The 65,751-nt window shown below is 46.3% G+C and overlaps 3 protein-coding genes across 4 annotated transcripts; all 3 read right to left on the reverse strand.

Moving 5' to 3' along the window:
- Nucleotides 1–8,512: 8,512 nt before the first annotated feature.
- On the reverse strand, nt 8,513–31,582 carry tbl2 (transducin beta like 2). The gene is made up of 7 exons (XM_072446995.1): nt 31,381–31,582; nt 21,572–21,689; nt 20,136–20,320; nt 17,255–17,406; nt 15,222–15,348; nt 9,499–9,651; nt 8,513–9,004 (listed from the first exon to the last, which is right to left on the reverse strand). The coding sequence occupies exons 1-7, from the start codon at nt 31,509–31,511 to the stop codon at nt 8,539–8,541; spliced, it is 1,332 nt and encodes a 443-aa protein (XP_072303096.1). The 5' UTR covers nt 31,512–31,582; the 3' UTR covers nt 8,513–8,538.
- An 875-nt stretch (nt 31,583–32,457) lies between these two features.
- Nucleotides 32,458–53,931, reverse strand: pom121 (POM121 transmembrane nucleoporin). Of its 2 annotated transcripts, none has more exons than XM_072446984.1 (13): nt 53,347–53,931; nt 52,454–52,654; nt 51,005–51,154; nt 47,431–47,511; nt 46,048–46,216; nt 45,598–45,683; nt 45,418–45,494; nt 41,475–41,590; nt 41,234–41,333; nt 38,003–38,482; nt 35,668–37,143; nt 35,452–35,544; nt 32,458–33,023 (listed from the first exon to the last, which is right to left on the reverse strand). In XM_072446984.1, exons 1-13 carry the CDS (start codon nt 53,895–53,897, stop codon nt 32,926–32,928), a joined length of 3,678 nt encoding a protein of 1,225 aa, XP_072303085.1. In that variant the 5' UTR covers nt 53,898–53,931; the 3' UTR covers nt 32,458–32,925. The 2 variants fall into 2 exon arrangements, with proteins under 2 accessions (XP_072303085.1, XP_072303084.1); XM_072446983.1 differs by having other exon boundaries at nt 41,234–41,336.
- A 1,878-nt stretch (nt 53,932–55,809) lies between these two features.
- Nucleotides 55,810–59,406, reverse strand: kcnj6 (potassium inwardly rectifying channel subfamily J member 6). Its single transcript, XM_072445620.1, has 2 exons — nt 58,237–59,406; nt 55,810–56,009 (listed from the first exon to the last, which is right to left on the reverse strand). Exons 1-2 carry the CDS (start codon nt 59,396–59,398, stop codon nt 55,810–55,812), a joined length of 1,362 nt encoding a protein of 453 aa, XP_072301721.1. The 5' UTR covers nt 59,399–59,406.
- Nucleotides 59,407–65,751: the final 6,345 nt, after the last annotated feature.

Consider the following 65,751-nt stretch of genomic DNA (forward strand, 5'->3'; position numbering starts at 1 on the left):
CGCTAATGCGACTGTGTCCACGCTAATGCGACTGTGTCCACGCTAATGCGATTGTGTCCACACTAATGCGACTGTGTCCACACTAATGGGACTGTGTCCACACTAATGGGACTGTGTCCACACTAATGCGACTGTGTCCACACTAATGTGACTGTGTCCACGCTAATGCGACTGTGTCCACACTAATGGGACTGTGTCCACGCTAAAGCGACTGTGTCCACGCTAATGCGACTGTGTCCACACTAATGCGACTGTGTCCACGTTAATGGGACTGTGTCCACACTAATGTGACTGTGTCCACACTAATGGGACTGTGTCTACGCTAATGCGACTGTGTCCACGCTAATGCGACTGTGACACACTAATGCGACTGTGTCCACACTAATGCGACTGTGTCCACGCTAATGCGACTGTGTCCACACTAATGGGACTGTGTCCACACCAATGCGATTGTGTCCACACTAATGGGACTATGTCCACGCTAATGCGACTGTGTCCACGCCAATGCGACTGTGTCCACGCCAATGCGACTGTGTCCACACTAATGCGACTGTGTCCACACTAATGCGACTGTGTCCACACTAATGCGACTGTGTCCACGCTAAAGCGACTGTGTCCACGCTAATGCGACTGTGACACACTAATGCGACTGTGTCCACACTAATGCGACTGTGTCCACACTAATGCCGCTAATGCGAATGTGTCCACGATAATGCGACTGTGTCCACACTAATGGGACTGTGTCCACACTAATGGGACTGTGTCCACACTAATGGGACTGTGTCCACGCTAATGCGACTGTGTCCACGCTAATGCGACTGTGTCCACGCTAATGCGACTGTGTCCACGCTAATGCGACTGTGCCCACGCTAATGCGACTGTGTCCACGCTAATGCGACTGTGACCTACTAATGCGACTGTGTCCACGCTAATGCGGCTGTGTCCACGCTAATGCAACTGTGTCCACGCTAATGAGACTGTGTCCACGCTAATGCGACTGTGTCCACGCTAATGCGACTGTGACCTACTAATGCGACTGTGTCCACGCTAATGCGGCTGTGTCAACGCTAATGCGACTGTGTCCACGCATTATGCGACTGTGTCCACACTAATGCGACTGTGTCCACACTAATGCGACTGTGTCCACGCTAATGCGACTGTGTTCACACTAATGCGACTGTGTCCCTAATGCGACTGTGTCCACGCTAATGTGACTGTGTCCACGCTAATGCGACTGTGTCCACTCTAATGCGACTGTGTCCACACTAATGCGACTGTGTCCACGCTAATGCGACTGTGTCCACGCTAATGCGACTGTGTCCACAATAATGCGACTGTGTCCACACTAATGTGACTGTGTCCACCCTAATGCGACTATGTCCACGCCAATGGGACTGTGTCCACACTAATGCGACTGTGTCCACACTAATGCGACTGTATCCACACTAATGCGACTGTGTCCACACTAATGCGACAGTGTCCACACTAATGGGACTGTGTCCACGCTAATGCGACTGTGTCCACGCTAATGCGACTGTGTCCACGCTAATGCGACTGTGTCCACACTAATGCGACTGTGTCCACACTAATGCCGCTAATGCGACTGTGTCCACGCTAATGCGACTGTGTCCACACTAATGGGACTGTGTCCACACCAATGCGATTGTGTCCACACTAATGGGACTGTGTCCACACTAATGTGACTGTGTCCACGCCAATGCGACTGTGTCCACGCTAATGCGACTGTGTCCACACTAATGCGACTGTGTCCACACTAATGCGACTGTGTCCACACTAACGGGACTGTGTCCACGCTAAAGCGACTGTGTCCACGCTAATGCGACTGTGACACACTAATGCGACTGTGTCCACACTAATGCGACTGTGTCCACACTAATGCCGCTAATGCGACTGTGTCCACGATAATGCGACTGTGTCCACACCAATGCGACTGTGTCCACGCTAATGGGACTATCTCCACGCTAACGCGACTGTGTCCACGCTAATGCGACTGTGTCCACGCTAATGGGACTGTGTCCACGCTAATGCGATTGTGTCCACGCTAATGCGACTGTGTCCACGCTAATGCGACTGTGTCCACACTAATGCGACTGTGTCCACACTAATGGGACTGTGTCCACGCTAAAGCGACTGTGTCCACGCTAATGCGACTGTGTCCACGCTAATGCGACTGTGTTCACACTAATGCGACTGTGTCCACACTAATGGGACTGTGTCCACACTAATGCGACTGTGTCCACACTAATGCGACTGTGTCCACGCTAATGCGACTGTGTCCACACTAATGGGACTGTGTCCACGCTAAAGCGACTGTCCACGCTAATGCGACTGTGTCCACACTAATACGACTGTGTCCACGTTAATGGGACTGTGTCCACACTAATGTGACTGTGTCCACACTAATGGGACTGTGTCTACGCTAATGCGACTGTGTCCACGCTAATGCGACTGTGACACACTAATGCGACTGTGTCCACACTAATGGGACTATGTCCACGCTAATGCGACTGTGTCCACGCCAATGCGACTGTGTCCACGCCAATGCGACTGTGTCCACACTAATGCGACTGTGTCCACACTAATGCGACTGTGTCCACACTAATGGGACTGTGTCCACGCTAAAGCGACTGTGTCCACGCTAATGCGACTGTGACACACTAATGCGACTGTCCACACTAATGCCGATAATGCGAATGTGTCCACGATAATGCGACTGTGTCCACACTAATGGGACTGTGTCCACGCTAATGCGACTGTGTCCACGCTAATGCGACTGTGTCCACGCTAATGCGACTGCCCACACTAATGCGACTGTGTCCACGCTAATGCGACTGTGTCCACACTAATGCTACTGTGTCCACACTAATGCGACTGTGTCCACACTAATGCTACTGTGTCCACACTAATGCGACTGTGTCCACACTAATGGGACTGTGTCCACATCAATGCGATTGTGTCCACACTAATGGGACTGTGTCCACACTAATGTGACTGTGTCCACGCCAATGCGACTGTATCCACGCTAATGCGACTGTGTCCACACTAATGCGACTGTGTCCACACTAATGCGACTGTGTCCACACTAATGGGACTGTGTCCACGCTAAAGCGAATGTGTCCACGCTAATGCGACTGTGACACACTAATGCGACTGTGTCCACACTAATGCGACTGTGTCCACACTAATGCCGCTAATGCGACTGTGTCCACGATAATGCGACTGTGTCCACACTAATGGGACTGTGTCCACACCAATGCGACTGTGTCCACGCTAATGGGACTGTGTCCACGCTAATGTGACTGTGTCCACGTTAATGGGACTGTGTCCACACTAATGCGACGGTGTCCACACTATTGGGACTATCTCCACGCTAACGCGACTGTGTCCACGCTAATGCGACTGTGTCCACGCTAATGCGACTGTGTCCACGCTAATGCGATTGTGTCCACACTAATGCGACTGTGTCCACACTAATGGGACTGTGTCCACACTAATGGGACTGTGTCCACACTAATGCGACTGTGTCCACACTAATGTGACTGTGTCCACGCTAATGCGACTGTGTCCACACTAATGGGACTGTGTCCACGCTAAAGCGACTGTGTCCACGCTAATGCGACTGTGTCCACACTAATGCGACTGTGTCCACGTTAATGGGACTGTGTCCACACTAATGTGACTGTGTCCACACTAATGGGACTGTGTCTACGCTAATGCGACTGTGTCCACGCTAATGCGACTGTGACACACTAATGCGACTGTGTCCACACTAATGCGACTGTGTCCACGCTAATGCGACTGTGTCCACACTAATGGGACTGTGTCCACACCAATGCGATTGTGTCCACACTAATGGGACTATGTCCACGCTAATGCGACTGTGTCCACGCCAATGCGACTGTGTCCACGCCAATGCGACTGTGTCCACACTAATGCGACTGTGTCCACACTAATGCGACTGTGTCCACACTAATGCGACTGTGTCCACGCTAAAGCGACTGTGTCCACGCTAATGCGACTGTGACACACTAATGCGACTGTGTCCACACTAATGCGACTGTGTCCACACTAATGCCGCTAATGCGAATGTGTCCACGATAATGCGACTGTGTCCACACTAATGGGACTGTGTCCACACTAATGGGACTGTGTCCACACTAATGGGACTGTGTCCACGCTAATGCGACTGTGTCCACGCTAATGCGACTGTGTCCACGCTAATGCGACTGTGTCCACGCTAATGCGACTGTGCCCACGCTAATGCGACTGTGTCCACGCTAATGCGACTGTGACCTACTAATGCGACTGTGTCCACGCTAATGCGGCTGTGTCCACGCTAATGCAACTGTGTCCACGCTAATGAGACTGTGTCCACGCTAATGCGACTGTGTCCACGCTAATGCGACTGTGACCTACTAATGCGACTGTGTCCACACTAATGCGACTGTGTCCACACTAATGCGACTGTGTCCACGCTAATGCGACTGTGTTCACACTAATGCGACTGTGTCCCTAATGCGACTGTGTCCACGCTAATGTGACTGTGTCCACGCTAATGCGACTGTGTCCACTCTAATGCGACTGTGTCCACACTAATGCGACTGTGTCCACGCTAATGCGACTGTGTCCACGCTAATGCGACTGTGTCCACAATAATGCGACTGTGTCCACACTAATGTGACTGTGTCCACCCTAATGCGACTATGTCCACGCCAATGGGACTGTGTCCACACTAATGCGACTGTGTCCACACTAATGCGACTGTATCCACACTAATGCGACTGTGTCCACACTAATGCGACAGTGTCCACACTAATGGGACTGTGTCCACGCTAATGCGACTGTGTCCACGCTAATGCGACTGTGTCCACGCTAATGCGACTGTGTCCACACTAATGCGACTGTGTCCACACTAATGCCGCTAATGCGACTGTGTCCACGCTAATGCGACTGTGTCCACACTAATGGGACTGTGTCCACACCAATGCGATTGTGTCCACACTAATGGGACTGTGTCCACACTAATGTGACTGTGTCCACGCCAATGCGACTGTGTCCACGCTAATGCGACTGTGTCCACACTAATGCGACTGTGTCCACACTAATGCGACTGTGTCCACACTAACGGGACTGTGTCCACGCTAAAGCGACTGTGTCCACGCTAATGCGACTGTGACACACTAATGCGACTGTGTCCACACTAATGCGACTGTGTCCACACTAATGCCGCTAATGCGACTGTGTCCACGATAATGCGACTGTGTCCACACCAATGCGACTGTGTCCACGCTAATGGGACTATCTCCACGCTAACGCGACTGTGTCCACGCTAATGCGACTGTGTCCACGCTAATGGGACTGTGTCCACGCTAATGCGACTGTGTCCACGCTAATGCGACTGTGTCCACGCTAATGCGACTGTGTCCACACTAATGCGACTGTGTCCACACTAATGGGACTGTGTCCACGCTAAAGCGACTGTGTCCACGCTAATGCGACTGTGTCCACGCTAATGCGACTGTGTTCACACTAATGCGACTGTGTCCACACTAATGGGACTGTGTCCACACTAATGCGACTGTGTCCACACTAATGCGACTGTGTCCACGCTAATGCGACTGTGTCCACACTAATGGGACTGTGTCCACGCTAAAGCGACTGTCCACGCTAATGCGACTGTGTCCACACTAATACGACTGTGTCCACGTTAATGGGACTGTGTCCACACTAATGTGACTGTGTCCACACTAATGGGACTGTGTCTACGCTAATGCGACTGTGTCCACGCTAATGCGACTGTGACACACTAATGCGACTGTGTCCACACTAATGGGACTATGTCCACGCTAATGCGACTGTGTCCACGCCAATGCGACTGTGTCCACGCCAATGCGACTGTGTCCACACTAATGCGACTGTGTCCACACTAATGCGACTGTGTCCACACTAATGGGACTGTGTCCACGCTAAAGCGACTGTGTCCACGCTAATGCGACTGTGACACACTAATGCGACTGTCCACACTAATGCCGATAATGCGAATGTGTCCACGATAATGCGACTGTGTCCACACTAATGGGACTGTGTCCACGCTAATGCGACTGTGTCCACGCTAATGCGACTGTGTCCACGCTAATGCGACTGCCCACACTAATGCGACTGTGTCCACGCTAATGCGACTGTGTCCACACTAATGCTACTGTGTCCACACTAATGCGACTGTGTCCACACTAATGCTACTGTGTCCACACTAATGCGACTGTGTCCACACTAATGCGACTGTGACACAAACACAATGACCTCATTTCATTCACTACAGGAATAATCTGTCACTAAGATCATCTTAAACTTTGAGTTTGAGCAGAAACAGGTCTGTGATATCATCATTTCACATCAGAAATCATATCACAAGTCCATGTTCCTGCTCCTACTGCTGATGCAGGAATATAGACTCAGTGTTTCACCTGCTGCACATTTGTCCACAAAGAACTATTATAGGTTGTAAAACGCTATTTATTTCTTAGGTTATGTCCGGCCCGTGACGCAGCCTGAGCGTCAACATTTGTCCTGTGGCCCAGAATGAGTTTGACGCCCGTGGTTTACATATTGCTGGTTGAAAGAATGGGTCAAATGTTATGAGATATTCTGCTTTATTCAGGCTTTTGACACACTTCATTACACATTATCACTTCATGTATGAAAAACAGTTCAGTCACAGAGAAAACTTGATTTAGTGTCGTCTCGCTCTGCTAGAAACCACAGAGAGTGAAACGGTAAAAGAAAGTGTCTAACAAAGCTGGCAATGAACCCAGATGCTGAAGGCAGTTTGTGTCACACACGTCTCACTCACATGTCAATCACACATGTCAATCACACATGTCAATCACACATGTCAATCACACATGTCAATCACACATGTCAATCACACATGTCAATCACACATGTCAATCACACCAAACTCCAGAATCAAACTGGTTTAAAGCTTCAAAAGTACACTCAGTTTGACATTTCCTCTTGAAAACAGGACATCCCAACACTCTAAATGAACCGCCGTGGTCGTGGACCAAGGCGTGGCCCCGGAGCTGACCCCACCATCACGGGAAGATGGACATTTCAACTGGAAAAAAAATGGTCTTAAAGAAGAGAAGCTAAAATGTGATGGGAATAAGTCGTATTTATCTTGTTTTGAGAATATTTTAATTGCGAATGGAACAAACATAAAATATCTTGTTTCACAATCAAAATAATTACTTATAATTATAGATAACTTTTTACTTATCCTATTTAAGATTGCATTTTCTCCCCCAATTTGTCCAACAGAAAGTCATTTCTTCAACAAACTCAGAAATGTCTTGAAGAAAGACGCTTTTCTACTCTACTTTACATTAGGTATAAACATAATATTTAGCAGAGTTGTAGTTGTAGAGTTTTATATTTGAAATACGCCAGTGGTTCAAGATTTTAGTCGTTTTCTTAAAGAAGCAAATTCCATAACTCACCATCAGCTGCAAATGATGCGAGATCAACTGCTTAAGTAAAATTTAAGATTCTAGAACGTGAAGTCACAGGGGCCGGGACCAGGCCAGAGACACTTTCTCCCATTCATCCATTTACCAAAAGGAAATTCTCTAAAGTTTCATTTGATCATTTTAATATTTACTAGAACATAATGTGGATTCTAAGCTTTGATTGGGTAAATCAACATTTTTCTGTGACTCTTTTTCTATTGTGATTTCAAAATCTACAAAAAATAATTAGATTTGACTAAATAACAGAAATCTGCATTTAACATGATTCATTTTAGTTGCCACTGTCTATATTGAATGTTGTTCAGAGACCATCCCACTAAATGTCCTGAGGGCCAGAAGTTTACTGATGATGACACAACTGCTAAAAAGGACTTTTGTGAAAAAATACAAAAGGTTTTTAACATTGCAAAATGTTCTGTCCAAGATTAAACTAGGACTAAACTAGGACTAAACCTTGAATTAAACCAGGTCATAACCAGGACCAAACCAGGTCAAAACCAGTAAACAAGAGAAAATATATTTCATATATATTTGGAAGATGGGCCACGGGCCGGATCAGAGGGCCTGATCTGGGCCGCAGGCCGCCAGTTGAATAGTCCTGCTCTTTATGCTGACACTGTAGCTGTCGCCAGTTGAGAAGACGAATTTGTCGATCCATAACAAAAATAAAGTATACTTTATTTTTTTATGGACAGACGTGTTTTTATCAGACCTGGACATGTTTGGGCTGCACTTCCACAGACGTGTCTCGTGATGTGTCCAGCTCATTTAAACAGCCGTTTGAATAATTACACATCATAAGACCTGTTTAGTGGATTTTCTGTTTAGTTATTTCAAATACAGAGCTCCAGGCCCTCCCCTCGACCTGACTTCGCCCTCCCCTAGACCTGACTCCGCCCTCCCCTCGACCTGACTCCGCCCTCCCCTCGACCTGACTCCGCCCTCCCCTCGACCTGACTCTGCCCTCCTGACCCTCGCACAGGGCGGGTCACTGCTGCGTGTATGTGTGTGAGAGAAGTGTGTCCAGAATTCGCTTGGCCTCCTCCATCTGCAGCGTCAGTCTGTCCCTCATGGCCTCGCTCTGGGCCTTTTTCAACAGTCCTCCGAGGTGTGCGATGGCGGCGCGGTGTCCCGGGGCGTTGTGCAGCACCCTGACGGCCCTGTCGCCGCTGCAGGCCAGGAACAGGCCCGTGGTGTCGAAGCGCAGGTCGGTGAGGGGTGTCGAGTGCACGCTGCTCAGCCTCTCCTCCAGCTCGCCGCTCTCGCAGTTGTACATGTACACGTCACTAGCATCGCTCACGGCCAGCACCCGCCCGTCGGGGGACAGCGCCACCCGGCTGCCCTCAGAGGAAGGGCAGGGCACGGTCTTGAGGAGGTACGGGTCCTGCTGTTTGCGGTACTCCACGTCAGTGTTCCAAAGCTTCCACGTGCCGTCTTTGGACACGGTCGCCATCCTGTGCACATGAGAAACAGAGAAGGGCTCAGGGTCAGCGCGTTGGGGTCAGCGCGTCGGGGTCAGCGCGTCGGGGTCAGCGCGCCAGGGTCAGCGCGTCGGGGTCAGTGTGCCGGGGTCAGCGTGCCGGGGTCAGCATGCCGGGGTCAGCGCGCCGGGGTCAGCGCGCCGGGGTGATATTGATATATGCATCACTCTGTATCGAGTTCAACACATTTATCAATCTGGACAGACTCTCAGTCGGGAAAAGGCGGAACGTCACGACAAAGAGGTGAATCTGATTGGTCAAAGCGTCACAATAACCAGAACGTTCTGAAATCTGCTCAAAGAGGCCAAAGTCTGTCAGCGTCACATGTTTGTTTAGGTTTGTCCTTTTGACTTATGTCCAAACTACAAGGCTGCGCTGTGATTGGTTGGCCACACAGCTCAAACAGTATAGCACAAGTCTGGATTGGTGGACAGGTGAGGTGACAGGTGAGGTGACAGGTGAGGTACCTGTGCGAGTCGTTGGAGAAGGCCAAGGCGTGCACTCCTGCAGAGTGTCCCTTCAGATCGAACGCTCGGATCACCTCACGGAACTCTCCTCCTTTCCCGAAGCACACCTCCCACACCTTTACATCCGGAGTGAAGCCGCAGGACGCCACGAACCTGAACACACAGGTCATGTTAGTCATTCAAAGTCATGAAGTCCTGTTTTAGCATCAAAACCTCAAACCATTGTACGCTGTTGTAAAATGACTTTTGTACAGACATGTAACCTAATCTATTAGGTTTATTAGGTTAGTTTGAATTAGGTTTTTTTACATTGAAATTTTTTGAAATACAAAACAAAAGAGGCACGAGCTGAGAACGAGACCAAAATAAAAGAGAATATGGCACTGTATGACAAAACATAAATCAAATTATGGCTTGTCCTTCATAAAAGTCCCATTTAGTCCAAAGTCTCTCAAAGAGGACCATTTTGAAGTCCGAATGTCATGTTTTCCATTTGTCTGATGTCTGTCCCTGTGTCGGTGCCATTGCTTTTTTCCTGCCTTCAATAGTATATTCCAAATGTCGCTGTATGTGTCAGGCACAAGAGCTTTTTCAGCCATAGACTGTATGTCAAGTGTTTGACTGGACCCAATTGAAGCTAATTGTGGCTAATAATTATAATGGCTAATGTGAGAGCCAAGTTCCATATTTGGAAATGAAAATGCACAAGGCTCATGCCGTTGGTTTTCACAGGGCAGGTGCTTAGCAACAAGCCGTGTTAACTGTCAGTTAAACCTGCTACTAACGCGAGCTGGAACAGACCTCAGGGAAAGAAGGCACGCAACAAATAACTAAAAAAAAATGCCTGGATCATGTCGAGAAATGTAATATCAGATTATTTGAGGAGCAGAAGAGCGAGTCTGACAGCAGCAGTTACAGAGAAAGTGATGCTAAAGTGGCAGTGGAAAGTGACTGGGGCTTAAAGGCAAGGCAAGGCAAGTTTATTTGTAGAGCACATTTCATACACAAGGCAATTCAAAGTGCTTCACAGCAGGAAAAATGCATTCAAATCACAAAGAAATTACAGAAACAGAAATACAATAAAATTAACTAAATTAAAAATTATCAATCCAACTGATTTTCTAAACTAATAAAATCACAAACAAAAGAGAAGAGTGCAAAGAAAAAATCCTTTCAGTCATATGCGCAGCTAAACAAAACTGTTTTTAGCTTAGATTTGAACATTGTCAGAGTAGAAGCCTGTCTCACATCTTCAGGAAGACTGTTCCAGATTTTAGCTGCATAAAACTGAAACACAGATTCCCCATGTTTTGTCCTGACTCTGGCACCAGCAGGAGGCCGGTCCCTGAGGTCCTCAGAGTCCGAGATGGTTCATATGGCACTAACATATCCAAGATGTACTTTGGTGCTAGGCCATGGAGAGACTTGTACACAAGCAGAGCTGCTTTAAAGTCTATTCTCTGAGCCACAGGGAGCCAGTGGAGAGACCTGAGAACAGGACTAATGTGATCATACTTCCTGGTTCTAGTCAGGACCCGAGCAGCAGCGTTTTGGATGTACTGTAGCTGTTTTACAGCTCGTTTGGAGAGGCCAGTGAGCAGGCCGTTACAGTAGTCTAATCTACTGGAGACAAACGCGTGGATAAGTCTCTCTAAATCTGGTTTTGACACTATATTTTTGATTTTGGCAATGTTTTTTAGATGGTAAAAAGCTGCTGATGTTATTGATTTGACGTGGCTATTAAAGTTCAAGTCTGAGTCCATTATTACCCCCAGATTTCTAATTTGGTTTGTAGGTTTTAGAGCGAGACTCTGGAGGTGACCGCTAACACTTTCTCTTTGTTTCTGTGGGCCAAAAACGATTATTTCAGTCTTGTCTGAGTTCAGCTGGAGAAAGTTGTTTTGCATCCACAAACTGATCTGTTGGATGCAGTGACAGAGTGAATCCACTGGTCCATATTCACCTGCCGATAGTGAAACATAGATCTGAGTGTCGTCTGCATAATTGTGATAGGACACATTTTCACTGCGTATCAACTGACCTAACGGCAGCATGTAGAGGTTGAACAGAAGGGGACCCAGGACTGACCCTTGGGGCACTCCACAGGTCAGGGTCATGTGGTCTGAGACACAGCTACCAATTTCAACAAAGTACTTCCTGTCTTCCAGATAGGACCTTAACCAGTTTAGGGCAGTGCCAGTGATGCCCACCCAGTCCTCTAGTCTCTGTAAGAGGATCCCATGATCGACAGTGTCAAAAGCAGCACTCAGATCTAACAGAATTAAGACTGAGGCTTTGCCCGTGTCAGTGTTCAGGCAGATGTCATTTGTCACCTTGACAAGAGCAGTCTCAGTGCTGTGATGAGGTCTAAAACCTGACTGAAAAACATCAAATGAGTTGTTTATTAAGAGGAAATCTGTGAGCTGTTGTAAACAACCTTTTCAAGGACTTTGCCCAAAAATGGCAGATTAGAGATGGGCCGGTAATGACTCAGTACTGCGGCATCAAGACTGCTCTTCTTTAGGAGAGGCTTTATGACCGCAGTTTTCAAAGACATTGGGAATGTTCCAGATTGAAGCGACATGTTAACTATGTGAGTGAATGGTGCTAACAAACTGTTCAGCACAGACTTTAGAAATCTGGTGGGTAACACATCAAGGCATCATGTAGATGAACTCAGACTGGTGATGATCTCATGGACAGTTTTGTCAGTTACTGGTGCAAAGTGAGTTACCTCTAAGTGTCTTGGTGGTTTTAGGGTTATTTTTTGCATTGTGGGATTTATAGCATTTTTAATGCCCTGAACTTTGTCATTAAAGAATAATGCAAACTCATTACACTTGGATGTGGAAATGAGTTCTAACGGCAGCTGAGCTGGAGGGTTTGTTAATCTGTTTACTGTGGCAAACAGGACACGCGAGTTGTTACTGCAGCTTCCAATTATTTCAGAAAAATATCTTTCCCTAGTTCTACATAAGATTAGGTTGTACATGTTCAGCTTTTCTTTGTAAATCTCTTTTTGAACCTGGAGCTTTGACTTGCGCCATTTCCGTTTGGCCCTGCGGCACTCCCTTTTCTGTGCCCTGACCGAATCATCATTTCTCCACGGCGCCTTCTGCTTATTTTTAACCATTTTAGCCTTTATAGGGGCGATGGTGTCCAGAACATTCAAAACACTAGATGTAACAGAGTTCAACAAATCATTTACATTAGAACATGAGACATTTTCAAAGTTTATCATTTCCATAAACAGTGCACCCGTGCCATCACTTATGTGTCTCCTCTGAACAACTGCAGGACCAACCGGAGGTTGGGGAGAAACAGACAGGTCAAAGAAGACACAGAAATGATCAGACAGAGCAACATCGATCACATTAACATTTGAAATATTTACCCCCTTTGTAATTATGAGATCTAGAGTGTGTCCTTTGCTGTGGGTGGGGCCTCTCACATGCTGAGTAAGACTGAAGGTTTCAAGGACAGCATCAAGCTCTTTAGCGTTTCTGTCACAAATATTATCAACATGCACATTGAAATCACCTGTAATGACCAAACCATCAAAGTCTGTGCATATGACTGAAAGCATCTCAGTAAAATCATCAATAAAACTTTGGCAGTGCTGGGGAGGCTTGTATAAAACAATGAAGAGAATGGATGGAGACTGTTAGCTCCATTTTAAAGGATACATACTCAAATGATGAAAACACCCCAAAAGACAACCTGCGGGTAATTATTTCATCTCTAAAGACAGCACAGACTCCACCCCCTTTTTTGTTTTCTCGTGTTTCAGATTCAAAACTTAAAGTTGGGTGGAGCAGATTCTATCAGAACTACATTTCCTGTGTTTTTGTCAAGCCATGTTTCAGTTAAAAACATAAAATCAAGATTATAAGAAGAAATAAAATTATTAATTAAGAGAGATTTGTTACATAAGGATCTGACATTTAGCACAGCAAGTTTCAGACTAGTTTCAGTGGGACTGGGCTTTATCTTTTCACAGGGAATATGAATCACATTTCTCAGATTGGGCCTGACTCGCATTTTGTTTTTCCATCTGTGTGATGATGTGACTACAGAAATAGCACTAGGGGGGGCTCTTTTTACATAGGGCCCCGGGTTGGTTTGATTTTTAATGTGACAATAAGTCCCGGCAACGCTGAGACCCAGTGCTATGGGAGATACCAGGTAAAAGGCGAGGTTGGATGGGTGGTGGGGCTTTTGTAGCCAAGGAAAGTTTGGGACCAGGTGAGAGGCGAGGGGGGATGGGTCCCATAACATGCAAAATCGACTTTTCAGAGCTTCTTACATTGCTATTTGTGCTTCATATATGTCCACAGTGTTTTTTTGATTGATTCCCGCAGTGTTTAGCTATATTACAGACTATCTCCTTTCCTCCAATCTCCAAACTGACGGGCGATGGGGCAAGCACGCGTCATTATCCCCCCTCCCGCCCCCCCGGCTCCGCGCTGCTGTCTCCCTACAAGCCCATTCCGGAGTTTTTCTGCTTCGATTTACGAGGAAACGCGGCTCAAAGAGGCCCAAAACGTCATTAATGATATCGCACTCTTTACTATTATCACAATGGTGAAGGTTTATGTGGCAGTTGATGCAGCAACCGGGAAAATAAACGGAGAGAAGTTCTATCCGATACCGAAAAACCAGGAAATAAGAGCGCGAAGGACATAAGACTTTTATATAGAGAGATAGAGACATATATATATATAGATATATCTGTTCTGCGCACGCTGTAGAATAAACACCAGATTTATTTAGTCTCAAAGTAGTGTTGATCTGAAGTTCTATCGTTTCTCACTCACTCGCGCACCGCGGAGCTGACAGCAGTGGGGGACACACTACGTCACGGGTGGGCGGGGCACACACGCGCTCTGAGACTACGCCACGGGTGGGCGGGGCATACACGCGCTCTGAGACTACGTCACAGGTTGGGCGGGGGAGCCAGATCTCTCTTCGCAAGGGTGGGGGCGAATATCAAACCAAGCCGTTTGCATTTCCGGGTTGGTGAGGGGGTCCAAGGTCTGGGTGATATTTCTTAACTATTATGTTAAGGGTGTTGCACAACACTTATTATTATCAATTATACACTTAGGATAGACTACGAAACGTGAAAAAAAGCATGTTATGGCACCTTTATTTATAGGAGATCTTCTACTGAAAGTGTTTTTCAGACTTCCTATAAGTGATCTGTTCTTCTGTATCTACCTCTGTATCTACCTGCGTTGCACCAATGAAATTTCCCCATGTGGGACAATAAAGGAATATCTTATCTTATCTTATCTTTAAAGGAGAGCGTTTGTGCCCAGGCTCACCTCACTTCCTGTTTGGAACGAGGTGGCGAGCGGCCCATGGTTCCAGCTCTTCATAGGCCGGCTTTAGAGCGTGGACGTGCAACTCCACATATTTTGGTGTAAAACGTCTGATGTACCAATAATAATCGTGTCTTTGATATGACCCGGCTGTAGTAGGGCCCAGTGCGTCCAGCCGCCTCCTGCGCCCGGCTCCTCAGAATAAACGCTCAGCAAAAGAACTTCAAATATTTGGGGGCCTGTCTGCCACTTTTCTGATGCAAAATAATCAACTGTAATATAACGACAATAATCAAAAATCATTACAGGCTTTCCACCGTTCTAAAGATGTATATTAGAGCTGTGGTTTGACAGATCACTCTTCATGGATCACGACTATCGCCCTGTGCTCAGACCCACCTGCCGCAGGGCGACACGGTGGCGTAGGAGTTGGTGACCTGGTTGGTGTTGAGTGAGGCCAGGATGTCTCCTCTCAGGTCCCAGATGTGGATGGTGGTGTCAGTCGAGGCACTCATGATGAATTTACCTGAAACGGCAGCAGGAAAATCATTTATTTACACAGGATGTATTACCCAGGATGCAGTTCAGAGAGCACATTTGAAAACAGCACAGGGTTAGTAGTAGAATATTAGACTTATTTTCGCAATATTGATTTAAAACAACTTCATATTTAAATCAAATTCAATGTATTTTTGTAACGTTCAAACTCCCAACAGCAGTTTCCTCAAAGAGTGACTATGAAACATGGAAATATGGACTAGGAAATGATCAGTTGGAGAAATGTCCCAGAGTCTTTAGACCCTCCTTCTGCAGGGACACTACAAAACCCTGAATCACTTTAAATCAGGTCACGCTATGGCCCGGTGGCCGAATGGACATCTCAACTAAATGTGCTTGATGTGAACTCATGAAAATTGGGGCCAGACCAATATATCGGCTCGTGAGAAATATCAGCCAAAATACAAGCGATATTCCACATGGGCTTGTTTGACCCTTTTAGAGTTAAGAGTTTGTAGAATACAAACATTAAATCCAATTTACAGCCAGATTAATGCCCTGGCACGGAGCACAGCACTGACATTTATGTGAGGAGTAGTTTGTGTGTCTGAGATGCCGCAGTGCAGCTCCAGGGGGCGCTGTGACTGAGGCAGCGCTGTTTGACTCTGAACCAAGCCCCCAGCAGCCAAGATGGCCGCCCATTCAAGTCAATGGGAGCTGCTCAGTGGCGCATGTTGCCAGTTAGCCTTTAGCTCTTTGGACACTGCAGCCCAGAAGTGACGTAGGTCTGCGTACCATGTGATCGTACTGACCAATCAGAGAGAGTTACTAGAGCAGCGCAGAGAGCAGTGTGAGATAAAACCACTTGTTTAATATTTCGCTTTAAGAAACTTTTTCACTGACAATGGAAATAATTCTGGTCCATATTAAGTACATGGAATGTTTGATCTAACGTTGATTTCTTAAATTACGGATTTTTAAATGCATGACAACATGCCAAATGTGTTCAGATGACATGTTTATCTACAAAACATGCTAAAGTCATGATTAAGTCCGTATTTAGGTTTCTTGTCTGTGTCATACAGATAACAACACTGATGGACACGAAACGTAACATCGATTAGTTTATACTTGGCAAAACATTCCATTTCCATAGCATTTATTACGTGGCAGAAACATTTCAAGACATCGCTTCTGAGTCGTAGATCCGCGGCCCTCAGGTTCGTGGTGGTCATTAGTTCCATGATTTGTTCAGTTATTAAACTCATAGATTCATAGTTTTATGCCTGTAGCTCATTGGTGGCATTTGGGCTTGATCACTCCACCTACACACGCTCTGATTGGTCTAGACGGTCACGAGCTGGGCTAGAGCGGCGCTAGAGCGTAACCGAAGCTAAAACCTTAAAGTGCGTTTTAAAGACACCTGAAGAATCTTAAAATTAGAAAAAGTCTGAAAGCTCTAGGTGCTCTTTCAGCCGAACACGAGCAGTTTTTCGTTACATTGCGCTCTAGGGAAAAAAAGCTTTCTGGACGCACGGTTTCTTTGGCTGCAGTACCAATGGAGTGGCCACTGGGGGAGTCTGCGACATGCTGCGGCGAGCCACGCCCTATCCAGAAATTATGTTTGCGGCCCTCGGTGAAAAAAGTTGAATAGATCACAAGTCAGTGTATTGAAAAGTGTTATTCAAACATCTTTAGCAGTAGCGCTAAAGTAGCTTAAATAAAGATCATTTAAAACTAATAGAGCCCGACACTCTTTTCATAATCCGCTGTCCATTGACAATTTATTTTTACATCAGCACTCCACCCTCCTTTATATCCATATCTGCACCAGAAATCCATATTAGTCTAACCAAAAGTGCAACTTTTATTGAATTGACAATTCTTTTCAAACTAAAAGCATAAAAGCGTTAGTGTGTTTGTGGTGGTCGTACCAGTCTCTGCGATGCCGATGTTGATGATGCTGGCCTTGTGTTTCTGAGGGAAATCTTCCACCGCCGCCTTAAAGCTCAGCGTGCCGTCCTCCTTCTTCGCCATTTTGATGATTCGGATGGTGTCTCCATTAGCCAGCCACGTGATGAAGGCCCTGCAGGAGAGACAGAGGACATGAGGAGAACACGAGGAGAACACGTGGAGAACACCAGGAGAACACGAGGCGAAAACGAGGAGAACACGTGGGAAAGACGTGGGGAAGACGTGGGGAAGACGAGGGGAACACGAGGAGAACACGTGGAGAACACGTGGAGAACACGAGGAGGACACGTGGAGAACACGTGGAGAACACGAGGAGAACACGTGGAGAACACGAGGAGAACACGAGGAGAACACGTGGAGAACACGAGAACACGTGGAGAACACGTGGAGAACACGAGGAGAACACGAGGAGAACACGTGGAGAACACGAGGAGAACACGTGGAGAACACCAGGAGAAGACGTGGGGAACACGAGGCGAACACCGGGAGAACACGTGGGGAACACGGGGAGAACACGGGGAGAACACGTGGAGAACACGTGGAGAACACGTGGAGAACACGTGGAGAACACGAGGAGAACACGAGGGGAACACGAGGAGAACACGAGGAGAACACGAGGAGAACACGAGGAGAACACGTGGGGAAGACGTGGAGAACACGAGGAGAACACGTGGGGAAGACGTGGGGAACACGTGGGGAAGACGAGGCGAACACGAGGAGAACACGTGGAGAACACGTAGGGAACACGTGGGGAACACATGGCGAACACAGGGAGAACACGTGGAGAACACGAGGAGAACACGTGGAGAACACGGGGAGAACACGGGGAGAACACGGGGAGAACACGGGGAGAACACGGGGAGAACACGGGGAGAACACGAGGAGAACACATGGGGAAGACGTGGAGAACACGAGGCGAACACGAGGAGAATACGAGAACACGTGGAGAACACGTGGAGAACATGTGGGGAAGACGTGGGGAACACGAGGAGAACACGAGGGGAACACGTGGAGAACACGTGGAGAACACGAGGAGAACACGTGGAGAACACGTGGAGAACACGAGGCGAATACGAGGAGAACACGTGGAGAACACGAGGAGAACACGTGGGGAAGACGTGGGGAACACGTGGGGAACACGAGGGGAACACGAGGGGAACATGTGGATAACACGTGGATAACACGTGGAGAACACGTGGAGAACACGTGGAGAACACGGGGAGAACACGGGGAGAACACGGGGAGAACACGGGGAGAACACGGGGAGAACACGGGGAGAACACGGGGGACATGAAGGACATGAAGAGTACATGTGGAGAACATGAGAAAATCATGAAAATTAAAAAAAACATTTGGAGAACATGAGGAGGGCGACACGAGGAGGTGGAGGGCGAGAACACGTGGAGAACACCAGGAGAACACCAGGAGAACACCAGGAGAACACGTGGGAAAGACGTGGGGAAGACGTGGGGAAGACGAGGGGAAGACGAGGGGAAGACGAGGCGAACACGTGAAGAACACGTGGAGAACACGTGGAGAACACGTGGAGAACACGTGGAGAACACGTGGAGAACACGTGGAGAACACGAGGAGAACACGTGGAGAACACGAGGAGAACACGTGGAGAACACGTGGAGAACACGTGGGGAAGACGTGGGGAACACGAGGCGAACACCGGGAGAACACGTGGGGAAGACGTGGGGAACACGAGGAGAACACGTGGAGAACACGTGGAGAACACGTGGAGAACACGGGGAGAACACGAGGAGAACATGTGGAGAACACGAGGAGAACACGAGGAGAACACGAGGAGAACACGTGGGGAAGACGGGGAGAACACGGGGAGAACACGGGGAGAACACGAGAACACGTGGGGAAGACGTGGAGAACACGAGGAGAACACGTGGAGAACACCAGGAGAACACGTGGGGAAGACGTGGGGAACACGAGGCGAAGACGTGGGGAACACGAGGCGAAGACGTGGGGAACACGTGGGGAACACGTGGAGAACACGAGGAGAACACGAGGAGAACACGGGGAGAACACGTGGGGAAGACGTGGAGAACACGAGGAGAACACGTGGGGAAGACGTGGGGAACACGAGGCGAACACGAGGAGAATACGAGAACACGTGGAGAACACGTGGAGAACACGTGGAGAACACGAGGAGAACACGTGGAGAACACGAGGAGAACACGTGGAGAACACGTGGAGAACACGTGGGGAAGACGTGGGGAAGACGTGGGGAAGACGAGGCGAACACGTTGAGAACACGAGAACACGTGGAGAACACGTGGAGAACACGTGGAGAAGAACACATGGAGAACACGTGGAGAACACGTGGGGAACACGTGGCAAACACGTGGCGAACACGAGGAGAACACGTGGAGAACACGTGGAGAACACGTGGAGAACACGAGGGGAACACGGGGAGAACACGAAGGGAACACGGGGGGAACACGGGGGGAACACGAGGGGAACACGAGGGTCACACGAGGGGAACACGAGGGGAACACGAGGGGAACACGAGGGGAACACGGGGAGAAAACGGGGAGAACACGAGGGGAACACGGGGGAGAACACGGGGGAGAACACGGGGAGAACACGAGGGGAACACGGGGAGAACACGGGGAGAACACGGGGGACATGAAGGACATGAAGAGTACATGTGGAGAACATGAGAAAATCATGAAAATTAAAAAAAACATTTGGAGAACATGAGGAGGGCGACACGAGGAGGTGGAGGGCGACACGAGGAGGTGGAGGGCAGGAAAACACCAGGAGAACATGGAGGAGAGCAGAGGAGGAGTGCAGGGAGGTTCAGGAGGTTCAGGAGCAGACCTGGAGTCCGGGCTGAAGCGGACCAGCACAGCGTGGTCCAGCTCCACGTTGGCCCTCAGACACTTGTGTTCGCGCTCCATGAAGTCCTTGGTGGACCAGATGCGCACGGTCCGGTCGTCTGCGCAGGACGCTAGATACTTCCCGTTACTGCTGAAGTCCAGGCAGGTCACGTTCCCATTGTGGGCCTGGAAGCACAGTTTATCTGGTTTAGTCCAAAAAGAATCTGCCTTTTCAGAAGAGAAGTGTTTGGTTTTTGGTCAGTTTGACCCAATCTGCCCTTAAATGTATCACATTGAATATACTTCATCCATGGATTCATCTGCTCCTGCACCAAACTCAGCAGCAGGATTGTTCAGATTTAATTTAAGTTGGATTTATTCAAGTTTTAACTCCAGAAATTATACAAATGTAGACTTTGTATGTATATTTTCAGTCATATTCAGTGTTGAAGGTGGTGGGACAGCGCTCGCGAAAAGTACTTCAAACATTTTCGTGATCTTAAGAGCGCCGCGGCGCGAGCGAAAAGTACTAAGGCGCCAAGATCACCGTGCGAGTGAGCACTATGCGGTGAGCGTGCGAGCGCCTACGTGCCGTGATCTTAATAGCTGGCGGTATCTTTTGGGCGTGGCAGTGACCAGCCGAAGCACGGCAGCCCGCCATGCTAAACCCCTCACACTGACATCTAGTTTACAACTTTCAACTACTAAATAAGATAACTGAATATCCTCTGTAATATTCTTTTGTATTACATATTCCTTTTGCTGGTGCGGCTGGTGCGGCTGGTGTAACTGGTGCGGATGGTGTGGCTGGTGTAGCTGGTGTAGCTGGTGCGGCTGGTGCAGCTGGTGTAGCTGGTGTGGCTGGTGCGGCTGGTGCAGCTGGTGCAGCTGGTGCAGCTGGTGTGGCTGGTGCGGCTGGTGCGGCTGGTGTAACTGGTGTGGCTGGTGTAGCTGGTGTAGCTGGTGTGGCTGGTGCGACTGGTGTAACTGGTGCGGCTGGTGTAACTGGTGTGGCTGGTGTAGCTGGTGCGGCTGGTGTGGCTGGTGCGACTGGTGTAACTGGTGCGGCTGGTGTAACTGGTGTGGCTGGTGTGACTGGTGCGACTGGTGCGACTGGTGTAACTGGTGCGGCTGGTGTAACTGGTGTGGCTGGTGCGACTGGTGCGACTGGTGTGGCTGGTGCAGCTGGTGTAGCTGGTGCAGCTGGTGTGGCTGGTGTGGCTGGTGCAGCTGGTGTAGCTGGTGTAGCTGGTGCAGCTGGTGCAGCTGGTGCAGCTGGTGTAGCTGATGTAGCTAATGTAGCTGATGTAGCTGGTGTAACTGGTGTAGCTGGTGTAGCCGGTGTAGCTGGTGTAGCTGGTGTAGCTGGTGCAGCTGGTGCGGCTGGTGTAACTGGTGTGGCTGGTGTAGCTGATGTAGCTGATGTAGCTGGTGAACCTTGAGCGTGGCGGCCAGCAGAGGGTGGGAGAAGGTGTGCTGGGCGATCTTGTCTTTGCTGCGGCGCTGCTGTTTCTCTTGTTTCTGCTTCTTCACTGCAGACGACTTCACTGCACCACTGTCCTCTGGAACTACAGACAAGCAGGGGACATGTCAGATCTATGGAGAGGCGAGCCCACTTATAATGAGGACACATGTTTTTTTAATATCATTTTTGTAGATTTTCTTTCCCATAGGCTTTACAGGACAGGAGAGGACAGGAGAGGACAGCAGAGGACGGGAGAGGACAGTAGAGGACAGGGTGAAATGGGTAATGAGAGGTGGACATGCAGTAAATGGTAAATGGGGATTCTAACTCACGACCCTGCGGCCGGCTGCACCTGGAGCCTGGTGTAAGTGTGCTGTGACCCAACCACTCCACCACCAGGCAGCACTCATTTAATGCCACGTTGTGGAACATTCCAGGCAAAGCAATAACATTGGTATGAAAACAGGTAGTTACAGATCCTCTACTAGAAAAGTGACAGTGTCACATTCATTTATTGACCTTAGGACTGGGGAATATTGACAAAAGGAATATCTCGATAACGATAGTTCAGATATTATATCAATCCAACAGAAATGTCTTTAAATGTATCACGGTAGTTCTGGTTTAATTATCAGACAAATGTGAAAAGAATCAAAAATCTAAATTGATCAATACAAATTTGATAAATCTTTTGGCCAAAAACAGGATATGTAGAGGTGGACTTTTTAAAGCCAGTTCTAGTTGTGATCATGCACATGGAGCCTGGCATGTGTGCTGCCGCCTTAACCACTGGACCACCGGGCAGCACACGACGGGCCCTTTTCACAACGGGCCCTTTTCACGACGGCCCATTTCACCAAAGGACCGGCTTGTTCCGCTCACAGAATGAAGAAGCTCAAATAGAGTAGAATAAAAAGCGGTGACAACCGAGAGCGAGTTCCAGATGATGATCACTGGCAGTAGGTAGTGATGCAGACCTAAACCCACGTTCAGGTTCAAGTCCGGAATCGAATCCAGAGGTTTAGGTTCAGGTCCGGACCTAATGAGTCCGGACCTGAACCATGCCATATTTACATAATGTTACAACAGCATAACACAAGCTACTTGGCTAAATTAAGTTGAAGACACTTGAATTAAATGAAAAAAGGAAAGATGACGTGGCCAAAATACAGCGAGGAGGATCTGTGCCAGGAGCCAAGGTCAAGATTGTTTTAGTTGGGGACGGCGCGATAAATCACATGACGCATGAAAAGATAAACACACATTCTTTTCCAAGCGCCACTGTTTCTGAGATAACGTCACTCCTTCCAAATATTATGGCTAAGCATGGAGGAGCTAAACAGCTGATTGTGCACGTGGGTGCAGTGGACATGCGGCGGGAACAGACTGAAGTTTTGAAAAAAGACTTCTTGAAGTTATTCGACGTGCTTGATAAAATGGAAATCAAAACTTTCATAAGTGGACCTCTTCCAAACATCGACAGGAGGATAAACAAGTTTAGCCGGCTTCTTCAGCTGAACACATGGCTGTCCAAAGAGTGCTCCCCGAGAGGACTACACTACATTGCGAACTTCTATCTATTCTGGAAACGAGAGGACCTGTTTAAGAGAAATGGCCCCCACCTATGCAGAGGTGGAGTGAGGGTGCTGACAAAGAACCTGCTCCACGCTCTGAGGCATTGGACTGGGCCTGGACAGGGTCCTGAGCAGATAGTTAGAGAAGAGAGGAATGAGAGAAGAATTCCTGCTCCCTCAGCCAGAGACCGAGCCAATGTTTCAACATCAAAAGCACCACAACCTCAGCCTCCACCAAAGGATTCATCAGCAGCTGCTCCACCACCACCAGCAAAGGATTCAGCTCCAGCTGCTCCACATTCACCTCCACCGCCTCCAGCAAAAGGAACAATCTTCAAAGGCCTTGGACCCATCTGTGACAAGCCCAACAACATCCCTGTCATCGCCCCTGCCTTCACACCAGCCCTGGGTTCCCCCTGCAACATCTACTCCCACTAAAGATTCATCATTCTCCTTCTCATCTCCACTCTCACCCATGGGCCTTCCCAGCCATTTTGAAAGTCTGATCAAATCAGGCATTAAGATGGCTCCACTCACGCCCAATATAGCAAGGGCTATGCCGACTACACCAACAAAAGCCCCACCACCCATCCCCCCTCGCCTCTCACCTGGTCCCAAACTCTCCTTGGCTACAAAAGCCCCACCACCCATCCAACCTCGCCTTTTACCTGGTATCTCCCATAGCTAGGATGCACTGGGTCTCAGCGTTGCCGGGACTTATTGTCACATTAAAAATCAAACCAACCCGGGGCCCTATGTAAAAAGAGCCCCCCCTAGTGCTATTTCTGTAGTCACATCATCACACAGATGGAAAAACAAAATGCGAGTCAGGCCCAATCTGAGAAATGTGATTCATATTCCCTGTGAAAAGATAAAGCCCAGTCCCACTGAAACTAGTCTGAAACTTGCTGTGCTAAATGTCAGATCCTTATGTAACAAATCTCTCTTAATTAATAATTTTATTTCTTCTTATAATCTTGATTTTATGTTTTTAACTGAAACATGGCTTGACAAAAACACAGGAAATGTAGTTCTGATAGAATCTGCTCCACCCAACTTTAAGTTTGAATCTGAAACACGAGAAAACAAAAAAGGGGGTGGAGTCTGTGCTGTCTTTAGAGATGAAATAATTACCCGCAGGTTGTCTTTTGTGGTGTTTTCATCATTTGAGTATGTATCCTTTAAAATGGAGCTAAAACGGTCTCCATCCATTCTCTTCATTGTTTTATACAAGCCTCCCCAGCACTGCCAAAGTTTTATTGATGATTTTACTGAGATGCTTTCAGTCATATGCACAGACTTTGATGGTTTGGTCATTACAGGTGATTTCAACGTGCATGTTGATAATATTTGTGACAGAAACGCTAAAGAGCTTGATGCTGTCCTTGAAACCTTCAGTCTTACTCAGCATGTGAGAGGCCCCACCCACAGCAAAGGACACACTCTAGATCTCATAATTACAAAGGGGGTAAATATTTCAAATGTTAATGTGATCGATGTTGCTCTGTCTGATCATTTCTGTGTCTTCTTTGACCTGTCTGTTTCTCCCCAACCTCCGGTTGGTCCTGCAGTTGTTCAGAGGAGACACATAAGTGATGGCACAGGTACACTGTTTATGGAAATGATAAACTTTGAAAATGTCTCATGTTCTAATGTAAATGATTTGTTGAACTCTGTTACATCTAGTGTTTTGAATGTTCTGGACACCATCGCCCCTATAAAAGGCTAAAATGGTTAAAAATAAGCAGAAGGCGCCGTGGAGAAATGATGATTCGGTCAGGGCACAGAAAAGGGAGTGCCAAACGGAAATGGCGCAAGTCAAAGCTCCAGGTTCAAAAAGAGATTTACAAAGAAAAGCTGAACATGTACAACCTAATCTTATGTAGAACTAGGGAAAGATATTTTTCTGAAATAATTGGAAGCTGCAGTAACAACTCGCGTGTCCTGTTTGCCACAGTAAACAGATTAACAAACCCTCCAGCTCAGCTGCCGTTAGAACTCATTTCCACATCCAAGTGTAATGAGTTTGCATTATTCTTTAATGACAAAGTTCAGGGCATTAAAAATGCTATAAATCCCACAATGCAAAAAATTACCCTAAAACCACCAAGACACTTAGAGGTAACTCACTTTGCACCAGTAACTGACAAAACTGTCCATGAGATCATCACCAGTCTGAGTTCATCTACATGCTGCCTTGATGTGTTACCCACCAGATTTCTAAAGTCTGTGCTGAACAGTTTGTTAGCACCATTCACTCACATAGTTAACATGTCGCTTCAATCTGGAACATTCCCAATGTCTTTGAAAACTGCGGTCATAAAGCCTCTCCTAAAGAAGAGCAGTCTTGATGCCGCAGTACTGAGTCATTACCGGCCCATCTCTAATCTGCCATTTTTGGGCAAAGTCCTTGAAAACAAGTATATGGAGACCTGGATCCCCGAATATCTCAAACTTCCAACATAAGGTGGGGTAGCATAAGCCAAGTCCTATTATACTGAAGTTCCAGTGATAAACAGCGTGTCATGGCTTCATCCAGACGCCTCGCTGTGGGCCAACCCCGAACAACCAATCTCCAAGTCTTTCTTCAACCATTACATGGCGCAAGTGGTCAATAAATGCAAAGCTTTTGATCCGTTGAAATCCTGCCTGAGAGAGAAGTATGTGGATTAGGCTCTGCTCTATCCTGCAACACTGAGGATCAACGTGGATGGGGGGGGAAAAAGATTAACTATAGCGGAGGAGGTGTCAGCATTTGCCAATTTAATACCACTTTGATATTCTTTACTTTTTTCCATTTATCTCAATGAAAGGCTCCTAGACTTTACTGGAGACATGATTATTTGCCCAGTGTGTTCCAACTTTAGTTTGTTACTGCCCATGTGAAAATGTTATATCAGAGGGCCTTTTTTTCTACCAAGAAAATGGTTTTCCTTCCATCTTCTGATCATTTTTCGGATCAGTCTGTGGGCTCTTTGCATATTCTTGGCAGGAGCCCTTTTTGTTTGCACTTTGTTCTGATATATTCTGGTGTTATGGTTCTTGTATTTGTGTTTTGTGTTCACCCCAGAGCTGTGTATAAAAAAGCAGATTTACAGGAATGATTTCAACATGGTTAATTCAATGGTATCGGGAAAAAGTACGAAAAGGTTGTTTACCAACAGCTCACAGATTTCCTCTTAATAAACAACTCATTTGATGTTTTTCAGTCAGGTTTTAGACCTCATCACAGCACTGAGACTGCTCTTGTCAAGGTGACAAATGACATCCGCCTGAACACTGACACGGGCAAAGCCTCAGTCTTAATTCTGTTAGATCTGAGTGCTGCTTTTGACACTGTCGATCATGGGATCCTCTTACAGAGACTAGAGGACTGGGTGGGCATCACTGGCACTGCCCTAAACTGGTTAAGGAAGACAGGAAGTACTTTGTTGAAATTGGTAGCTGTGTCTCAGACCACATGACCCTGACCTGTGGAGTTCCCCAAGGGTCAGTCCTGGGTCCCCTTCTGTTCAACCTCTACATGCTGCCGTTAGGTCAGTTGATACGCAGTGAAAATGTGTCCTATCACAATTATGCAGACGACACTCAGATCTATGTTTCACTATCGGCAGGTGACTATGGACCAGTAGATTCACTCTGTCACTGCATCCAACAGATCAGTTTGTGGATGCAAAACAACTTTCTCCAGCTGAACTCAGACAAGACTGAAATAATCGTTTTTGTCCCACAGAAACAAAGAGAAAGTGTTAGCGGTCACCTCCAGAGTCTCGCTCTAAAACCTACAAACCAAATTAGAAATCTGGGGGTAATAATGGACTCAGACTTGAACTTTAATAGCCACGTCAAATCAATAACATCAGCAGCTTTTTACCATCTAAAAAACATTGCCAAAATAAAAAATATAGTGTCAAAACCAGATTTAGAGAGACTTATCCATGCGTTTGTCTCCAGTAGATTAGACTACTGTCGGCCTGCTCACTGGCCTCTCCAAACGAGTTGTAAAACAGCTGCAGTACATCCAGAACGCTGCTGCTCGGGTCCTGACTAGAACCAGGAAGTATGATCACATTAGTCCTGTTCTCAGGTCTCTGCACTGGCTCCCTGTGGCTCAGAGAATAGACTTTAAAGCAGCTCTGCTTGTGTACAAGTCTCTCCATGGCCTAGCACCAAAGTACATCTTGGATATGTTAGTGCCATATGAACCATCTCGGACTCTGAGGACCTCAGGGACCGGCCTCCTGCGGGTGCCCAGAGTCAGGACAAAACATGGGGAATCTGCGTTTCAGTTTTATGCAGCTAAAATCTGGAACAGTCTTCCTGAAGATGTGAGACAGGCTTCTACTCAGACAATGTTTAAATCTAAGCTAAAAACAGTTTTGTTTAGCTGCGCATATGACTGAAAGGATTTTTTCTTTGCACTCTTCTCTTTTGTTTGTGATTTTATTAGTTTAGAAAATCAGTTGGATTGATAATTTTTAATTTAGTTAATTTTTATTGTATTTCTGTTTCTGTAATTTCTTTGTGATTTGAATGCATTTTTCCTGCTGTGAAGCACTTTGAATTGCCTTGTGTATGAAATGTGCTCTACAAATAAACTTGCCTTGCCTTGCCTTGCCTTGAAGAAGGACGACTATCAAACACAAGGCTTAACTGTAGATTGAAATAAACTCAACTTGTCTGCTTTATTCACTGTTTATTAACAGAAGTTACAACTTACAAATCACGAGCTACTAGCTAGCTGCTAAACTATAGCTTAACATTTAACACACATTCATGAGTTTTACTTGAGGAACAAGAGCATGTTGAGTAAGTCTGGGTCAAGGGTCAAAGCAGCTGTTTCATCTGATACAATGTTTTGCCTTTAGACACATTTCCACTCTATAATTTTGCAGATCCATTGGCATTAAACGGTAAAAACCTTCAAACAGACAATACACCAGTGTAAATAATTAAGTCAGTGTAAAATAACAGAGTTACAAAAAACTAGCATAAAAGTCAACTTGAATCACTATAAAGCATCAACTTAGCAGTATCAAAAGTAGAATATGAAAATATTTTACACAACACATCAAAATAATACATCATATTAGCAGCATTAAACACCAGACCATATTTAACAACTGTAGAATAAAAATACAAAATACTATTACAAAATATAAACTCCAATTAATGAATGCAGCAATTAAGCAATATTCCTTTGACTTAGTATTTACTTAATGCCAAATACATCACACCACAACATAACACTTAAGTTATTTCATTCATATTTACACCCAGACAAGACCACACTGACCCCGCCCCTTTAACATGCGACGACGCACATTAACGATCACAATTAACGCACGCGGTGGCCACAGCTTAAAACAGTTAAAATAAAGCCAGCGATCTTAACGGCTTCAGTGTTCACACGTGGAGACACGGTTCACTTCAGTGTTCACGCGTGGAGACACGGTTCACTTCAGTGTTCACGCGTGGAGACACGGTTCACTTCAGTGTTCACGCGTGGAGACACGGTTCACTTCAGTGTTCACGCGTGGAGACACGGTTCACTTCAGTGTTCACGCGTGGAGACACGGTTCACTTCAGTGTTCACGCGTGGAGACACGGTTCACTTCAGTGTTCACGCGTGGAGACACGGTTCACTTCAGTGTTCACGCGTGGAGACACGGTTCACTTCAGTGTTCACGTGTGGAGACACGGTTCACTTCAGTGTTCACGCGTGGAGACACGGTTCACTTCAGTGTTCACGCGTGGAGACACGGTTCACTTCAGTGTTCACACGTGGAGACACGGTTCACTTCAGTGTTCACACGTGGAGACACGGTTCACTTCAGTGTTCACGTGTGGAGACACGGTTCACTTCAGTGTTCACGTGTGGAGACACGGTTCACTTCAGTGTTCACGTGTGGAGACACGGTTCACTTCAGTGTTCACGTGTGGAGACACGGTTCACTTCAGTGTTCACACGTGGACACACGGTTCACTTCAGTGTTCACACGTGGACACACGGTTCACTTCAGTGTTCACGTGTGGAGACACGGTTCACTTCAGTGTTCACGTGTGGAGACACGGTTCACTTCAGTGTTCACACGTGGACACACGGTTCACTTCATGTTCACGCGTGGAGACACGGTTCACTTCAGTGTTCACACGTGGACACACGGTTCACTTCAGTGTTCACACGTGGAGACACGGTTCCGCGATGTCTCTCGCATCTTTAAACTTATTTCGCCGGCTTCAACTTCTGCCCGGAAGACGCGTGCATCGCTAATTAGGGCCCGGGTGCTCCATTGACTGCGATGCATGGCAGTGTTTACGTCTTTTCCAGCGCAAATTTCGCGATCAATGGAAGGTTTAAGATGCTCTAGATTCTAGAACAAAAAGGATATAGTATGTCAGTGCTATATTTTATATGAGTCCAGAACCAAATCACCGGGGTTTCGTTTTTTTTGGACCTGAACCGAAACGTTTTTACAAGTCCAGATCTGGTCCATCGTACCGGTACACATCCCTAGCAGTAGGTTAAGACTTTTACGTACCATGTAAATATGTCACTGGAGGAAATCTACACGTTTATAAAAGTGTTTCTGTATCAAAGCTAAAGCTAACATACATTCACTTAAATATAAAAGGGAGTGTCTACAGAGCCGCGGCGCGTGGCCGAAACTGCTAGGCTATTTCGTGCCGCGGCTCCTGAAACTGCTGGGCTATTTGACCGCGCCGGGTTAGGGTTAAGGTCAGGGTTAAGGTTAGGGTTAAGGTTAGGGTTAAGGTTAGGGTTAAGGTCAGGGTTAAGGTCAGGGTCAAGGTCAGGGTCAAGGTTAGGGTAAAGGTTAGGGTTAAGGTTAGGGTCAAGGTTAGGGTTAAGGTCAGGGTTAGGGTTAAGGTTAGGGTCAAGGTTAGGGTTAAGGTCAGGGTCAAGGTCAGGGTCAAAGTCAGGGTCAAGGTCAAGGTCAGGGTCAAGGTCAGGGTCAAGGTCAGGGTCAAGGTTAGGGTTAAGGTCAAGGTTAGGGTCAAGGTCAGGGTCAAGGTTAGGGTTAAGGTCAGGGTCAAGATTAGGGTTAAGGTTAGCCATGAGGCTATATGGCTGTGCCACCGCTCCTGAAACTGCTGGGCTATTGTAGCCACGGCCAAATATAATACACAAAAACCTGATAAAACAAGTTAGTTCAGTTTGTAGTTTTATTTGATCATCATTGATTCATTGTATGTTAGCATTAGCTTAGAGACAAAAGCACTTATTTTATAGACGTATAGATGTCTCCGGCTGAAGTATTTACATGGAACGTAAAGGTCTTAAAATGCTGGTGTGATTATCCATCTGGATCACCCTTGTATTGATTTATTTTAGAAGACTCTAAAATAGTGGAACAGTGAACCCCGACCTCTGTGATGTCATATAAACACCAAGATTCTGCATTAAAAAAATGCAGAGAAAATGTGCACGCAACTTACAGTTTAAACAATAATGTACAAACAATAATGTAAATAAATGAATGGCGGGCCGCCACGCCAAATGCCCTCAGCAAGAACTGGAATTACATCTACCCATGTCATATTGTTAGTCCAAATGATAACTCCACATTTAGGTTTGGTAGATTGATTTGTTTGGAGCATTCTGCATCTGTAAAGGCAAGCGTTGAAATAATTATTTTTACGTCCCTGTCAACATGACAGGTAACAATCATTTGGTACCTGTCATGGATAATTCTGAATCAGTAACAAGTGTTTTATTGATGTGTAATTTATTTGGCTTTCATGTGGCGCTTCTCACTTGTGTCCATTTTGCCTGTGCTCGTCAGCACTTCTTTAGGGTCACAGTATTTCATTTTAGATGAAATGTCACTTATTGATGACATCACAGAGGGATTGTGTTTTATTACTTCCTACTGTAAATTTCAACTCTTATTTATTTTTTTCTTCACAAATTGCCACTTGACTGGTGTAAAACTATGATAAATGTGTCACAGGATCTATCCCAGCAGCTCTACATCAGGCTAAAGATGTCGAATAATCTCCGACATTAACTCTTGTAACTCTGACATACTTTCTGGTCTCTTGTCAACTGAACACCGGAGCGCACGCACTCGCAGGCTTGGGCCCCTGGGAGCCTGGCCCCTTGGCCCCCGGCGTGAGCGTGTCTGTTCTGTGCTGCGGCGCTTACGTGTACACGCCATTGTGCAGCCGCTCAACCCCAGCCTCACTTACCGGCTGTTTCCCCGGCTGTCCCCGCTGTTGTCGCCGTGTCGTCCGTCCTCTTGCCCAGGGCCAGCAGCACCAGCAGCACCAGCGCTCCCAGCAGCAGCGTGAGGGCCCCCAGAGCAGCCACCTCCATGCCGAACAGTACCACGTCCTGCGCCAGGCTCCTCGGATGAATAGCCCCTGACCCTTGACCCCGCGCTCAGCCTTCCGCCTGGTGTTGGCACTTTCCTTCATGTGGCACTGGTGGAGCGCTCTGCTGACACCTGCTGGGCTGGAGGCTTCAGTGCACCGGGGCCGCTCCAGACCGGGTCTCCGTGCGCTGACCATGGTGCTGACCATGGTGCTGACGTGTGTGTGTGTGTATGTGTCTTCTGCCTGAAGAGTGGGTCCAGCTCGACTCAGACGGTCCCTCTTCTGCCTGAAGAGTGGGTCCAGCTCCAGTCTCCTTGTGTCCGTCTGTCCGTCTGTGAGAGTCGGATCTCTCCTTCACTGGAACTCCTCCAGGTTTCTACGCTTTTTTCCCAAAGAGGTTTTTTTGTAGTTTTTCCTGGCCGAGAAGGAGAGTCTAAGGACAGAGGACCCTGGGACATCGTCCCTCGCCACCACAGACATTGTCTGACTTCATCGCCACCACAGACATTGTTGATTCATTTCTCCCTGTGGCCCTCAGAGGCAACTGTTGTTGTGATTTTGGGCCTTACAAAAATAAATTGATTTGATTTGATTTGACAATAGAAGGTTCTACTGTCCTGGAGATGAGACAGAAATAAGGTAGTAAGTAAAAGTTGTATTATAACCTGCCTTTGCATTGCAGTTTAACATGTTTATGTCATTTAAACATGCTATATATTGTGTACACTGAACACACTTCAGAGTAAATTGTTGGAGTTTTTTAAGTTTATTTTTTTCTTCAAATATTTTTGATTTCGCCCTCTAAGTGAATGCAAACTTCTGCTTTTACAAAACGGGAAATCAAGAAGCGTTGGAGCCCGATTCATTCTCTTTCACATCTGGAATAAATGAGAGATTCGTGTGCAAACCTGATCATCAATATTAGACACACAAGACCATCTGTAATACAGGATGTTCAGAAAAATATTTATTTACATAAAAAATATTTATGCACATAATTTATCTACAACCTTAACCAAAGAGGGAGCTTTATGTTAAGGACTGAGCCATCTAAGCAGTTTGACACAGTTCTGTCAAAGAGGTGGACATCAATGATCAACACTGACCATCACTGCCGTCGTCCAATGCAAATGTTGCTGGACAGGGCCAGTTAAACACAGTGTGCCCAGGTAGTAATGGCCACATTAAAACATTAAAAATCATAAAAAAACACCAAGATACTTTTTTTTAACTTAATGAACAATGATTCCATCTGAACAGCAGGTTCAGTATAATACAGCTCTGGTCCTTTAGGGGCGCTGCTGAAACTTGTGGACTCTGCAGGGGGCCCTTGGGCCCCGCAGAGCATTGTCCAGGTCCTGTGCTCAGGTAGTTTGTGTGCAGGACAATGGGGTCAGAGAGGCAGCTAAAGTCTGTTACTTCTTCCGAGTGTGTGGTCGTCGAGCCTGGAGCCTCTGTCGTGAGGCGGATTTAGAACCAGCACCGATGGAGAAGGAGGGCGTGACCGGTGAGCCTGGAAGACACAGGAAAACCATGTTAGATATTGTAACATGTAACATTATTGCATTACTGAAATAAATGTTCTCCACCACAAACTGACAGCTACCAGAAGCATCTTGATGACTGACACAAATGCTATCCATCTATTGAGTCCATGGCTTTTGTGTGGCCAAAGTCGTTCTAAAATTGAGAGGGACGGCAACGTCGAGCCCGGTCATCAGAGCAGCAACAGGACAGTCTCACGTGATAGTGCTTTGTCTCCTGGCTGCCAGTTTCTCCAACAGTCTACATTTCCTCGTGAATAATGAGCACTTTGACCTTGTGTTATGAAAAAAAAAAACTAATTTTTCCAAGACATTTCCCTCCAAACATGTGATTTTGAGGTCCTCCACTGGGATGTACAAACACTTTCCCACTCTTGATCGGTCAAAGCAAGGTTACCTTCTGTTTTTTTTTTCATATATAGTTAGAAGAGGAGCTGAAAACATTCTTTCATCTGATTTGAGCTGAAAATAAAGTCATTTTTCAGACTCCTTTTTCTTTTGATAGTCTTTGGGTTTTGATTCAGACGCTACTGTTTTACCCTTGCTATATAAATCTTGAAATTGTTTTATTCCACTCAAACAGCCAGTTGGGGATGGAAATTCAGGACGTTTGGAATAGATATAGAAAATATGGAAATGTGTGCAAAACATTCATTTTTGTAGTAGAAACAATTCAGTTGCATCACAAACGATACAACAGATTCTGTTCTACAATGTTACACTCCTGGACAAATGAGGGATTGAACAATTCATTTTTATATTTTAAATCCTTAAACTTGACTTATGGGATCAGAGTCATTTTCTAGATCAGGGGTGTCAAACTCATTTGAGCCGCGGGCCGAATTTGGACGCTCAGGCTGGGTCGCAGGCCGAACATAACGTAAAACATAAAACTATTAAAAATATAAGAAATAAATAGCTTTATATAGCCTACGCTGTTTTGAAGCAATTACTGGATCGATTAAAAAAAATTACAAAATGTTTGTTCTCATAAACTGAAATGTATTTAGAAAAACAAGTGTTCGGCGGGCCGGATTAAAACGTCTAGCGGGCTGGATTTGGCCCGCGGAGCAGAGTTTGACAACTATGTTCTAGATCTTTCTTTATAGTTAAGAAAAGGATAGTTTTTCTCCAAGATTGGTGATAGCTCTTTATGGAGGATTCAGTTTGTATCCAGACATTGGACCAATATCATGAAGGAAATGTGTCACATTAGGTGTGGTCATTTCTTTGGGTGTGGTCATTTATTTGGGTGTAGTAGGACATCTGCATAGCAGGTAATTTAATGCTCTGTCCCATTAGTTGAGACACCATGAATGGTTTCCAATTGTCTAATATATTGGGCCAATTATTCCAAGCAAACAACAAACAAAAGGGAGGACCAAGCACAACCCTGCCCCGGCTCTTTCCAAAGTCAGTCCAGTGACAGTCAGTCCGTCAAGTGACATTTCATTTTGAAACCAATACCGATGGTAAGCAACTTGATTGCGATTAATGCAACGTTATCATGATATATTGTGTAATTTTAAGTGCCTATGACAGGTTGGACTACTCATAACTCACACTAAAATGCAGTTAGGATAAATACATTAAAATGTATCCAAACATCATAAAACATTTATCCCAGAAAATATTTTTTTTTCGGTTTATAATTTTACTTCCTGGTTGTAATTGACATCACACTAGGAAATTACCCAGCACCCCTGAGCCAAAGCTCATCCGGACTAAGCGGTAACAGGAGCATTTTCCTTGGGCGGGTCCATTTTGCTAAATTTCCTACTTTAAAGCTGGCGTAAAGAGGCTGTATGTGGCCGCTGGAGTGGGATGTGCACTGTGTGCATGATGTTTGCAGTCATGCCTCATATGCAGGTAATGACATAAGTGAGCAATATTTATGTTTTTTAATTTGTTCCCAAAATTTAAAAAAGTTTAGAATAAGAACAAGCCTTTGAGTGTTGTTTCATATAATCCACCTATTTGTTTTTGTGCAACGTGGAAAGCACGCTTTCATCCCGGGGACTAACCCAAGACTAAACCAGGTCCAGAACCAGGAAGCGCTGAGCACAGAATGTGTTGTCGGCAGTACTTTAGAAAAACAAATCGATAATAATTTATTTTATTTATATTGTAGAAAATCAATCATCTAAGTGCGGCGGATCCGTAAACCAAGTCATAAAATAACTAAGGCCTAACATACAAATAAACTATTCTAAAATCACACAATGTGATTTCCAGATTTTTTCCCCCCGTTTCTCACAGTGGACTTACAATCCACAATTTCAGGCCCTCCCATAATTTGAAGTGTTCAAATACTTAATTTCCTCACTGTTTGTGCTCCACCTATAAAAACAATCTCACCAGAACACAGGACAACAAGACAACAAGAACAAATATTACCAAAAGGAGCAGCATTGAAGTTCTGGCCTAGAGTTGCTGGACTTCCAAAGGGGATAGGAGCAGGAGTCTGCAAAAACGTAGGGGCCGGGGTTCCTGAAAGATAAAAGCAGCATCACATCAGGCTGTGGCCCCACGTGGGGGAGCAATGAGTAAATTGATGCATGTGTGTGCCACCTTCCTGCTGGAGATGGGACATGTCATGTGTGCACAACTTACCAAAAGCTGGTTTGTCTGAGTTGGCGGCACCAAAGCTGAACGCTCCCATCTGGGGGGCCGTGTTGTTGACTGGCGTCCCAAACTGGGGAGGTGCTGCAGCCCCAAACTTGAATGGAGTTGAGGGCTGTGCGTTGGGGGCAGCAGACTGCGGAGCAGTACTGCCAAACGTGAAGGTGTTTGAGCTCTGAGGGGCCACCTCAGTCCCAAAGCCTGGGGCCACGGTTGTGGTGCTACCAAAGGAGAAGGAGGGCTTAGACAGAGTCCCAAAGGAGAGGGCTGTGCTGGGGGCCACTCCCAGAGCAGATGGAGCAGTCTGTGAAGCTGGAGTTGAGGATGCTGCTCCAAAAGTGAACGGTTTGGCAGGTTCTGTTGAAGAAATGAAACTGGGCTGGACCGAGCTGGACTCCAAGGACGACTTCCCAAAAGTGAACGTAGATGTGGTGGTCCCAAAGCTGTTAGACTGAGAAGACATGGTGCTGCCAAAAGTGGGAGGAGCCTGTGAAGACATGGTGCTCCCAAAAGTGGGAGGAGCCTGTGTAGACATGGTGCTGCCAAAAGTGGGAGGAGCCTGTGAAGACATGGTGCTCCCAAAAGTGGGAGGAGCCTGTGTAGACATGGTGCTCCCAAAAGTGGGAGGAGCCTGTGTTGACATGGTGCTCCCAAAAGTGGGAGGAGCCTGTGTAGACATGGTGCTTCCAAACGTGGGAGGAGCCTGTGTTGACATGGTAATCCCAAAAGTGGGAGGAGCTTGTGTGGGCATGGTGCTCCCAAACGTGGGAGGAGCCTGTGTGGACGCAGTGCTGCCAAAAGTGGGAGGAGCCTGTGTAGACTTTGAGCCCCCAAAAGCGTGAGGAGCCTGTATGGAGGTGATCCCGTAAGGGGGAGGGTCTTGTGTGGTGGTGGTCCCATAAGGGGGAGGAGCTTGTGTGGTGGTGGTCCCAAACATTAGAGGGGCCGGTGTGGTGGTGGTCCCAAAGCCTTCAAATGTGTTGGTGCTGCTGAGTGGGGCCTGTACAAAGCTCAGCCCACTCTGAGAGGAGCTGGGCGGGTTGGACACCTGCAGCGAGCTCCCAGACGAGCTCCCAAACATGGCCCCACTGACAGGCATGGTGCTGGGGGAGAACACAGAGGCTGTGGTGGTGCTACTGGAGCTGCTGAACATACCGGCTGTAGAGACTGAGGAGGAGGCTGGGGTCGACACACCACTCTCAGGAGTCAAGCCAAAAATGGGTTTAAAGTTCTGGAGTGGTTTGGGATCATCGGCTGTGCTGGTGTAGGTGAAGATCGGTTTGAAGGAGGTCAACTGAGAGGGGGTAACAGTAGCAGCAGTGGATGCACTGGAAGGAGCTGCAGCAGGAGCTGCAGCAGGAGCTGAAGCAGGAGCAGGAGCTGAAGGCTGCTGAGACGATACCAGGGATGTGGAGACGGGAGGGACCTGCTGGACCACAGCGGACTGGGCCTGAGCCGACACAGTCACTGTACAGAAGAGAACAACTGTGAAAATATGCTAGGAGTCCATTGTAGAAAAAGCTTCAGTTGTAGTCATCTGGACTCAGTTAGAAAAAATAGACGTTTCGACTCTCATCCAAGAGTCATTGTCAATAAGAGAATTTAGGTCGAGAACTCTGATATTTATACTATTCTGTGGTAAGTCCAACCCATTGGGCGGAGCCTTCCTGAAGTGGAAAGAGTTGTTTGTTTCAACAGAAACTTACACTCTTTGTGTGTCTACTGAGCCTATTCAGACCTTTAATGGACTATTAGTCTCCCCTTTGTCTTTGGTTTGTCTGAGTACCTGATTAGCATCTAAATGTCCTGGTCCTCTACTTCTCCAGGGGTTCAGTATCCCATTATAAACCACAGGAAGGTTGAATCTTAGCCCTCCATTTCTGTTTAAAGAAGGTCTTTCTTTTTTAACAAAAATAGCTTCCTCAACTCCTCTTTCAATCTTTTCTCCTGCTTAAAATCTTCACCTCACCGTCTTCAAACGAGTGATTAGAGGCTTCAAGATGAAGATGCACGGCGCTCTGTGGTCCTGAACTTGTATTTCTTCTGTGCTGATAGTGTCTCCTGTGCAGAGGCTGTTTAGTCTCACTATGTAACGTTCTTTACAACTTCCTTTGCATTGGATAGAATAAACTACATTGCTCTGTTTTTGAGTCGGCAACTTGTCCTTAGGGTGAACCAGTTTTTGTCTTAAAGTGTTTCCTGGTTTAAAATAAACAGGGACTTCATGTTGTCTAAAAATTCTCTGCAGTAGGAGTCCATTAACTTTCCATGTATGTGCCTGTGTAGTCAGGCAGTGGTTAAATGTGCACAAACAGAAAATACCGACCTGTGGCTGTGACCGGCGCAGGACTCTTCCTCTTCAGAGACTCAAGCAGAATGTTGAGCTGAGCTGGACCGCGCTCTGCACTGCTGCCACCCGCTGCCTCCAGGCTGCCACCCGCAGAGGCACCCAGGCTGCCACCCGCTGCCTCCGCAGAGGCACCCAGGCTGCCACCCGCAGCCACCGCAGAGGCACCCAGGCTGCCACCCGCAGCCACCGCAGAGGCACCCAGGCTGCCACCCGCAGCCTCCGCAGCGGCACCCAGGCTGCCACCCGCAGCCTCCGCAGCGGCACCCAGGCTGCCACCCGCAGAGGCACCCAGGCTGCCACCCGCAGAGGCACCCAGGCTGCCACCCGCAGAAGCATCCAGGCTGCTACTGGTGGTCCTGGCTGAGGCGCTCAGGAAGCCGCTCAGAGTAACTGGGGTGCTAAGGGTTTCACTGGAGCCAATAGATGAGGGAAGACTGGAGGAGGCGGGCTCAGGAGCTACACAAAAACATAAGATTAGTTTAAAATCAATAAACCATTGATCTGCTTTTAATCCAAGATTAAGGGTGAGCAGAAGACAGCATTGAATATTGCCTCGCTGTAAGGTGGCCCAAAAGTGCAACATAAATTTACATTTATAAAAAAAAGGGCCAGGGCTGGGCGATATGGAAACAATATAAATGGAATTTTCTCATATTGATCAATCTCGATTTTTAATTGTTTTAGCCTGGTATTTAGTAATTATTTCATGCACATAAACTATATAAACTTTTAATCTTATTCAACTTTGTACCTCCAAAGTCTGACTGCTCAAAACCACATGTTTTTACTGACAGAGGATTGACCTTTCAAAACCCAACTCAAAAACCCCTCCCAAATAATTGACGATCTCACATGACTCAGAATCAGAAAAAGGTTTATTGCCGTTGCCAATGAACAGAATTCACATAGAAACATGTGAACATAGGAACTTGCTTTGGTGATTCGGTGCAACATAAAACAATGAACAATGATTAAACAACCTATACAAAATCAAGCATGGGTATGCATTAAAGAGAAACAATTTAAATCTAATAAAGGATAAAAATCAAGCCAACTATGTACACAAATTACAATGTAAAATTTACAGTTGAAGTGCAGAAAGTGAACACTGCAGTGAGTGATTTAATTATGGTTAAAGTGACAGTGTTTAAGAAGTGTTCATGAGTCCAACTGCAGAGGGAAAGAAACTGTTCTTGTGACGGGAGGTTCTGGTCCGGATGGACCGTAGCCTCCTGCCTGAGGGGAGTGGCTCAAATAGTCAGTGTCCAGGGAGAGAGGGGCGGCTGTGATCCAACCTGCTCGTCCCAGAGCCCTGGAGACGTACAGGTCCTGCAGAGATGGAAGTCCACAGCCAAACACCTTCTCAGCAGAGGGTAGTCTCTATTTGTCCCTGGCTGTGGCTCCAGTGTACCACACAGTGATGGAGGAGGTGGGGATGGACTCTATGATGGCCGTGTAGAACTGCACCATCATCTCCTCTGGCAGCTTGGCTTTCCTCAGCTGCTGCAGGAAGTACATCCTCTGCTGGTTCTTCTTGATGAGGAGCTGATGGTGGGCTCCCACTTGAGATCCCAGATGATGGTGGTGCTGAGAAAGAGGAGGGAGTCCACAGTGGAGATGAGGGAGTCTGAGATGGTGAGGGGGGGCTGGGACTTTCCTTAAGTCCACGATCATCTCAATGTTTTTCTGGGCGTTGAACTCAACACTGCACCAGGACATCAGCCACTCCACCTCCTGTAGACGGACTCATCCCCGTCTGAGATGAGCCCGATGAGGGTGGTGTCGTCCGCAAACTTAATTGGTTTAACAGAGTTGTGGCTGGAGGTGCAGCAGTTTGTGTACAGGGAGAAGAGCAGAGGAGAAAGTACACAGCCCTGTGGAGCTCCTGTGCTGATAGTCCGAGTGTCTGAGACATTCTTCCCCAGCCGCACACACTGCCTCCGATCCGTCAGGAAGTCAGTGCTCCACCTGCAGGTGGAATCGGGCACGTTGAGCTGGGAGAGCTTGTCCTGGAGCAGAGCAGGAGGATGGTGTTGAATGCAGAGCTCAAGTCCACAAACAGGATCCTGGTGTAGGTTCCCGGGGAGTCCAGATGCTGCAGGGTGAAGTGGAGAGCCAGGTTGATGGTGTCGTCCACAGACCTGTTGCCTCTGTAGGCGAACTGCAGGGGGTCCAGCTGGGGGGAGGTGAAGGACTTGAGGTGTGGCAAGACCAGGCGCTCAAATGACTTCATGACTACAGACGTCAGAGCCACAGGTCTGTAGTCATTAAGTCCTCACAGAATAGAATATATGACGTCACAGTGTCCGTGTCCTCATCCAAACTGTCTGTGGCAGCTCTGAAAACCTCCCAGTCTGTAATGTCCAAACACACATGTAGCTCCTCCTCCACTGCCTCGTTGGTCCACCTCTTAGAAGTCCTTACTACAGGTTTACAGAGCTTCAGCCTCTGTCTGTACGTGGGGATCAGGTCAACCATGACGTGGTCTGATGAGCCCAGTGCGGCTCGGCCCACGGTGCGGAAGGCGTTGCTGACTATTGTGTAGCAGTGATCCAGCGTGTTCTGATCTCTGGTCGGGACTTTAATAAACTTTCTGTACTTTGGTAGTTTGTGGCTGAGATTCCCCTTGCTAAAATCACCCAGGATAATACACATGAAGTCTGGGAAGGTCTGCTCTGCACTCCTGATCTGCTTCGCGAGCATGCGCTCCGCCTCCTGCGTGCACGTGCTTGCCGGGATGTAAACAGCAGCCAGAATAAACGAGACAAACTCATGCGTCTCTAAAAGACCTGAGTCTCCTCAGGAAGTAGAGCCCACTCTGGCTCTTCCACCGAACTCCTCCTCCACTGCGCATGTGCACTAGACGCGTCGGATGCGTGTCTGCTGGAGAGTGTATTTTTCAGACGAGCGTCCGAGGCGTCCGCCTTCAAATGTGCAGGGCAAATTTGACGCCCCGATCTGAACACACTATGAGTTCCTGTGATGGTTAAATATGTATTTTTGGGTGTTTAAAGTGTCCGTCGTTGCCTCCTGCTGGCTTAAAAAAAGAAAAGAAAAAAATAATTGGCCATGTGAAATATATATATTATTTTTAATCACCATCACCCCTGTGAAAAAGACCATGTTTTCTTCAACATGTGGCACAAGGTAGAGCTGGACGTGTGTGCAGGGGAAGTGAGAGGAGAAGGGCTGTGCAGCGGGACTTACCAGGTGTCTCCAGGATATTGTGGATCTTGCTGAGAGTGCGGAGTTTCTCCTCATCCAGGTCCTTGACTGTGACGATGTAGCCTAGTTCTGGAGGGGGAGGCTGCTAACAGGCACGCGCACACACACACACACACATACATACAGACACACATACAGACACACACACACACACATACACTTGTATCACCACACCACATGAGAACTGCTGTGGTCTCCAGGCCAGGACCGTATCTGTTCTTACCAGAGTGAGGCTTTCGTCTCTGGTGATCAGCTGGATCTTGCGCTTTCGATTCCCACCGCTCCCTGTGCGTTCTGTGGTGCTTGTGCCAGGCTCCGCAGGAGGAGACGAGGATGCATCTGGAATATTCAAAACAGTGTATTAATACTGGTAAAACTGGACCACAAATAAATTTAATTTGGACGAAAACAGATGTTCGTCTATAGGGCAGATAAAAATTCCACTGCGTCCTTTGTGGCCTCAAGAGTAATCGGTTTACCAAAATACAAAGGCTAAGGAATAAGAGCCTGGTAATCATTATGAAAATTCAACAGTGCAATAGTGTGAGGAGTAGGCTTGAAGACCTTTAGCCAGTCAATCAGTCAATTGTGTCTTAGTCAGCCAAATGCTTGATTATTTGACTCTTTTATTAGGCCTTTTTATGTAGAGTTTGCATGTTTCTCCGTGTGACTAAAATTATTGAGGGGTCTGAAAATCGAAGGTGCATTTCCACTGTGAGAGTCAGTATCCAGACATCACATTGTATGATTTGTTTTATTTGTATGATACAAAACAGTATTTGAACACCTGAAAAAAAAAAAAAAGATCAGAGTTGATATTTGGCCTTTGTTTACAATTAGAGGTCAAACGTTCCCTGTAGTTCTTGCCCAGGTTTGCACTCTGCAGCAGGGACTTTGGCCACTCCTCCACAGAGATCCTCTCTAGATCCTTCAGGTTTCAAGGCCGTCGCTGAGCAACACTGAGTTTAAGCTGGCCAGGCTACTCCAAAACCTTGATATGCTTCTTATGGAGCCACTCCTTGGTTCTCCTGGCTGTTTGCTTCAAGTCATTGTCATGTTGGAAGACCCAGCCACGCCCCATCTTCAACGCTCTGACTGAGGGAAGGAGGTTCTTGCCCAAAAATCCCACAATACTAGAGCCCCATTCATTCTCTCCTTGTTACAGAGCAGTCGTCCTGTCCCCTGTGCAGAAAAGCCCCCCAATGCATGATGTTTCCACCCCCATGCTTCACAGTTGGGATGGTGTTCTTGTTCTCATCCTTCTTTTTCCTCCAAACACGGAGAGTGGAGTTTATACCAAAATCTGACCCCATGACTTTCTCCCATGATCCTCTGGATCATCCTGATGGTCATTGGCAAACTTCAGACAGGCCTGAACATGTGCTGACTTAAGCAGAGGAACCTTCTGTGCGATGCATGATTTTAAACCATGAAGGCGTAGTGTATTACCATAGTAACCTTTAAAACTGTGGTCCCAGCTCTCTTCAGGTCATTGACTAGCTCCTCCTGTAGTTCTGGGCTGATTCCTCACCTTTCTTATCATTATTGATCCCCCACAAGGTGAGATCTAGCATGGAGCCACAGCCCAAAGGAGATTGACCTCTTCCAACAGATGATCTTTCTTCACAAGCTGCTCGCTAATTGCCCCGTAGCCCTTTCCAGCCTTGTGGAGGTCTACACTATAGTCTCTGGTGTCTTTGACAGCCCTTTGGTCTTGCCCATGGCAGTAGTTGGAGTCTGACTGATTGTGGGGTGGGCAGGGGTCTTTATGCATCTAATGAGCTCAAACAGGAGTTGGAGCTCATCAGATGCAAGTGGAGCAGAGGTGGACTTTTTAAAGGCAGACTAACGGGTCTTTAAGAACCAGAATCCTTGCCGATTGGCAGGTGTTCAAATACTTATGTAAATGCAGCAAAAACATACAAATAAACTAATCTAAAAATCATACAATGTGATTTTCGGATTTTGTATTCTTTTAGATTCCGTATCTCACAGTGGAAATGCACCTACAATGAACATTTCAGACCCTCCATAATTTCTATGTGGGAGAACTTGCAAAATTATAGGGTGTTATTTTACTCACTGTGTGTTATATCTGCTGCTGCTTGTAAATAAGGTCCATCCAAAGTCCATTTAAAATCATACAATTGTTATCATTTGAGAAATAATTACACCCGGCAACCCATTTATTGGTTTATTGGCAGGTGTTTAAATACTTATTTGCCGAAATAACATCCAAATAAATTATTTAAAAATCATATAATCATACACTGATTTCTGGATTTGTTTGTTTGGATTCTGTGAGAATTTCACGTGGGAGAACTTGCAAAATCGTATGGTGTTCAATAGGTCTGCAACAATTAATCGATTAAACACATTATAAAAAACTTTGATTATTATCATTATTATTATTATTGCCACGATGATTCGTTTAATTAATATTTTGATTAAAAAACATGCGACTCTGTGGCGTGCAGAGCACACAGAACAACTTGTAGCGCTTTTGTTTCACAGAGCTTGTTCTGTGTGGACCTGCAGCAACTAAAGCACAACAGAGAGAGCGGCGTGTTCTTAACTGACAAGTGTGATTGGAAAGCAGAGTTTAGTTGAGTGAAAGAGCAGTGTTTTGAGCTGTAACTCGGTGTGCTGTTCACTTGAGCCTCCGTGTCTTCGCCCCGCCTTCGCGGACATTCGCGGTCCTCCGTGCTCTTTCACACAACAAATCTACTTTTCCCAGGCACAATTGTGAGTTTAAAATCCGCCGCTCTCTCCTCTGTTGCGCCCATACATCCATGGAAACAGCACGGAGGATCGCAATTATGAAACAAAGTCAAAGTCAGAAAGAGTTCCAGCTCAAAACACCAGGATCACTGACCTCACTCAATATTGTGTTTTACAAGTTTCTTATAATGAATTCATAGCCACTGTAACTGTCCACAAACAGTCTGGTAACAAGTTAATTAGTCCTTTATATATATTCTTTATATACAAATGGAACAGTTTGGACTGAAGTGAAATGTTGCTGTTTTGGGGACAAACTCGTGTGAAACTTATATGAATGTGTTATTTTAAGCAGACACTCACAAATAATGTTTATTTAAAAAAATATTCAATATGCTTTTAAATGGTCTACAGCAGGGGTGGGCAAACTACGGCCTGCGGGCCACATCCGGCCCGCAGCGCCTTTCAATCCGGCCTGCCAAGCTTGTCCAAGTAATATAAAAAAAAAAAAAATTGCCCTCAAGCATCTGTCTGCACTTGTATCCTTAATAAATATGACGTGTAATGAAATAATAGATTCAATAGCCTACATTTGACAGAAAAGTTATATTTTATTTGATATTTAATTTTTGGGATTTTTTTTTCCACACCAATGATGGCGGGCCGGCCCTCCGCTACTTGCCTGGATTCGAATATGGCCCTTGGAGGAAAATAATTGTCCACCCAAGAATCGATAGCTGCATCCCTATATCATTAAATTTATAAGATTATTCCAGTGCCACACCGTGCACCTTTCTAGTCGAGTAATTGATGCCCAGGGCAGGTCTTTAGTTGGGCCTGACAGATATGGATTTATTTGGAGCAGATACTGATGAAGATGTTAAGGGACTCAGAAAGGCAAATTAAAATTATACTTAATCGATGTTTACAGTTATGAGTTCAGTGCGCTTGCCTCATAAGAGAATACAGGACATTGCTCTAGAGGCCATGAGCAGCACCCATCAAATATGTTCATGGAAGGAATTGCCTGTGACTGTACAACGCCATAAAAGCTAAGGTTACTCATAAATAAGGTGCATTAAAGCAGTTCATGTGAAAACAAACGTCTACTGTGTTAATTCATGCGCATTTTGGTTAGTAAAATCTAAAAGCGTGATTCTCTATTAAGCCTGAACATTGATCCAGGCTGCCTTCATTAGCTCTTGCTGAAGAGTCTGACTGCTAATACTGTATTTAGTGAAACTCTTTTTAAACTGAAGTATGGCTGAAAGGCCCAGTTACTTCGAATAATCTAAAACATTGGCACAAAACCAGTGAAATGTTAGCAAATGTTTTGTGAGATTCCAAAATTGGCAAATTTAAAAATCAACCAAATGATAAATTTCAGTCAGCCAAGAATGTCTTTAGTGGACTCCAGCCCTTGTGGGGAGGAGCTCCACACTCACCCAGCACAAGCATCTGTCCTGAGGTTCTGTCGGGCTTCACAGACGGCTTAGGGCTGGGACACTTCTGCTCCTCTTCTCTGCAAAAACAAATCAACAGTCAGAATGAATGTCTCTCATACTCAACAGAAACACTGATCAAACCCGTCTTTAGAGGAGTGCTTGCTTGGTTTTGATGCATACCTGGCCCTTTTGGAGCTGCCCTCTGGAGTGTGAGGGCGCGACGCTCCGGGGCTGGACAGAACCGACGGGGCCCACGGCCTCTTCTGCTAAAACACAAAGGGCACACGGGTGTTATACACTTACGCACACTTACATTAGGTTGATGATTATGTCTTTTAAAAGTCTCAATGAAAAATAGAAATAATCATTTGACTAGTCGACTAATCAAAGAATGTATTGCAGATGTTTCAAGCCGGAGTCAGAAGGTTTCACAGTGCCAAGAAAAAACAACATGTTGATACCATCTGCCTTATTGATACAATATAGAAATATTTCATTAAACTAGGTACAGACACATTTGCCATCTTCATATTGCTTTATATTTGAATAGAATGTGTGCTATTCTACTGTGGTTATTATTAATATACAAAAGATCACTTTGAAATACAGAAGAGCAGCAGCGTGCAGTACCTGTCCCAGTCCCTTGGAGGAGCTGTAGGAGCTGGTGATGGGGTTCCTCCTGGAGCTGGGGGTCCCTCTGAAGGTGGGGGCTCCGCTGGACGAGCTCACAGAGGAGGTGCGTGAGCGCTTCACCTGCTCCTCTGACGACACGGTCAGCGCTCTCTTCAGATTGCCCGGCCTGGTCACAAACAGGTCCACTGATTAAAACAACTGGAAACTCTTATTTAGTAAGTCATCATTTTCTAATGTCCCACATTTGTAACATAAATGTGCGAAAGTGACTTAGTGACTTTCTCAAAGTCTAATAACTGACATAATACATAAAAAACTTACAATGAGCTATATAAGCTTACATTTATATTATCCAATTCATTTGCAGCCATATTTTGTTTTTAAAATGATTAATTTGCTATATTTATCCTCCAGATACCATGACATCCTTGTAAGTGACAGTTTATCAGCTCACAGCTGATTCTCATGTTTCACTTTTGTTTTCTGCATCCATGGACAGATGATGGGACAGATGATGGGACAGATGATGGGACAGATGATGGGACAGATGATGGGACAGATGATGGACAGATGATGGACAGATGATGCTTTAACCTTTATGGAGGAGGATTCTGGCAGATTGGACAGTATTTTTGTTTGGCTGCATCTTCTGGCTGGATTCTAACCACGCCACATTTACTGGTGGTTTCTGGAGCGAGGAGGATGAGATTTACAGATTTAAGTGTTGATCATGTCAGACTGACGTGGATTTACACACAGCACGCAGACTTATATAAGGGTCACTCTGGACCCTCAGTTCTTTATCTGTGAGCTGATACACTGGGATTTGTTTGGGTCAATGTAGGCTTATGTTTAACATGCTGCGGTTTGTGGAGAACGCTCAGTCGTGGCCCCCTGCGCTGTCACGTCAGTGCTGGGTATTTATTGACGAGATTCATTTAAAGTCTGTCTGCTCGAGACGGAGCAGAGTCTGAAGGCAGGAGACGAGAACGTTTTCTTGAAGGCAGAGGGTGTGAAAACATGAAATAGTTCATCATTAAATTGTTCAATTACACCAGGCATGTGTGTGAAACCTGATTAAAATGTAACATGCGGTTACTGCAGTCACTTGAGCCCTTCTGTGGGGTCTAGTACTGCAATAGTGCAGTTACTGCGACAGCCCTAAATGGGAGGTTCTTTACCTTGCTGTCTGAATATTTTAAATAATGCCAAGTAAACATGGGGTTGTGGCCTCACATTCTATACGGGATTATTCCAAATGCATGAATTACTCAAAACAACTCTAAGATAATGCGGAGGGAACATCACTGGGACATGTTTAGAAGTCCATAGTCAGTTTAGCAGAATATATGTCTTCAGTAATCCCAGAGTGTCACTCACTTTGGGATGAGCTGCGTGGACGTTCCATTGGGCAGCAGAGACTCAAAGGCAGACTGAGCACTTCCTCCACTGTCATTACGCCTGCAAACACACAAGGACACCACGTGGTTACATGGACTATACTGCTACATCCAGTGTCCTGCTCTTGGGTTTTTCTTGAATTTAAAACTATTAAACAAACACAAGTAATGGAACAGGACCAAAAGAAAACACAGGAGATAAAACATAATTGAATAAAAAAGGAGGAAGATATCCAAAGCATTTTCCAAATGCTGAAGTGAGAGCAGCTAAAGCCTGCGCAAGTCATGTTCGGTTCTCTCCAACATCTGCGGACACTAAGACCTGCACAAAGTCTGGCATCCAAGGGATGTTACGGTAGCAATGTTACGGTTAATCATGATTAATAGCAAAAGGAAGGGAACACTTATATTTTCTTTTTTATGTTTAAACTTTCAAAGATTCCTGTGAGATGTGTGTTTTTAGAACAATCAACCTGCCTACGCTTTAATACAGCTGATCATTTTAAAAATACATAATACATAAATAAAAATAAAATATAATGGCCACAAACAGAGCTTAACCTGTTACCATCCACCTACTTGGCCCTGTGCACAATGGTTGGACTCAAATGGCATTGCTTATTAAAAGAGAATCTTACAGACCTCATGCAAGTGTGACGCATCATTAGAAAGCTTAGGCCTTATAGTTTATGCAGATGTGCACATGAACACTGTCTCGCCTGAATATTGTCAATTTGTAATGGTCCTGAGCATGACATACTTCATTGTGTTTATGCTGTTCACTGTACATGATGTTTATCTTGTTGACAACAACTGTGTAAAGTTTCAGATCTCTGGGAACAGGCATTTTGGTGCTGTTGACCTTTGTATCAAAAAGTATATTCGGAACAAGTGATCCAAATACAGCGATCCCTCGCTATAACGCGGTTCACTTTCCGCGGTCTCGCTGCTTCGCAGATTTGCATCGTACATTGTGTTCTGCATTCTGATTGGCTAAACAGTCTCTCCGCGTCTTCTCTACCTGTGTGTCAATAACGTTATGGATTAATATGTACATGTACGTAAAACCGCTTGCCAAATTGATGTTTGCGAGGCCGGTGAGAGCGCGCGTGTGAGCTGCGGGACACGCCGGTGAGAGCGTTAGGTTAGTGAGCTCCGGGAGAGAGCGGTGAGAGTACAGTACAAACGTTTATACAGTACTTTTATTTGTTAAACAAATGCTTGGGCCTGTAAAAAGGTTTTGTTCCTTGCTTTCAATGTTTCATGGAGTATTTCATTGTATAATAACTGTAAAAAAATAAAGGTTTCTACTTCGCAGATTTCGACTCCCGCGGGTTCTTCTTGGAACGTAACCCCCACGATAAACGAGGGATCACTGTATGTGCCAACTGTGCCAAACTGTTTTATTATAATTTTAGCTCCTCTATGATCATAAAACATACATTTTGATGTTTTGTAGGCCACTAATACCTATTATAACTGCTAAAAACAATGTATGTGAAAATGTGTATATTTACCCATGAATTTCCCATATATATATATATATATATATATATATATATATATATATATATATATATATATATATATATATATATATATATATATATATATATATATATATATATATATATATATATATATATATATATATATATATATATATATATATATATATATATATATATATATATATATATATATATATATATATATATATATATATATATATATATATATATATATATAGTATTGGTATAATAATACATATATCTAACAAAATGCATGTCCAAAAGGCTAATAAAATCAGAAAACGTGATGCGTAAAATCTAGTCACCTCCTGCCGAAAAATCTAGGCTATGACAGTCTTTACACGCGTGAATATAGTGGATAATATGTCAATCAAAGTCTGCTACGCCGCTAGCATGCAGCGCTATGTGGATGTCAACAGTGGAACCATGATGTGTGTCGGAAGCGGCGCATTTTTTTTTGCGGCGGCTGTAGCAAACAAACCCGTGGACAGAAAAAATGGTGGAGGGTCTCATTCTGTAGCTAACAGTCTGAAGAAAAGATCGATGCCAAACACAATCTTATAAGTCAAACAGGTCATTTGTCATGGACGGAGAAATGCGCCGGACGAGCCGGACGAAAAGCACGAGCCAGAGAAGAAAACTGTTTACTTGACAATATCTCGAAATCGGAAAACTTCAGGAAAAATACAAGTGGATATTGTTTTTCAATGATTCCTTATGGACAGACTGAGTACAAGGATGTACAGAATTAAAGCCGTTTCTTCCGTCATAAACAGCAAACAGGACATGCGTTTGTAAAAGTTGAGACTTTCCCACAAACTATTGGCAATTGCTTCTTGGGGCATATTATTCAATCAATGACATATTCGTTTTGTTGAGAAAATAAGCTTTAAATGATGTATAACTTGCTGGTATTGACCACGGAAATAAAAGTGATGATGCAAGAGAATATTTGAGATATGGAAAATGCGCGCCGGCGCGCAGGTGCATGGTAACAGGTTAATGGCACTGTAAGAGCCATATGTGGGTTTGTGCACGCGCACGACTCTACGGCGTAGGGGGCGGCACTAGGGGGTGTGTGTATTCATTAGTGAGAACGCTCACTGTGTGTTTGGCTTGGATAATGGCGGCGGGGTGAGCACGGGGAAGACTTTTGTTGACCGTTTATATTATCGTTACGTTACCTTTTTGTTATATTACCGTTATCGTTCTACGCCTTGTTCAACATTAATCGTTCCATCTCACCAGAAAGAGAGTTCAGGAATCGTTGTTGTGTTCCAAGCGTGTGTCATCTAAATGAAAGTAAAGCTTTTCTGTGTACTTGTGGAACAATAAAGTAACCTGGCATGTGCACCTGTCTGTGACCCGTGCACCTGTCTGTGACCCGTGCACCTGTCTGTGACCCGTGCACCTGTCTGTGACCCGTGCACCTGTCTGTGACCCGTGCTTAGCCCACCGCGGCTTTGGTTTGGATGCGATCGCCACAATAGGCACCTCATTGTAGCTCTTTTACGTCTCATCAGTTATTAGTGAGATGATCTCCATGGTAATGCTCAGGGGCTTGAGGAAGTAATTTTCCTTCCGTTCATGCCAACAACAAACACATTTGTGAAGAATAAAACAGCGTTTAAGATGACGCCCTCTCTTCTTCGAGCTTGTGAATTCTGTGGCTCCACTTCCGGCTCACGCTGGGCGGCCATTTAAAAGCACTTAGTTGTGTGGCTTATTGAGTTTTGTTACATCATTTCACTAACATATACAGTTTCCAATAAAAATATGTAAAATACGTTATCATTATTTTAAAATTACATTTTGCAAGTCATCTCACGAATCCCAGCTCATTCTCTGAGACCCGCACTTTGGGAACCATTGAACAACAGTGTTTGGTGTAGAATCTCAGACAGCAACTCTAACAAACTAGATTTAGATTAGACGGCTTCAGTCTCTTCTTTTGATGAAGAAAATGAATGTGTAAAAGCCACATTTCTTTCTCAGGGGGAAAGTGGTGGTAGCCCTTCATACCTCCTCTTGCTCCTCTGCTGGGCTGAGAGGCTGCCCTCCTCCTCGTCCACCTCCCTTTTGCGGCTCTCCTTCAGCACCTTCAGCACACTCTCTCTGGAGCAGGGGTCGGCTGTGGCGATGGGGAACACAGGGCTGCCCACTTGGTCCAAGCTGAAACCCATGTACACAGGAAACAGTTACCACATCTCATTTCTAAATCTTGCTTGCGCACTCCGCAGTGCGTGGGCCGCCCTCTGCCCCATACGAGACATTTATAAACCTTCCACTCTGCTCAAACTGAGACCCTCCTGTAAGTTCTGCACAAAGTCTGGAGACGTCACTCGTGGAGAGGAGCCGAAGTGAAGAGTTATTAGGAAATATTGGATTGAGTCAGAAAACACATCTATTAACCTAAAATGAAAATAAATTCAGAGATATGATGACATTCAAACAGAAGTTGGCTGATAAACAGAAGAGCCGTTTATTCCACTCATTCTGGACACACAGGACACACATGAAGCCGAGCACACTCCCTGCCTCTGCCCCTCCCCCTCTGATTATCGACTCATGCTTTGTTGAATCTCATTCATAAGTCACTTTGCACAGCTCTTTCATGGTGTTGTGGAGGTGTAACGAGGGCGTGACCTGATGTGTTCACGTGCACAGACCCCAGCGGCAGGTGGGATCTGTAAAGCACAAACTGCGTAGTGGACGCCGCACAGTTTTATAAATCAGGGGCCTCGCTATGTACATTCAGGGATGGTGGGGCGCCTAGAACCCAACTTCATCCCATATTTTAGGTAGCGCCATCATTAAAATACTACTTAATAAACAAGTTGTGTCAAATCGTCCAGTTTACATTTAAAATCTATGCGGACGCGCGTCTTGGGCGTCCAGTGTTTTTGCTGCACGTTTTGAGCATTTTTTGCAGCGTGAATCCTGCTTTGAGTTAAGTTAAATGTAAGGCTGACAAAATATGTAAAGGCTTTCATCCAGAGCAGGGAAATATATCAAATTATCAATAGTGGTGTGGCTGTGGTTTTCATTTAGAAAACCACATGCACAGTTCGAACATCAGGTTTAACATCATTTACAATATTCTGAGAACGCTGCGAAGGAAAATGGAACAAACTCTTGTGGGGCATTTTATTGTCCTTGTCTGACACCAACATCTCAACTAACACATTTAAAGAAGACATACTATGCTTTTGTTATTTAATATTTGACATTTTAATTCAAAGTATTGATCCAACAATGATGCAGTTTTTGACTTTGTTCTTTAGACACATTTACATTAAAAGAGGGTATTTTTTTTTTTTTTTTAGCATTTTCTAGGTTTCACAATAACAGATCCAGTACTGACTGAAATACCCTTGATTAACGTTTTAAAGCCATTTAACATTTCTGTTGGCTCAAAAAAATATCTTCCGATTATCTTTTTCAGAATAGGCCAATAAATAAGTGTGTTACCTGTGAGCGGCTTCGTCCGGCCGGGCGATCTTGACCGTCACTGGGCTGGACATAGAGTTTCGAGGGCTGAGGACATTCTTGTGTCTGAAGCTGTCCCACCTGAGCGGAGGCAGGACACCCACGGGAGAGCCCTCCTGCTGCTGGAGGGGGTAATGGCGCTGGGGTGTGATTGTGAACCTGGCCCCGGACCCCAGCGGCTCTCTGGGACACACACAGGGACAAGCATGAGTGAACCCAGCTGCTTTAACGGTGAGTATCTCTACAGTGATGATGACGTGAAGAGCTGGCCACAATCGGGAACATTCTAGTTGTAGTAGCATATGCAGTGTTTTCGTCAGTATTCATTTGGACGTTTGTCGCTCTTGTAGTTTTTTTTTTAGAATGACGAGTTTAAAGTTTCCCGTTTAGTTTACATTGCAGTTTGTCTGTTAGATCTCCAGGGCCAAACAGCGTGAGTGAGTGTGACCTCTTTTACCACGTCCACCACATCACACGGACTGCTTTAAGTGCGGTGCTGACTCGTACCACTTTGTTGTTGTTAAGGTGCATTTACTGCCACCTACTGTAGTTGTACATCTTCAGGGCAGATGTTTTACGCTATGCCATAAAAAGGGAGAGAGAAAACATTATTACTTGTTATTATTCGGTGTTTTCGTCTCCAACTGTACAGGATATGGATATGAATTACGCAGTCTCTCGCAAAAGTTTCTTGCCATTACACAGATTGTAGTTAGTTTGATTGACCGAATACTCAACTAAAAGCCTCAAGTGAAAAGCATCTCATTTAGGTTAGGGTTAATGAGAGACTGCGTGCCGCCCAGTTAGTGCCGGGGTCTGCTCTTCGCGGCTCGTCCGTTCACCTGGTCCTACGCGTGCGGGAAAGGTGCACTCACCCGGTGAAGCTGAGCCTGCGGTTCGGAGTGTACACCGCATAGTTGGGCTTGGCCAGGCCGTCTCGTAGCTGCTCCCGCGGGTTCCGTGCGGTCCGGGCTCGGAGAGAGTTGGCCGGCGGACTGTCGGCTTTGGAGATATAACTGCCCATGAGCAAGTCCCGCGGGCTGAACATAAGCGACTCACTGCTCAGAGCCTCCGCGCGATACGGACCGGTCTGTGCGAGCCTGTGGCCGTAGGGCTGCGCTGGTTCCCGGAACGGAGGCTTATTTTTGCCGCTGCTGTACCTTTCCAGCCTCCGAGGAGGCTCCAACACACCACTGCCGCCCCAAGCCGAGAGCCAGCGCCACAGCCCGGTCTGAAGACTCACTCTAGCCCGGGGATTCAGGCCTAAGCGCGCAGGAAGAGCTTCTTGGCCGTGGTATTGTAGAATAATATAAAGAAAGGCAAGAATGACAATGAAGAAGAGTAAAAGAGCCCAATAATAAAATGTTAGAAAGAGAATTCCTAGAGCAGAAAAGAGCGCTAAGTGTCTCCTACGCGCGGGGGACATGGCGGCCTGAGCCGGCGGAAAGAGAAGCAAGCAGTTCCGGTTAGCCCTCATGCTGGACTGTGCTGCAGAACACATGCGCCCCCTGCGGCTCTGGAGGGGAACAACAACATGCGCCACCTGCGGCTCTGGAGGGGAACAACAACATGCGCCCCCTGCGGCTCTGGAGGGAAACAACAACATGCGCCCCCTGCGGCTCTGGAGGGAAACAACAACATGCGCCTGGAAGACGATTCAAGAGAATCAAAGAAAGCAAACGACTGCTGGTGTCAGATAAAGCTTTATTGATCAAAGTTGGCTTTGTGATTCTCATTTCATAACAAACAGAAAATTGAGCAAAGTGAAAAAAAGACTGGTAAACTCACTGGAGCCATGTCCACTTGAATATGACATTTCTTCAAATCTTGTTTAGGCCAGGGAGTTATTGATGTAGGTTTACAGTAGTCTATAATAATAACACACACCTAAGACACTCAAATTAATCTAATTACTTGTAAAATAAAATAACTTCTTTAAAACATTATAACTCTAATCTGTTTTTTTTCTTCAGATAAACGGTTTTACTCAATTTGGATTGTTTTTAAAATGGCATGCATCAAAGTTTCAGGTGGAGTTTCATCAAAGGGTGAGTATGATGGGCCCCAAGGCCACAGCTGGAGCAGACAGAGGTCCCATGCAGACGCAGCACATTTGGTTATTTTGCAATGATCGTATTGCAGATGTTGATTCTCACTGTACATACTTCGTACTAGGCCTTACTATATACATACATATTTAAGAAGTAGAGTGGACTTGGCCTGCACATCTAGAGGTCAAACATGGGACACAGGTCAGGAGCCACTGGAGTGACTGCGTAATGCATGGCCATATCCTGTACAGTTGCTATGATCACTGAATGAAGAAAACACATATGATGACGTCACGCCGTAATACCCGGTCATGTGATGATATAGCATATATGCTTTTATACGCTTCATATCATCAAAGCACTCAAATTACCACTTTTATGGGCTTTGAAGCTTTGGGCTTTCGCTTGATGTCTTTACCAGCCGCCATAAACAGGAATAAAGTCTGGCGGCAATGTAACACTTGGATATCAGCTGCATAAAACAACAACAATAACAACAACAACACCATAGAAGAAGAAGAATGAAGTCTAAAGAGTGAAGTCTGAAGAATAAAATCTGAAGAATAAAGTCCAAGATGTACAACTACGGTAGGTGGCGCTAATGTAACACTTGGATACCAACCGCCACAGAACACAAAAAAGAAAAGAAAAAGCAGGTATTCCCTTTTTTTATTGCTGTTACTGTGTTTGTGGAGAATGAATAATGACCTCATTGTAGCGTGTCTCTAAAAGAGGCAGGGAATTGAGTATTGTGAAACATACAGGATACTATAATGACTATAATAAAGTAGCTCTAGTAATTGTAACTACTTTGTAGTTCCAGTAGTTCCACGTGCTATGATCATTGCAGGACAAAAACACTAATTAATTTTGGTAATTAATGAATTATTACTATTAGTTCTCATTGCAAAACTCTGCAGAAACTCATTCTGAAAAACTACAAAACCGACAAAGTAGTTCTGGACAGTTGCCATGATCATTGCATGACAAAAGTAGTTCTAGAACTATTAACTAGTACTACTACTCCATCCCTCTATGATAGGGAAAATTGCAAAGAAAGCAAAGAAATTCCGAAAAAACTACAAGACCGAGGAATACCAAAAGGAGTAGCAAGAATCACAAGAAAAAATATCTCCAAAAAGAACTAAGAAATGCGACCCGCGAAATGGTCCAAAAAACGTGTTTCTATAATAATAATAATAAAGATCTTCTAGAACTATTAGTGACTGCGTCATACGATAAGCAGTAGAAATACAGTTTGATTGTGTCCATGTGAGCAGCAGAGTGTCAGTCTGAAGTCACAGTGCTCTTTCCGACACAGGCACGTTCTTTAGCACTGTCTGTGGACATCTGAACCTCAAAGGTCTTGTCAAACGCGCTGTGGTCCACACGGAAAGCCTCCTTCTCCAGAGAAATGCACGACTCAAAGCGATGACCCCACAGTACCTCATCCTCTGTGTAGGACGTCCGGGCCTGGCATGTCATACCTGCAGCACAACAAGGACACTTATGATAACAGGAGATGGTGTGACACTGTGCTCATAGTGTCACTGGAGCGCTACTTTCCAGGTGCATTTCCACTGTGAGAGACAGAATTCAGAAATCACATTGTATGATTTTAAATACTTTATTTGCATGATACTCCGAGTGGCCTAGCCAATGGAAAATCTTTGGAGGGAGCTGAACCTCTGTGTTGCTCAGCGACAGCCTTGAAACTAGGGATGTCCCGATCCGATTACGTGATCGGAAATTGTGCCCGATCACGTGGTTTCAGACTCGATCAGTGATCGGATATACATTTTACTCTTATTAATTTGATCAGCGTTATACATTTCAAGCTTATTATTAGCCTCTTACCTCCGTATGACGCATGAATGGATATCAACATTTTACTACCGCAAAGCCCACACTTTACGGCAGGTAAACCTTAGTATTGTTCACGCCGTGCGATCCTGCCACAGCAGAGCGCATCAAACAGATTCAAGAAAAATGCTCAATAACTGTGGCATCGACAAGCAACGGGTCAATGTAATTTTGCGTGACAAACGCTACTAATGTGAAGAAAGCCATGGGTGAGATGACGTGTGGTTTGGGCGAGGGTGACATCACCATTCCGGAGACCAGACTCGAGGGTGTGGTTTGGGCGAAGCACAGACTCGGGGGTGAGACTCGGGGGTGTGGTTGGGGCGGAGCACAGACTCGGGGGTGTGGTTGGGGCGGAGCACAGACTCGGGGGTGTGGTTGGGGCGGAGCACAGACATGGGGGTGTGGTTTGGGCTGAGCACAGACTCGGGGGTGTGGTTGGGGCGGAGCACAGACTCGGGGGTGTGGTTGGGGCGGAGCACAGACATGGGGGTGTGGTTTGGGCTGAGCACAGACTCGGGGGTGTGGTTTGGGTGGAGCACAGACTCGGGGGTGTGGTTGGGGCGGAGCACAGACATGGGGGTGTGGTTTGGGCTGAGCACAGACTCAGGGGTGTGGTTTGGGTGGAGCACAGACTCGGGGGTGTGGTTGGGGCGGAGCACAGACATGGGGGTGTGGTTTGGGCTGAGCACAGACTCGGGGGTGTGGTTTGGGTGGAGCACAGACTCGGGGGTGTGGTTGGGGCGGAGCACAGACATGGGGGTGTGGTTTGGGCTGAGCACAGACTCGGGGGTGTGGTTTGGGTGGAGCACAGACTCGGGGGTGTGGTTGGGGCGGAGCACAGACATGGGGGTGTGGTTTGGGCGGAGCACAGACTCGGGGGTGTGGAGTGTGGGTTGTGTGGCGCATTCTTGCACTTTGCGTACATGAGGACTTTCCCAACGCGGCGTGATCGACACCGTGGCGACCGCGAGGATCAGAACACTCGCCCCTGGCTCACTCTTGACTCGACATTCAGACGGATTTCATCAAGAAAAACATACATTTTATTATTTAAGCCAGAAGAGTATTAAGAGTGCAGTTCTGAAAAGCACATTACTTTACTTTATGACACTGTTGCACTTTCATTTAATACGCACTTTGCTTATTTGTTTACTGCTGTTGGGTATTTTAAGTTTTTGTTTTTTTTAATTCAAATTTTGCACTATTATTTCTTCTTCAAACTACCTCAAAGAAAGGTTTCACTGTTAAAGTGTTAAGAAATAAAATAAAAACTGGGGACAACCTGTTTATGCTGCATTTGTGCATTTTTAAAAATGTGTTATGAAAGTATCGGATCGGGACTTGGTATCGGCAGATACTCAAAATCAGATGACTTGGAATCGGATCGGGGCCAAAAAACCTGATGGGGTCGTCCCTACTTGAAACCTGACAGATCTAGAGAAGATCTGTGTGGAGGAGTGGCCCAAATCCCTACTGCAGGTGTTCAAATACTTATTTTGCAGCAAATAAATAATTAAAAATAGTGAAATGCGATTTGGTGGAAATGCACCTACGATAACATTCCAGACTCCTCAGTGGGAGAACATGCAAAATACTTATTTTCCTCATTGTATCTGTCCTTTCACCTGCAATGGTGTTGTGAGTTTCAATGTATTTTTCAATGTTTTTCCTGCCGTCTTCTGTGCCATCTAAGGGCAATGTATATGTTCCATCTTTTTTGTGATGTTTGGTCATTTGGTTTTCAATGTTACCCGCCTTGGAACAACAGAAAGAAACCATTGCTTAAACTTGACATGATCCACACCCACATGTCTGAGCCTTCTTCCACTCACTGTGTATGAAACCCACCTGAGGCCTCCACGATGCCCTCCAGGATGACGATGATCTCAAAGGTCTCCCTGCAGAGGCGCTCTGCCCCCACCTCCCAGAAGGGGCTGCTGTCGTTGATGAAGTGTGTGATGGTTTGAGGCTCCACCAGCAGCAGCCGGTCTCCCCCGGTGTCGTAGCCCAGGTTGATCTCGGACTGCTCCAGCGGGATGAACTCGCCCTCCTTGGTTTGACGAGATTTGATGAGCTTGGCCCGGACCTTGGCATCGACCATGTGGCTCTCCCGGAGGTCTCCGATGCGGAAGAGCATGAGGAGTTTGTCATCTCGCTCACAGATGACACAGTGTTTACTGAAGATGAGCGTCTGAGCCCTCTGCTGTGGACGAGAGATCTTCACAAACATGCAGCCCACCATCAGGGCGTCGATGATGGAGCCCACAATAGACTGCACCATGAGGAGAATCACTCCCTCTGGGCAGTGCGCCGTCACCATCCTTGAGCCATAGCCAATGGTCCTCTGACTCTCCAGAGAAAGTAGTAGTGCTGAGAGGAACCCGTTCACCTTCTCAAAGCAGGGCTCCCACTGCGGGTCCCCAGAGTGCACAATGTCATCTCTAATCCAGGCGCCCAGAAAGTAGACCAACCCAAAGGCCACCCATGTCAGGACGTAGCACAGGCTGAAGACCAGAAGGAACCAGCGGTACTTGAGGTCCACTAATGTGGTGAAGATATCTGAGAGGAAGCGCCTCTTCTCGATGGGGCCCAGGTTGACCTGGCACTTGCCGTCCTTGGTGACGTAGCGTTGGCGCCGGCTATTGTTGCTCCCCTGAATAAGGTTCTGGTCTCCCAACAGTTTGCAGTGTTTCCTCTTGGTCAGCTTGTCCAGACTGTGAGCTGGGACGTTGCTGCTGCCAGTGGAGCCTCTGGACTGCCACCTGGAGCTGAAGCGCTTCATGCGCCGGCTCCGCCGCGGCCGCTGGGCCTTGGACATGTCCAGAGGGTCACCAGTGGACTGTCCACTCTCAAGGCGGGACAGCTTCGAGCCAGGCTGACTCAGTACATCTGGAGCCTGTAGAGTCTGGTCTGAGGGGCCACATAGTGTCACAGAGGTCTCACTGAGGGGGCTGAAGGCCTGAGGAGCCGCCTCGTCCTGAGGAGGAGGGGGCCAGTTTGAGCCGTTCATGTGGTTCAAAAAAGCTCTTTGAGTCTTTGCAATGGAAAAAACATGTGCTTCTGTGGCAGCCTGAAAGAAACAAGCGCACGTAAACACCGTGGGACAAAACACCATGGGACAAAACACCATGGGACAAAACACCATGGGACAAGCGCACGTAAACACCATGGGACAAGTGCACGTAGACACCATGGGACAAAACACCATGGGACAAGCGCACGTAAACACCATGGGACAAGTGCACGTAGACACCATGGGACAAAACACCATGGGACAAGCGCACGTAAACACCATGGGACAAGTGCACGTAGACACCATGGGACAAAACACCATGGGACAAGCGCACGTAAACACCATGGGACAAGTGCACGTAGACACCATGGGACAGTCAGCAGTCAGGATTGACCGTGGCCATTGGACAACCAAACCTGAACATAATTAATGCGTGGCTGTGCTTTTGGCACATGTGCCGAGGATTCTTTTACATTCGTATAAATGGTTGTAAGTAGATTATACTGTGTTAAGCGTCATGTGTGCTGTTTTTATATCACATCTTTCGTTGTCTGAATTGTGTAAGGTTTTTTGTATTTTCTTGCTTTTAATATGCACTGTTCCTTCACTATATGTAGACAATCACCATCTGACCATCGGGGAGCAGTCTGACCAGGTGAGAGGAAAAGACGCTCTCCTGCATTGTCTCTAATCCAAGGCTCTAATCGGCCTGACAATTCCCTGTGTAATCTTATATAAAAGCTAATCCTACCACAAGATCTTCCAGTTGAATATGTGATACACTTACCTGTCGACAGAAGACTGTGGGCTGGGTGCTGAGTGTGCTCTCAGGATGGTCCCAGGACAGACAAGGGGCCGCACTCACAGAAGGGGGCTCCATCGTCAGGCTCTTCTCGTGCACTCACACGATCTAAAAAAAAAACTCAGCCATTCCAGTGTGCTGCTCTGACAGGACGTCCCATGTCTGAAGTGGTCCTCTCAGTAACTGCATGGCATGTGCTTTGATTGTACATGAAGGGATTAGCACTAATCCACAGAGTAATCGGAAAAAGTCCAAGGAGCATGATGAAAAGATTAGAGACAATAGTTGGTGTTGGAGAAAGGCGGTCCAGATGTGGCTCTCATCCGCTGTAATGCGTCTGAGCGCACACTGGAGAGTTTAAAGTGAATGAAAAAGTTGTCTTGGTTAGTTGATAAGTCAAAATGTGTTTTGATGCTGGTGTTCAACTGTGGGGGGAAGATCCAACTGAGTACTCTATAAAACCTGCTAAAGATGTGCTTTTTCAGGTACTTAGTTGTGAACTATAACTTAAGTAGATCATCATTTTACATTTTATTTATTGTAAAACTGCAATATTGATACAAAACTGCCCCGCCTCTTCATAGTGATAAGTCCCTCCTCTTCAAAGTGACATTTCACCTTAACTTCCTTTGTGAAATAATCACAAGGGTCGGTGAAAACAGGGATTTTCTGTGCACTGGAGCGTCAGTTGCAGGATGAAACGGGATTAACTCAAACATGCAGTAAAGTAAGAAAAAGAAGCATATAAATCGTTCACAATTTCCTAATCTTTTGTGTAAGTGTATGCATACATTTGTTTGCTCAATGCTGGGGCTTGAACTCAAAACCTTTAGGCAGAATGTCACAATGAAAATGTTACCTTTACACCAGATCTAATGAGACACACAATATCCAAAAAGTTAAACTCTGGTCTCGTCAGTTTTCCCAAAAGTCTCGAGGATCAAGATGTCTCAAACTTGAGACAAGCCTTCATTGCTCATTGATATTTGTCTTAGGACTCTGCCATGCAGGCTCTTTATGCCCAGTGTCTTTCTTATGAACTCTGACCTTAACTGAGGCCTGTGGTTCTTTGGATGTTGTGGAGTCTTTTGTGACCTCTTGAAGTCATCGTTTCTGTGTCTTGGGGTCATTTGGGTTGGCCGCCCTGTCCTGGGATGGTCACTGTTCTATGCTTTCTCCATTTGGTTGGTCCATTTTGTCCACTGATTTGCTGGACTTCATAAGGCTTTTGGCTTACTCTGGCATATTTATAGCAATATTAATATGCTCTGGCACTGAATTAAATATATACAATTTGTTTTCCCTTAATACAATCCCTCATTTAAAAACTACATTTTGTGTTTTCTTTGACTAATATTTCATCTTGTTTAACAATCTGAAACATTTAAGTGTGACAAACATGCAAAATAAGAAATCAGGAAGAGCGCAAACAGTTTTTCCTACCACTGTAATTAAGTGGAAAATCTGTCCACCGTCACGAACAGCAAAACGAAGCCAATTACGGGCTGGAAACACGCGAAGAATTAACAGTCTTTAATCGCACAGAACAGAAAAATACAAAGTCTCTTGGTTAAGAGTGACAAAAAACAAAAGATCCTTCCAGCGGTGGCAGCGCCAGCAACCGCGGTGTCAGGGGCAAACGAGAGGCATTGTCAGGTCCGTTCCAGGTTTGGTACACAAGGCAAAAACAGCGTTGTCAAAGGACATGCGAAAGGGTAATCTCAGGATGGTCCAGGGTCGACGACGGCAAACAGGAATCACGAGGAGTAGGCAAAATACAGAGTCCAAAAACAAGAATCAAAATCTCAAACCCTCAATAAGGGCTCGATAGCTGGGGCCGACCAGGAAACTCAGACAATCTCGCCCAGAACAGAGGAAACCAAACCCTAATATACCACAGCCAGTGATTGACAAGCAGATACAGCTGTGAACCCACGCACAGGTGTGGAGAGCCTGTGATGAGCTGAGACACAAAGGGGCGGTAACCAGAGACACAAAGGGGCGGTAACCAGAGAGACAAGGGGGCGGTAACCAGAGAGACAAAGGGGCGGTAACCAGAGAGACAAGGGGGCGGTAACCAGAGAGGAGAACAAGAAGGGAGGGGGGAAACGAAGAGGAGCAGAGACAGAAACACTGTGAATAAAACACGACAAACTATACGTCACCAGACAGACGGTGACCATGACATCCACGAGCCAATAAATATGAGAAGAGCTCATTGTTTAGGATTCTAGAACATTGGTACTGGGATCGACCATGAAACATTTCATTTTGCACTGTTATACACCAACATCCATAGAAATAATAGAAACTGCATAAAGGGTTGTCAGGAGCGACCAGAGCAACAGCAATGGATTTGGTCCCAAGATGGCCGCTGTGCCAGAGACACGAAGTCAGAGATCTGACTTTCTTTTTAGTCATTATAATCCTACTAACAACCAAGCCACAATTTACTGGGCTCACTGCGGCCAAAAGAATGATAGCATGTTGATGGAAATGGGAACAACCTCCGAGTGTGTGGGAGTGGCTCTGGGAACAACCTCCGAGTGTGAGGGCGTGGCTCTGGGGGAGTGGCTCTGGGAACAACCTCCGAGTGTGAGGGCGTGGCTCTGGGGGAGTGGCTCTGGGAACAATTTCCGAGTGTGAGGGAGTGGCTCTGAGAACAACCTCCGAGTGTGAGGGCGTGGCTCTGGGGGAGTGGCTCTGGGAACAACTTCCGAGTGTGAGGGCGTGGCTCTGGGGGAGTGGCTCTGGGAACAACCTCCGAGTGTGAGGGCGTGGCTCTGGGGGAGTGGCTCTGGGAACAACTTCCGAGTGTGAGGGCGTGGCTCTGGGGGAGTGGCTCTGGGGGCGTGGCTCTGGGGGAGTGGCTCTGGGAACAACTTCCGAGTGTGAGGGCGTGGCTCTGGGGGAGTGGCTCTGGGGGCGTGGCTCTGGGGGAGTGGCTCTCATCACACAGAGACATCCCTCCGTTAGAGCGCTCAGCAGCTCGTATTCATAAAGCAAAGATTGAAAATGTAAATTGCTGGTCACAATTAATAGCCAACATTTTTTTTCTAAAGAGGTTCTTATTTTTATTTTAATTATTTTAATTATTTAAAATTATATTTGTATTCCCGCTTTCTTAATATAAATAGTTGTATTTATACTGACCTCTATATAACCTCAGTAACTATATGAAACTACATAATTTTATGTACATAAGCTATTTCTGTGGATGTCAATGACAGAGGGAATTAGCTCAGTCTACCATGGACAGCAGGGATCATTCTGGGATAATTCTTGGGATCACTCTGTGTATGTGAGCGTGTACTGCATGTGTGTGTGTACTGGATGTGTGTGCGTGTGAGCGTGTACTGCATGTGTGTGTGTACTGGATGTGTGTGCGTGTGAGCGTGTACTGCATGTGTGTGTGTACTGGATGTGTGTGCGTGTGAGCGTGTACTGCATGTGTGTGTGTACTGGATGTGTGTGCGTGTGAGCGTGTACTGCATGTGTGTGTGTACTGGATGTGTGTGCGTGTGAGCGTGTACTGCATGTGTGTGTGTACTGGATGTGTGTGCGTGTGAGCGTGTACTGTATGTGTGTGTGTACTGGATGTGTGTGCGTGTGAGCGTGTACTGTATGTGTGTGTGTACTGGATGTGTGTGCGTGTGAGCGTGTACTGTATGTGTGTGTGTACTGGATGTGTGTGCGTGTGAGCGTGTACTGTATGTGTGTGTGTACTGGATGTGTGTGCGTGTGAGCGTGTACTGTATGTGTGTGTGTACTGGATGTGTGTGTATGTACTGTATGTGTGTGTGTGTGCGTACTGCATGTGTGTCTGTGTGTGTGTGTGTGTACTTGGAATGGATGTGGGTTGAAGTGAGGGACTCATGAGGGGAAGGGGGGAGGAAAAAGTGTGAAAAAATGCAATTAAGCTTTTGTTTTGAATTTTGAACCTTCTTGTAATGTGAAAAAAACAACCAGATTTGGAGAGACTTATCCATGCGTTTGTCTCCAGTAGATTAGACTACTGTAACGGCCGCTCACTGGCCTCTCCAAACGAGTTGTAAAACAGCTGCAGTACATCCAGAACACTGCTGCTCGGGTCCTGACTAGAACCAGGAAGTACCACCACATTAGTCCTGACCAGAACCAGGAAGTACCATCACATTAGTCCTAACTAGAACCAGGAAGTACCATGACATTAGTCCTGACCAGAACCAGGAAGTACCATCACATTAGTCCTGACTAGAACCAGGAAGTACCATCACATTAGTCCTAACTAGAACCAGGAAGTACCATCACATTAGTCCTAACTAGAACCAGGAAGTACCATCACATTAGTCCTGACCAGAACCAGGAAGTACCATCACATTAGTCCTGACTAGAACCAGGAAGTACCATCACATTAGTCCTGACTAGAACCAGGAAGTACCATCACATTAGTCCTGACTAGAACCAGGAAGTACCATCACATTAGTCCTGTTCTCAGGTCCCTGCACTGCCCCCTGTGGCTCAGATAATAGACTTTAAAGCAGCTCTGCTTGTGTACAAGTCTCTCCATGGCCTAGCACCAAAATACATCTCGGACATGTTAGGGCCATATGAACCATCTCAGACTCTGAGGACCTCAGGGACCGGCCTCTTGCTGGTGCCAGAGTCAGGACTAAACATGGACCGGCCTCCTGCTGGTGCCAGAGTCAGGACTAAACATGGAGCGGCCTCCTGCTGGTGCCAGAGTCAGGACTAAACATGGAGCGGCCTCCTGCTGGTGCCAGAGTCAGGACTAAACATGGAGCGGCCTCCTGCTGGTGCCAGAGTCAGGACTAAACATGGAGCGGCCTCCTGCTGGTGCCAGAGTCAGGACTAAACATGGACCGGCCTCCTGCTGGTGCCCAGAGTCAGGACTAAACATGGACCGGCCTCCTGCTGGTGCCAGAGTCAGGACTAAACATGGACCGGCCTCCTGCTGGTGCCAGAGTCAGGACTAAACATGGACCGGCCTCCTGCTGGTGCCAGAGTCAGGACTAAACATGGACCGGCCTCCTGCTGGTGCCAGAGTCAGGACTAAACATGGACCGGCCTCCTGCTGGTGCCAGAGTCAGGACTAAACATGAACCGGCCTCCTGCTGGTGCCAGAGTCAGGACTAAACATGGAGCGGCCTCCTGCTGGTGCTAGAGTCAGGACTAAACATGGACCGGCCTCCTGCTGGTGCCAGAGTCAGGACTAAACATGGACCGGCCTCCTGCTGGTGCCCAGAGTCAGGACTAAACATGGACGGGCCTCCTGCTGGTGCCAGAGTCAGGACTAAACATGGACGGGCCTCCTGCTGGTGCCAGAGTCAGGACTAAACATGGACCGGCCTCCTGCTGGTGCCAGAGTCAGGACTAAACATGGACCGGCCTCCTGCTGGTGCCAGAGTCAGGACTAAACATGAACCGGCCTCCTGCTGGTGCCAGAGTCAGGACTAAACATGGAGCGGCCTCCTGCTGGTGCTAGAGTCAGGACTAAACATGGACCGGCCTCCTGCTGGTGCCAGAGTCAGGACTAAACATGGACCAG

This window comes from Eucyclogobius newberryi, unplaced genomic scaffold (assembly GCF_026437365.1).
Source record: "Eucyclogobius newberryi isolate DKJ021-1_F unplaced genomic scaffold, fEucNew1.0.hap1 SCAF_15, whole genome shotgun sequence".
NCBI classification, from domain to species: Eukaryota; Metazoa; Chordata; class Actinopteri; order Gobiiformes; family Gobiidae; genus Eucyclogobius; species Eucyclogobius newberryi.

Excerpts from the sequence above, each read along its gene's own strand:
- pom121 (XM_072446983.1), bottom strand. The coding sequence starts at position 53,897 with ATGTCCCCCGCGCGTAGGAGACACTTAGCGCTCTTTTCTGCTCTAGGA. Across the intron at positions 45,495-45,597 it reads GGCAGCTCCAAAAGGGCCAG|AGAAGAGGAGCAGAAGTGTC; the intron begins GTATGCATCAAA and ends TTGTTTTTGCAG. Across the intron at positions 41,591-45,417 it reads AGGACAGATGCTTGTGCTGG|ATGCATCCTCGTCTCCTCCT; the intron begins GTGAGTGTGGAG and ends TGAATATTCCAG.
- tbl2 (XM_072446995.1), bottom strand. The coding sequence starts at position 31,511 with ATGGAGGTGGCTGCTCTGGGGGCCCTCACGCTGCTGCTGGGAGCGCTG. Across the intron at positions 21,690-31,380 it reads GCCGGGGAAACAGCCGGTAA|TGGTGCAGTGAAGTCGTCTG; the intron begins GTGAGGCTGGGG and ends TCCAGAGGACAG. Across the intron at positions 17,407-20,135 it reads CGCTTCAGCCCGGACTCCAG|GGCCTTCATCACGTGGCTGG; the intron begins GTCTGCTCCTGA and ends TCTCTCCTGCAG.
- kcnj6 (XM_072445620.1), bottom strand. The coding sequence starts at position 59,398 with ATGAACGGCTCAAACTGGCCCCCTCCTCCTCAGGACGAGGCGGCTCCT. Across the intron at positions 56,010-58,236 it reads GGGCATCGTGGAGGCCTCAG|GTATGACATGCCAGGCCCGG; the intron begins GTGGGTTTCATA and ends GTTGTGCTGCAG.